Genomic DNA, 72,089 nt, shown 5'->3' with positions numbered 1-72,089 from the left:
CCTTCCCAGGGTTTTACACATCTCCTTACCATGGTAGATCGGACCACTAGATGGCCAGAGGAGGTTCCTCTGTCTTCCACGACATCAGCGGACGTGGCACGCGCTTTTCTTTCAGCTTGGGTCTCATGTTTTGGTGCACCGTCTGATATCACCTCCTACAGAGGCCCGCAGTTCATTTCGGAGCTCTGGTCGGCGCTAGCAAAGTCTTTGGGCACACAGGTTCACCGTACCACTGCCTACCACCCCCAGGCTAACGGTTTGTGTGAACGTTTTCACCGGTCGCTTAAGGCGTCATTGCGGGCTGCGCTCTCAGATGCAAACTGGTTGGATCGGTTGCCGTGGGTGATGCTCGGGTTGCGCTCGGCTCCTAAGGCTGACCTGGATGCCTCGTCTGCAGAGTTGGTACTCGGTCAGCCGCTCCGCGTCCCAGGGGAGTTTCTGCCTGACAGCTCGGCCCCCTTTCCGCATCCTGCGTCACAGTCTGCTTGTGCACCGGTGCCCATGCATAATTTTTCTCCTCGGTCTTTCGTGCCAACGGATCTCGCGACCGCTCGGTTTGTTTTCGTGCGTCACGATGCTCACCGGTTTCCCCTCCAGCCCCCGTATGACGGCCCGTTTAGGGTGTTAGAGGCGGGTTCTAAAAGTTTCATTCTGGACATGGGCGGGCGCAGGGAGCGTGTTTCGTTAGACAGACTTAAGCCAGCTCATCTGTTGGCCGGCGAAGAGGTGCTACCGGCCCGGGTTCCCCGTCGTGGTCGCCCCCCTTCTAAGACCCCTGTGTTGTTTTCTCCAGTTGTGCCTCCTGATCCTGTGTCTGTTGTAAATGATGTCCCTTCTGCTTGTTTCACCCCTGCGTTTGCGGACGGGGATCGGCGTCCTCTCACCCAGTGGGTCGATGGGAAATGTAAAGTCTGTAGCTATATATACTTCCCGTATGGGGAACATGTGCCTGTTCTTCCTGACTACTGAATAAACAACAGTAAGCAGTACCTGCGTCTCTGCCTTTCCTTGTCCTGCCACAGGACGATGATTGAAATGGGCACTTGTGTACCAGTGGTCTGGTCCTTCACACTTTGTGGGGACATCAAGAACAACTCTGCCGTTTCCTAACGGTTTCATGTTTGTGTTTTCTTACCGTAATTCAAGTTCACGAGTCCTCCCAAGTTTCCCTATCTGCTCCGGTCAGTCCTCTGCCATGTGCGGCCTCTTCTCTTCTGTCTGCTGGTTCAGTCCGGAGCCTCAGGGGGAAGCAAACTCCCCGTCTGACCCTGCTGTCCTACAAAACACCAACAGACACTCAGAATAGGGGTCTGCGTGGCTGAGGAGGTAAAATACATAATTGTGTTTCAATGTTCAACTTCAGAATTGTTTACAGCTTTGCAGATAATGCTACTTCCCTCTGACATGTTTTTTTTTTAAAGCTATATATTTCTTACACATGCTTAAAAATATTGAGACCACTTCCCACTCTGCACAGATCAATCAATCAATCAATCAAGTTTTATTTGTATAGCCCACATTCACAAATAACAATTCGTCTCATGGGGCTTTAACATTGTGTGACATCCTCTGTCCTTAACCCTCAACAAGAGTAAGGAAAAACTACTAAAAACCCTTTTCACAGGTAAAAATATGTAGAAACCTCAGAGAGAGCCACATGTGAGGGATCCCTCTCCCAGGACGGACAGAAGTGCAATAGATCATGGAAGTCTATTTCGTCTCGTGCCCCCGAAGCCCCTGAGCAAGCTCTGATTTTGCACCTCCGGCCTTTCAACAACCCCGCATGACGCTGTCCAATTCACCTCTGATCACTCAAGATGGATTTAAAATGAAATGCTTCTTCTTGGCACTTGCATAATAAACATGCCGAATCACATTTTTGTCACTTGACATTTTCGGCACTTTTATAAAGCCTGAATTATGCTCTTTCATGAAGTTGACTCAATCGACTGCAGTGGTGCAGCCACGTTTGAAATACTGTTACTGCAGCGCTGAGAAAGCTTTTTAAATTCGACCTGCTGGACCACCCCGAGCTGTGGGGGGTTGGCTTTGCTTACAAGTAGTCATCAAATATTGAATATATATATATATAGTGTAGACAGTTGGCATCATCAGTAAAAAGTGCTAAAGCTATGTTCTCATTGCACCTTAAACATTTAGGGGATTCTACTCCTCCAATATACTGTTGGAGCTTTAACTGTGCTTTCACAAATACAAATCCTTTTCCCTCTCGATGCAAACCTAGTCATCTGAGGCACGTGAAGTTATTTGACCTCCCCCTTCCCAACGGGCGTCCTCGCTGCAAAAAAAATTGTTTTTGTTGTGGATAACATTAAGAGTGAGCCTCTCACTTACTCATCTCCATCGCCTTTCAGTCGGGGGAGAATACATCATCAGCGAAGTGCACGGGGTACAAAGACAGCCGGCTCCTCAGATTAATTCCGCCGTCTCCTCTTTCTCTCCTGCACGGGGAAAAATAATTAATTTAGTTGATATTCAATGCAGGTGGATCTCCCCCCCGACTCTTCTTTTTTTCTTTTTTTTTCTCCGGGACTCTCGAGACCAGCCTCTCGTCTCTTCACGGAGACGCGCAATGTCGGGGACAATCGCTTTGTCCAGGCACGGGGCCGAGGGCTACATGAGAACCGTAATTCCATCCTCTTGCTTGGCTGGGTCACCTTAAGCTTGACCTTCCCATTTGTGTGTGTGTGTGTGTGTGTGTGTGTGTGTGTGTGTGTAGCTCAGACAACAATGTATCCACAGGCAAGGAACCGAACAGTATTTAATGGTATGGGAAAACACTTCCAGCTTCAATGGGCTAAGGTGAATGCTACATATTGGTGACATTATGGGCTCATAAACTGTGCAGCTTGTTTGTATCTTCCTCTATCTCATCTTACCCAGGCAATAAAAAGGAATGCCAGTTTTAAATTGCGTTATTCGATGGGAGTCGCCGCAAACGAGGGATTATATTATATATAAATGGTTTGCAAAAGCAAATGCATTATCGAGCGCGTATTTTTTTAAAGAAGTTCGAGGAAAAGTTACAAGCAAACACAAGCTCTGACCAAGCAATTCTTTTCTGCACTCAACCCCTCAGGAGTTATCAGTAAGACCAGTCTCACAGAAGCAAGTTCTTCTTGTGAACATGAAATCACTAGATCGCCTTCCGGGGAATTTCATGAAATTTTGGTGCCAATGTTCAGTTGGACTGGAGCATAACCTGAGTGTCATTTGGAGACTGGAGATCCAGCACTGAGCAGCAACACCAACGGCTCTTGGTGTTGTTATTCAACATCTCAGGAACAACTTCAAAAATAATATCTCAATCCTGCTTTTAGCGAATTTCTTCACATTTTGACCAGGTGTTAATTGAACTCCAAGAGGAACTGATTCGATTTCAAAGGTTAAAGGTCATGGTGACCTTATTATTGTGAATACAACATGAGCAACCCAAGGAGGGACTGAGACTGCAGCGGCTGGAGGAGGCCTACAACCTCAGGGTGGTGATTCAAGTTTTATAACACTTCACTGAACTCCCCTCGTCAGATCCAGCTCCCGCTGACACCATGTACTATCTTCTTTCCCTTTAAGTAACATGAGTTTTTACAGCGTTACTTTATATCACCTTGAACTGACATCTTTAAACATGAAGTGTTGTATAGATGTGTGATGTCTTGCATCTTTTCTGTAAAGGACTTTGAGATGATGAGTGACAAATCCTGTCCTTTACGCAATCGTTCCATTTAACAAACCACCTGATGGTTATTATGATTCATATAGAATGCTTTCAAAGGCACTTTCAAACAGCCTTTGCGGCCTTTATCATCGGTGCACGAGGATATGAAGTACCTTCCATTGTAAACGTCTGAATTGCTCAGCCAGATTGGACTCTAGGAGATTGCCTGGATTGACACACTCTGCATGTTGACCATTTTCTCATAAGGAAACACACTGATGCATGAACACATACATGCAGATCCTGTACATGTATCGTTTGACATTCAGTGAAAGAGTGTGCATTACCTAAAAATGCTATTTTAGATTACATCAAATTCAGATTAAGTGCATGTAACGATTTTGTGCAATTCTTCAACTTTGACCCATGTCCCTGGCGACCTTTAATAAATGGTACAAATTAATGGTACAATCTCCCAACATTTAATAGAAACAGAATGACTCTAACTAGGTGTGGTAAAAGGTCAGGAAAGAAACCCATGACAATTTTGGTGGATGGTGGATCCAGGATTTCAATTTCTTTAACATTGTGAGATTTTTGCCATTTTCCCTGATTTCTCTGAATACTCCATGCATTTTCATGAAAATCAGATAGAAAACGGATGCTTCTGAGTGATTTCAGGATCTAGCTTTATATTTCGTGGTTATTTAGTTGTGCAAGTGGTTTGAAGTTACTGTTACAGAAGATCTAGGGGATATCTTGAGAGCTTTTTCTCCAAGTTTTGAAACGGTAAACTCCTACCCTTCCATTACTATTGCGTGATTGAAAGCAATGCTTTTATTTTGAAAAAGGAAAAGCAGTCTCAGTCACCTTATCGTTGCATCAATCATCGTATTATAGTTTTTGAGAAGTTGTGCTAGAAATGACTAAATGGCTTGTACACTCAAATGTTCACAACACAAAAAGTTTATTCTAGTATATAAATAATATAATATACTAGTTTATATATTCATGTCTAATTTGTTGGTGAGATGTGCAAGCTGTTTAGTTTCTGTTGACATGCATACACCTGGGATCTTCATATTACTGACACACTGATGTTGCATAGTGGTCCAAATACCACACAGGGAAAACTGATATTTTTCTGAATTGAGCAAATCATCTATTTTTGGAATTTTAACATTCTGGGAATATTAGAGGCTGAATTATAATACAAAGGCAATAATCTGCCTTTGACATTTCGTTATGAAATTGTTCTAAACTCTAATAGGACGCTATATTACTGTATCCACCCATCAAAAAGAAAAGCTAAGGACATGGTCCTGGAGATCAACACACTAAGAAGACAAGAATGTTGTCGCCATCTGTAAATTCCGAGATAATTTTAACCCGGGGAATTCCAAGGATAACTTCAAATTGCTCACGGTTCTCGCACACACCGACACAAACAGACACACAATATCTCATTCCATCTGCACTCCCGACTGGGCACGAGCAAAAACGATGCACACAATGCATGCGCAGGATCCCTCGGATTTGCATATCACCCAGGCATTAGCTTCAGACCCAGACGCTTAAATAATCAGAATTCGCTCACATAATCGTCCGGTGCAGCTATTAGAAGCTTTCGCTCGTGCCTCAGTCTGTCAGTCGTTTCTGGGGAAGACCGAACTGAATCCTCCCGGCCATGTAGAAAAATAACCCACTAAAAAGTTGCCCCGTAAAAGAAACCCCTTGCAAACTGTGCCCCCGATTCAGAAGCAGGGCGGTCTTTGACCTACTAAACCGTAGCCTTGAGAGTCTGCTTTTGGAAAATCGACTTACACATCTGCGTCCAAAAGACAGAATGTAGTCCATCGCCCTCGCTGCGAGGCTGTGCAAACGCCAACAGCCGTTCCCACAGTGGCGATGCTACATCCTGATGTTTTCCCGCACATGACATTTACAATCTTAGGCTTCATTTCTGGAGGAGAGATGCGTCTTAATGCAACCGGAGAGAACGATGTTATTGAATGATTTCTTGCAGTGATACTAGCGTTTACAGTACAATTTCCTTTATTTCAATGGCCCTTTAATTTGCTGCGTATGTGGAGGATTCAATCGTTTTTAGTTGTTTTGCTGGGTGCTCTCAAAATGAATGATTACAAGGTGCGCAACTGTTTGCATCTTCTAGCTCGGTGTTTTGAGTCCGACTCAAAATGTAGCATTGGAGAGTGATGGAGCCGTGAGTTCATTCAGCCACTCTCTGCCAAAACTTTAGTGGAATGTTATTTCATTTCTACACCATTGTAATCAAACCTTGAAAGCTCTGACAAACACAAACATACCCGGTGAAAAACTGATCCATAAGATATAGCTGTCACCCCGGGGTACTAATGGGGATGTGTGTTCAAACAGATGCTCCAGATATCTTTTTACAGAGGGTGACAAAGGCTTAAAAAAAAAAAATCTTATCGCTCCGGCTGCAATGGAACAGGCGTTGCCAAACTCCACTGTGCTGAAGGTGCAAAGAAAGAATTAACATTTGTTGTTTTATCATCTGACGCATTCATGGAGTCTAGCTGGGGAATGGTGGAAAGATTAGAAGGGGGAGCAAATGTTCCAAAATCTAATTCAAAGAAAACCCCATGATGGGGGACTAGATTGCATTTTGACTGAGCGGTTTTGATTGGACCAGAGTCTATTAAGATAATGACAAAATTTAAAAGAGTGCCGTCTTTTGCTCAGGGACAATTTGGTTCGGTGTGACTTGTGTTGTTATGCAACCAAATTTCAAATAAACTATTATTACTGTTCAAAGTATGAAGGAACGACTGCAAAGAAACCACAGTGAGCGGAGAGAAAATCAAGTCCTTGCATCTGATAAGACTTTTGGGATCCTCGTTATATTATGTTCATCCTGTTTGCATTTGCAAAGCGTCTAAAATTACCTTTTCGCTTGCCAACACCGGTATATTTCCAGAGGGGGGATACTTATCATCTCTCTTGCTCTTGGCCTACCTTAAGGGAACCAAAAGTGCACAGAGAAAGTTTGCCATAAAAAGCACAACAGAGGCTCAGAAAAGAAAGAGCCCCAGGTAACAGATTGCATAATTTCACCTTGACGTGAATTCCGAACAGCGAGGATAACAAAGGGAGGGGGGGGGGGGGGGGGGTGCAGCTCTTAGGTCTGCTTTTGCTGTACGTGGACCACAATGGCCAAAACTGGATTATGCCCCCCTCAACTGGCTCTTGGGATTACTTAGTCACCGTTATAAAGTTGCCATGACAACTGGAGTCGCTGTATTTTCAGCAACATGTTTCTTTAGGACAAATAACGGACTTTCTGACACCAAAGTGTAATTCTTATTCAAGTTAATGTATATTTCATGTGTTTATATAGCTTATGTAAATAATATATATGCTGAAAGGAGCTTGATTGCTGCAGTGTGGATTGTTTGGTAACATTTCACGGAGAAACAGTTACGAGGACTCAGACATGCAAACAATGAACACTGCTCTATTTTAATTGAGTATTACCTCAGATAACTGTCAGATAAAAATGTATTTTTCCTCCGCCAAGGAGTTTATGTTTTGTTTGTTTTCTCAGGTAGGATAACATCACATTTACAGGACTGATTTCCACACAACTTAGTCTAGAATAACTAGAATTCCACAATAAAACCCCAACAATGCTGTAACCTAAATAATATATATGCTGAAAGGAGCTTGATTGCTGCAGTGTGGATTGTTTGGTAACATTTCACGGAGAAACAGTTACGAGGACTCAGACATGCAAACAATGAACACTGCTCTATTTTAATTGAGTATTACCTCAGATAACTGTCAGATAAAAATGTATTTTTCCTCCGCCAAGGAGTTTATGTTTTGTTTGTTTTCTCAGGTAGGATAACATCACATTTACAGGACTGATTTCCACACAACTTAGTCTAGAATAACTAGAATTCCACAATAAAACCCCAACAATGCTGTAACCTATTATATAAGGAATATACAGGGTCTGTGTTTTAAAAGACACTATTTCAGTTCAACTTCTCCATGAAGTGATATTAGATGCGGGACCTTTGATTCTAGACTGCATTCGCTTGACACCTCTTTTTTTTCTGGGTGTTTGAAGTGTTGTACTGTGGTAGTTAAGAAAACATTGCTCTTGAAGAAAAGCCTATTGAGGTCCCTGTGCATGGTACTGATAGATTTAATAACAAATGAGTATATTAGTGGTTGTTCGGGACATGTTTTATCGATACGTAGATTAACTTTTACATAAAAGCTGTAGAGCCCCGACTCTTGAGAGTGTGAGAAATTGGTTGCAAGATCTCTGAGGCCACAGCGAGCAGATATGGTTTCCACCATGTCTATTCTGTATATGTAAGTGTGGATAACGTGTCCTATGTACCACATGGAGACCACTTGCTCAAATGTCTGGCAGCTTTAAGGGGTTTCAGAAGCAACCAGGATTTATCTTGGTGTCTGTTGGGCTTCATTGAATTGGCTTTATCCAAGTTACTTCTTTTTTAGTTTTAAAACTCATTACTGTGTCTCTCTTGATGCCTGGTGTCCACCAAAAAAAGTTTGGAAATGCTGCTGGCTCCGTTTTAATTAGAAAAAATACAAGCTGCGTTGTGTGGACGGGTAGAAACAAAGAGTTTTTGGTAACAATGACGTGGGTCGCAACTCGGTCTGTGATGAGGAAGTAGACTCTCGAGGCAACTGCCAATATTTTTTGGCTTTGGATGTAAAAAGCATCCCACACTCCGTCTTTGATTCAGCTTTTTGGAGGCGTTTTAAGTGCAGATGATATTTTGGTTCATCTCTATTATCAGCTCAATTAGGAATCTGATAGCTGTTGCATTTCAGTCAATATGTTCTTCAAACAGACTACAGGCAACCATAGCCTGCTCATACAGGATAGGTCAAACAACAAACAACAAGAAGGCTTCCGGCTCCGAAATCGTGTGTTTCCCTTAACGACAAATTCTGCATATTCAAATGCATAATCTGTTCAGAGATTAGTTCCTAGCAGTGAAGGCTAAACCTTGCTAACCATTTCTGTCAGTAACAGTTCCACTTTGTTGAATATCTAACATATTTTTTAGGCAAATAATTTCTCTAAATAACAAACAGAATAGAAGATCCGCTCCACAGAGCTATTTTGCAAGGACAGGGTAATGCCCATCAATGACTGTTGCTGAAATCAGGGGAAACATTGTAGTAAAGCCATCATGCTTATGCAACTCTCTGAAACCAATGTTATAGACTGGTGTACCTGTCTGTTGCTTGCTTGTGAACTGGTTTGACAATATTTTGACAGCTGATTTAGGCCACGGCCCTCTCCTCCAGGAGAACTGCTTTTTCTTTATTGCAAGAGGCTACCACTGTTCCCCCGCGACTCTGTTCGATTCCGGATCCTTAGATTTCCACAGGTCAATTCATAATTAAAATCCTCCCCTGGAACTTCCCTAAAACGAGGCCTGCTCAATTGCTGGTGATGGCATTTTGATATCCGCAGGGCCAACCTTTGCTGAGCACACCCTAAGGGGGTTGCATAACAACGCAAGAGTGTGTCCCTCGCAGGGGAAATTGTCCTTTTATCAAGTCCTATATTTTATGCTGAAACGAAACCTCACCATACTGGGATAATACCAGTGTACGGTGTGATGAAATACAAGAACCAAATGTCAAAGACTGTCTGAGAATAACCCTGCAGTTAACCGCGAGGGGATTACTTCACCGTTTGCCAGAGACCTTTTGAAGATGTGCTGTCAAGAACAATTAATCATTTGACAGTTCAGCCGCGCTAAATGGCGCCGTGAGAGAGGTAATGGTAAATGCAATGTGGACTTTGATTAGGTCTCTAAGGTTTAGTATCACGCGAGAGATGAGATGAACACCACCTACAGACCAAATGCTAATAGGTTCTAGCCCAGGCTGGTGAGTCTCAATGAACCCACTGCAGAAATTAGTGTTTATGGAGGTGCGTTAAAAAAAGGCATTTACTTTTTTTCCAAACAGTAAAGAGCGACAGGGAGGAAAATCTAGCATTGGTTATGGGCCATGTGCAAATAAATTGTCCTTTTCCAGTTGGTTTAAATTTTAAATGAATTAAACGTGATCCCGCAAGCTTTCAGCTTTTGTAGAAGGCCACCATCTTTAATTGAGTGTGAGTTTGAAAAGACTGAAACAGTGCATGCCTAATAAAAGGCCAAAATGTCCCCATGTGAAATTGCATTTATTTTGGTAAATCCACATTTGAATTCAGATCTGCACAAAATTGCAAAAAATAATAAACATCCATCACCTAAACATGCAAGAAAGATTATTTTTTTTAAATCAAACCATTAATTCTTCCAAGGCAAATATGGGTTCTTCCTTGGGTCGTGCTCCATCCTTCCATAACATGTCATGGAAATTGGTTCAGTAGTTATTTTGTCTGATGCTGATTGTGATACTGACAAATGCCCTTTACCTTTTTTTTAATTTAAACTTCTTTAAGTGCAGTGAGAAGGTGCTCATCAGAAGCAGTGATCTCACATACATGTAGACGCTCTGAAAATGATATGTGTATATTCATGTCTGAAAACACACGTATGCACAAGTGTGCCTCTTTTAATTCCGCATGTACTCGAGACCCATTAAACTCGGTTCCACTCTGATGCTGAACCAAATTAGCTGAGGTCTTGAACCTCACTCGGAGTAACGTGTTCCCATTTACTTGCTCAATTAGCATTCTGCTGGAATGTAGACGCGGTAATCAGAAGGAGCGGGAGCGTCGAGAAGGAGCGAGCGATTCTGCGAACGAGCAGAGGGCCCACTGTGTACAGAGGGAACTCGGAGGCAGTGTTACAGAGGGGAGAGATAAATCTTAGCAGAAGCTCCGCTCTAATAATGCCTGCCCTCTCTCTGTCTTCCTCTCTGGTCTTTCTAAATAGAGCGATTCAATGAAATCCCACTGAGACGTGGGATAAATTAATTTTCCAACACTGTATCCAACGTGTCTTGGCTTTTTCCCCGTCAAAAGCTTTTTATTGCTTTTAAATTCGTGCTTCTTTCCTGCTTTTGTACCGCGATTGAGTTAGCTTCATAATTAAAACATGGTGGGCACACTTTCTAATACTCTATACATTTTTAGTTTTAGTTTTTCGAGAGAACGGAGTTGCAGAGAGTGTCAGGAAATTAGGAGAGAATACAAAAGTGTTCTTCCTGAACCTTTTCTCTCCTTGAAGAAAATAACCTCTGGCATTGTTCTACCTTCCCGTGTGACTTTTATTCCTGAAATACTCACGGGATGCAATGCAGCCAAGGAAAATGCAAAGGAAGAAAACTATCGTGAGAAATTGTACAAAGCACAATCAGCCCTTTTTTGGTGTCGTTTCATGTGATGCCGTTCTTATCATCAGAAGGCAATACGGCAATTTGGTTTCGCGAGGCTGTTGACAGGCTGAGAAACTGCTGTTAATGGCTGAGTGGACCTGCCAAAGACTATTTGGTCGACTGTCAATTACAGTGGCTGCCGCTGTCCAAAAAGCTGCACAGCCTGCCCAGCGCTTTGGATTCTACCACCGCGTCCGGCCAGCAATTCACAGGCTCAACAAAAGAGACACTATGCAGGTCCCAATCTAATTGTTGGTTTAGGGCGAGCTGTAAAAAGAAAAATGTCATTAAAAGTAAAGAAGTCTCAATGCCCTTTTCGATAATAGCAGCCATCAGGAGCTTCCAATAGAAGAGGGGTCCCATGACAGACTGTTGAGTCGGGCTCCAGACAGTTGTCCTTTCGATCGCAGGCTCGGGTTTCCTAGCTTCTCTCCTATTTTAAGACCTTTTTTTTTATTTTTTGTAAGAGTTGAGTCAAAGTCAATGAAACAAGAAAAGTCAATGAAATGAAACAGCAGTAGTGATCTGTATAGATTAGCTCTCACACACTTTATTCCATATCTGGAGTTGTAACGTTATATCCATGAGACGGCTCCCATCCCTCGAGATCTACCAACAGACTTCGTTGCAGGAATGAGCAGGCACTCTTTGTGATGACCTTAAATCTCATTTTCCAACCTCTGCCTGCTCACCTGTAAAACAATCCACCGATACCGAGGCCAAGACCTTAAAAATAACATTGGCAGGGTATTGAATGAACATTCGCCTCCTTATATGGCGCCCATCTTCAGTTCACCTTTCCCTCACTCAACATCCCATAAAAGGAAATGGCGCATTTTGTTGTTTTCTTCGTCCTTATCCTCACATCCTCCGTCTCTTTTTTTCCTCTCACTCTGTAAGACTACCCTCGCTTATACAATCGTGTTCTCTCGAACGTTTAACCTCCGTCCAAGGCCCCGTCTAGTCTTGGAAACTCTTTTCTGCTCTAAACTTTTCTCTTACATGACGCAGACTTTATGAAATGTATTGATTGTGCTCGTGATCACAGCGTGAACTACCTTGATGGCAGAAAAAAAACGCTGTTTCCTTCGATCATTCCATATTTGATCGTATAAATCACTAATAACAATTTTTGAGGTACAGGCAGCCAACTTCAAACTTGCATGTTTCATTTTCACACAACCTTCCGGCTAACGTGCCGTCCCTTGCCCTTGCAAAGTCAAATTAATCTTAATAATCACTGATATGAAGCCTGCAACATCGCCCTCTGTTGCCCAGTGTGTCACTTGGCAAAAAAACACAGCATTATCACCGTTGGACGTCAGGTATCAATACCCGCTGAGGGTGAAAAGCAAAAAACAACAATTTAAATTTTCCAGTCAAAGTAAAACAGTGTCAGAGGTTGATTGGGATCCTTAGTATTTACTACTGATCAAAGCAGTCGATGTATTTTTTTGAAAAATTACATTTAGTTGGAAATCAAAAAGAAAAGATAGGTAAAAGAGCATCAGTGGCTTTCTGAACGTTAGCCAAATCCCAGTTGCAGCAGTGGTACCAATCACAGCATCCGACCTCGAAAATACCCTTGCTATTTACATGACCTTGTGTTGAAAAACAGATGGGTAAGTGCTTGAGACTTGGCAGACGGATTATCCGTGGAAGCTGGTGTTTCAGTCACTGATCAGACAGCGTGAAGGACACCGCATGTCGATCTCCACGTCCCTGATCCAAGCAGAAAAAAACATTTCTCACAAAACGGCAACAAACCACAAGATTAAACTTTGCCAATGAGCAGGAAAAGGGAGACTAATGACTGTTGGCAGCACCTCCCTTTCGGTCAGATGAAAGCAAAACAATTTGGTTTGGATCGGATGGGGGGGTACAGCAAGTTTGGTAGTAGATCTGGCCAGGACCACCACTGTGACTGCAGTTTGCCAACCAAGAAACATGGAGGTGGGCGTGTGCAAACGGGTGTGCGAGGGATGACATTTATAGAGGCTGCTCTGAATGCACGTTTGTCTACCTAAACACTGAAAGAGGAGACGACTGCACAACAAAGAAAAAGTAAGCCTTTCGAAAGGGCAGGAAATATATATCAACACAGCTTAGCTCAGACCTTTGCAGGAAATACAAATATATCCAAAGCATGAATTGTTAAAAAGAGGCCAAAGTGTCACTTGACGGTGCTCCATAGAAAACACAAAGACCACACATCATAATACAGTACTTTATTCCGGCCCGAGTTCTGACCCCTGTCGGCGTCGTCTCTGTGGTATTATCACATTTTAAAGAGAAACCCCCTTTTCAGGATTGGAAGTGGCTTTTCACCAGGACACAAAAGCAACGCCTTAAGAGCCAGTTCAAGCGCTGAGTGCTGTGGAATAGTTTGCTGCCTGGAAGTTTTTTTAATGGGCCGATTATCAGGTGCACCATCAGCAGAACAGAGAGGCAGACAAGAGAGGCTCCGCTGCTTAAATGACTCGATGAAGAGATTCCGGATTCAAAAAAGCGTGATAAGGTGCACGTCAGCAAGGCTGTTGACCTCTGTTTGGCTTTGTGAAAACTCCTCATTGGACTAAAAGTAGATGGTGATTAGGACGGAGAACCACTTTTGGGTTGGAGTTGAGTAATTTTGATATAAAAAAAGCAAGAGAAGACAGAAAAGGTGCTTGCAACGTCCAAAAACATGATTGGCATTTGTAAGTCCCTCATAATTTATCTTTCCAAAAGATACTTTCAAAGTTTTTTGGTTATTAAAACAAAAAAATAATTGCAGCCAAACTCTATTGTTTTTACTCCTTCCCAAAGTTACAATTTAGTTTGAATTTCAATGTTTTTCTGAGGGAAGGCAAATGACAACAATCACGATGATAATGAAAGATCTTCCCCACGTATAATTTGAGCTTGACAGTCTGTCCCCCCTGGCTATGGGGAATTCTCTTTAAGAGTTAGTCACTTCAGAACCGCCACTGAAGCAGGGGACGGTGTGTGGGAGAGGACTGAAAGACAGAGATGGGTGGGAGGCGGGGGGGGGGGCTGCATTGGATTACATCTGTGTTTTTCATAACACGGCAAGCACGATAAAAAAAAGATCCCAAATGTAAACAAGAATTTATTAGTATGGCTCGCACACGCTGATAAGATTTTAAAAACCCTTGCCCGGCAGCCTGTGTATACAAACATTTATTCATGTTATCTCGCAACTCTGCGCCGGTGCCATCCGTGAAGCGCAGCTGATTAGATTAAAATTCAGAAAAATCACACCACCCGCCAGAGTCACTGTCACTCAATAAATTTCTTGGGGTTTCTTCCTCGTTTTGACGCTCTCATCAATAATCCTGGATTTACTGCAGTGGGCCGGGAGATTTATCGCCGCCCCCTTTACACCACGAAGCTGACAGGGCTCTTTGGGAATGTAGCCACTTCTGCTGCACCTCCATTGATGTTCTAGACCTGAGCAGCTTGCAATGTTGGTGCTGGTTGCTTGGTTTGCCACTTTCCGCAAAATCCGAGTATCTCTACAGCTACTGGAGACATTGTGCACATATCTTCAAGGTCTCCAGAGGATGAACTGTTCTGACTTTGGTGATTCACTGACTTGGATTAGATGTATTGTGAAGTATCTTGACAGCTATTAGATACAGGAGATTATCATGCAATTTTTGCACATACAGACCCAAAGAATCAACCCTTTTGATCCTCAGAAATCCAGTGCAAATTACTTTGGTAAATCACCATTCAACTGCAAAAACCTGCAACATCACTTTGGGTTTCATGCTAAGCAGCAATTTCAAACATGCTACCATGCCAAACTAGGTATCTATGTCAAATTAACAAGATTTTGGTTTATAGCCAAGTGTGAGGACAAATACAGAAGATTGCCTTGTGTTTTGGCATAGACATTCATGGTTCCCAGAGAATAATCCACTAAATCTTTGTGTTCTACCAACATCCAGCCTAAATGACTTTGGCGCATGACCAAACAACCGCAAAAATCCTGAATTGTACTTTTCCTTTCATGCAAAATAGCACATGCAAACAAGCTAACATACTAAACTAAGATGTTAAACATGATAAACACACCTTTCCTATAAATGTTTCATGTTTACATTGTCATTTTGAGCATATTAGCTTATAAATGCTAGCATTATCTTTTAACTGTTCTTCACGCACATGCTCATAGAGCTGATATCCTGGACTCGGTCTCTTTTGGTGGTTGACAACCTCCCGAACACTCATTACTTTCAAATTAGCAGTCTGATCCCTGGGGTCAATGAGAAAAAACATTTTCTCTTACCTTGCCCAGTATATGTTGAGATCTGGTTTGAACCCTCTAACACTCCCTGCCTCTGGGGCATTGCACCATGCGCAAAGCACACTCTGTGTCTCCCCTCCCTTTGGGAGGCATGGCTCAATCACCGTCCTGACAAGTGCTGCCATCTCTCATTTGGACATCCCCGCTATCCAATTGGCATTGCTCATATCACTGGCCTGCCTCCCCCCCTTTCTGGCTGCTTGAGTCAAACCCGCTGACGCAGCACAACAGCAAGTTTCTCTGGGCTGCCGGAGTCGTCTGCGCGGGGGGGCGGGGGGTTTAACTGAGGTCCCCTCTAATCTGTCTAATTCTGAATCGGGCAGGACCATTCCAAAGGGGGTGTTCATCGTGCAGTATTAATCTTTTGGTGAACTGATGCTGAACTCTTTATCAGCAAGGGGAAGGATGTATAATTGCCTTGTGAGAGAGAGTGTGGGGAGGCGAGAGGAGGCGAGACAGTCCCATCTCTCTCTTTCCCAATCTCACTCATGCTCAACACATATTCTGTTGTCTGGCCAGCACTTTTTTCTTCCCTTCAGTGTGAAAACAGTAAAAAGGTTATCTTGCCTGGACGTGTTATTTTCAGCGATAGACGTCACATTTCAGCGTCATCGTCACCGTCACTGATTTATCGGCCTCTGTGAAAGTCTAACCTTCATATATCTCTCCTTTTCACGTTAAATCCCTCGATTGAACAAGAAATCATGCAAATCAAATATTGGCCCTACAAAAAAAAAGCAATGAAAGGACGTCACCTGCTACCAAATGCCTAACAACAGCTGGGGTTCAGGTTTGTATCACATCCTCTTGTCACTGTGAGCACACTGTGTGTTCTGCATGGTGACCATGCATTTGTCTCTTGAGGGGGTAAAAAAAAACAGAAAACGGCTTGGCAAAATACCAGCTGCCGTGTTTGGTATGGTTATGTGTGTCTCCTAAAAGCCTCACTTCGATGTAGAGTGAGGGAGGGGGGGGGCGAGGTGGAGGAGGAGGTTCTGTGGTAACCTAAATAATTACACGCCTGTTCTCCCGGAGTGATTAATTATATCTGCGGAAAGGGAATTTCTTATTTTAGAGCTCTCTGCAGACAAGGGGCTGGTGGGGAGAACGACAAGAAGAGAAGGCAGAGAAAGCAGAAAAAATACAAGAAGGCCCTTATCAAACCTTCGGTGACAGATTTGGGCTGTGCGCACGACTCGCAAAGTAATATATTTTTTTGCTCACTGGTCAGTGCCCAAGGATTTAAAGGGAATCAATGTTTCACAGTGGGCATAATTAACTGCATTTGAGGGATCTCGACAGGATATCGGGAGACATTTTTTTACAGCGTTGCATATACCACTTGGGTGGGATTAGCACTTGTCGTGCCCATTACATTACTTCACATAATTTCTTCAATTTCCTTATCTGTGTGTGCCAGAGTGGCCAATCCGGGAGGTTTTGTGAACATACATGTGCATGTTGGCTGGGAAGGCATTCCCCATGTGGCTGACTGCGTGCGAGTCTGGTTTGCCACATTGGGAACCTGCATTTTAAATTTGTTATGATGCAGCTTAACACGGAGCTGGGAGCATGGGGTTGTAGCGGGATGAGAAGCCAGGAAAAGAAATCTCTTTAAAACGGACTCCTCATTGGTTTGGGGATGTTTTCCCACATGGAAAACCCAGATTAGCATTCAGCCATGTAATATAACATGCACTTTAAACAGGAAAGTGTAAAAACCAACACGTTTTGATGGGTGTAAAATAATCTGATGTCTGTCTAGAGGAGACAACAACTCAACTGATTGATGTTACAAATCCGTCATGGTAAGGAAGCGAAGCGCAGAAAAACATGGCTGATCCAGAAGGGAATAACATTTAATGAGTAGAAACTCACACTTGAAATTGCCCGACCCCTTTAGAGAATCAAATCCCTTCCAGAAATACACAAAAACCAAGAAGCAACTGCTCTCAATAATTTAACTTTTACCCAGCTGCAACCTGCACAAAGCATATTGCACTGATGAAGTGTATTTGCATAAAATGTCGAGCCCTAGTCTTTTATTTAGTACGCCACACATCGGGTTTTACTCCTTTAGTCCTTTTAATCTATAGAATGGCACAGTCGTGATATAATAAGCTCATTAAATATACTATGGAGAACTTTTATTCTCAGTCATCAAGCCGAGGTTGGGGCCGGCAAGGGCAGATATCTGCTCAGCGCCACAGAGCACAGATCTTTTACCCCTCTGGCTGTGCACCTTTCTGCCAGGCAGAGGCAAATTTAGCACCGGAACTTTTTTTCAGTTCTTTTTTTTAAATGGCACATTATCTACGATATGCCCTTGACGTATTTGCGGTTGACACGGTCTTGAATCTGTCAGTGGGGTCCAAAGCCTCCTCCACACGCCCACTCGGGTCTTAAGGATCCTTTATGCGCGAAAAGAAATAAGTCTAGTTTGAAAAGATGTGGCCATCGCTGCCCACACACGGCCGTGCATCCTTCACGTTGGCATTGTTGTTGAGCTGAGGGTTTTGCTGCATCGTGAAAGGAGCTGGTCCAACTTGCAAAGTCTCTAAAAAAGTTCTGCCATTGTTGAAATGTTCTTGCTCGAACTATTGGCTGCACCGCACACCCTCATAAATTCTTGAGATACATTTTGACTGTTTTGTCCTTGTCAGTCATCTCTACTTGCACAAATGGTAGGAGATTAACGCAGTATATAGACAAAAGACTCTGCACTCTCTAGTTGAGTCTGTATCTAGTGTTGCAGGGTGTTTTCCAGTATGCCCAGTGAGTGTCTCATGCTACACAGACAATAGCAGCCTCTGCCCCAGCTCAGTTTGCCATTCTGGCTCATAGAAGGCTTACTTGATTCTTTTCGGTGCTGAGGGCGTGCAGGGGCTTCTCCTGCTGAGCATGCAGCTAAAACCACAGTCTGACATCTACTGGAAAACATTAAGCCGTTTTTTTCCTGGACCAGTCTGATCATTTCACAGCATGCTTCACAAGTGACCGCACGTGCTTTTGACTCACTTCATCAGCCTCGCTTGTCCTTTAATGCTCCTTCCTCATTACTGCAGATCGTCCGTGCATCTTAAGACTCGCTAGAAACCTGCCAAGAATTGCCACACGTTTGATGAAAAGAAAATAAAGAAAAAAAATCTCACTGCAACTTCTGAGGTATCATTTTTGTCCTCAAAGGGCAAAATGATGGCACTTCCAAGCAGTCGCTCGGTTGTACCATAATGCGGAGTGCGAGGGGGTAAGACATTTCCCCCCTTGCTGCTGCTTATCTGAGGCGCCCAAACTATACCTCTGCAGAATCCTGACACCTCAGAGGTTGAAATGACATTTATTTTATATCCAGCAATTACTGTGGGGCTGAGAGGTTATTCATGTACATGTCAGAGAAGTGGGAAGAAGAAAAAAGGAAAATCCAGTAAAATGTCTTCTGAATACATTTACCCATGTGATGTAACTGTTTCACGGGCGCAAGCAGTTGGATATCAGAGCGAGGGGGGGGAGTGTGTAACTTGAAGCAGGTTGATTCAAGTGAGCATCTGTCCTCACCAGTCTTTGGTCATTTAAGGATGATTGCGATTCGCTTTGAAGCGAAATGGCGCTTGTCTAGTGTTCTTTGTTTAGGCCAATCGTTTTTAAGAAAGTAAACCATATTTGAGAACTCTGTCCTTTGACTTTCCAGGTTTCTCCATGTCCCATCCACTAACACAGAGGAGGCAGGGTTCATAATCTATACTATAGAGCGCTATATATGAGTGCCTCAGTGCCGTCACTATTCAATACAACATGTCACGCTCAAAACTTTCTGCTGACAAATGTGCAGTAGAAGCCAAACGGCAGATCGCAAAGTCTTGAACGCTTGTAATTATACAAGCGTTCTATACATCTTAGTATACTTTTAATTAAATGATTATGCAAAGCAATCAAGAATGCAATGAAATAGATCTATAAAATCCAGATTCCCATTTGACAAGGTCTTGTTAACATGCATTAGCTTTCCCTGTTAGAACTAAAATTGGATATAATTGAATTTGCATTGAGCAGTGTCTGCCAAATAGTCCATTAGACATCAGGCAAAACACCTGGTCTGTCTGTATATGTATCTTCATATGAGAAACTATGTCCTCCAGCACTGATGAAATAGTAGTAAGTAAGGCCAGACTAGATTAGACTGATTATTCGCGAGCTGGCCGGCAATTTGGGAAGGTTCTCCTTGAAACAACCAGTAAATGATGTCTTGCAGTCTTGTGAAAATATGGTCTCACAATTTACATGTTCGAAAAATTGCTCCCTCTATTTCGAGACACCTGTGATATCTTCAGAAAAAAACTGTCCAATTTGGGGCAAATTAGGCAGTTTCATTTACTTTAATACAAGTGAATATTGCTCAATTTGGCCCTCCAGCCCCTGGAAATGATAGAGTAGGCAGTGAGCAGGAAAGTGGAGGTAGAATGATATGAGGCTGTTTCAAAGACATTCAATAGGCTCCTCGTAAAAAAAAGAGAAAAAAGATGGAGATGGAGTGCGTTAAAGAGATGGAAAGGAGGCTCAGGGCTCGGCTGAGGCGATGGAACAGATAAGGAAATATGATATGTACATTTTAATCAAATGGGGCTTAACGAGCTAAGTATTCACATTGTGTTATAGTTCTTAAAGTAGTGCTTTAAGATCAGATAGAAACTGCCTGGCATTAAACCCAGAGAGGAAGACAGGGCTCCTGTTAATCAAATACGAAAACAATACACTACAGGCAAATTGAGAATAAAAAAATTGCTGTTTTTTTCTGAATTAATGAGAGAGCTCAAAATCCTTAACAAAAAGGGGGGACACTACTCCCAATATGACCAAATAGGCAGGTAGGTAGGATTCAGCAGAATCTGATTACCTTACAACAAATATGTCATTAGTTTATTAATTTTGTTAATTCAGAAAATGATGATTATTCCATTCTCTTGTTCTATTTAGCATCAATAATATGCTTCTGTAATAAACGTATCAAGCAACATGATTTATAAATGAAAACCCTTTTTAAAGCACGCACGTACGGATCCTTAACAATATTATTGGTATCGTACAAATCCAGCAAATCCAATCATAAAGCCCTGAAGGAGAATTTGCCGTCTGTCTATCGTGCTTGTTGTTTCTAATCCCGCGATAATTATTTAGTGACACAGGACAGAAGAATGGGATAAAGCACCTGCAGATATTGATGTGTCCTGCGGTTTTAAAAAGCTGTATGAGAGTCAGAACTGAAGGGATAAATGCTTTCCTACTTAGGCACACTCGCTGGCCTTTGTGATGCAACACCTCGGTCTGCTCAGCTGAAAAACTCTGAGTGAGTCAGACAAAGTGTAGACACTCTGAACCAGACCCCGAAGAAGTGTGTTGCGGAACAACTGAGCTAGATAAAACACAGATTTGAAATTTTACAATAACAGAGGGTCGAGAAGGGCTCGCTTTGTTGGCGGTACTAAAAAGAAGAAAAAAATATTGAATTATTTTAAAGAACTTCCTTTCATTTTACGGCGAAATGAAAATTGTCAGCAGCTCTCGGAACAAATGGCAAAAGCTTTATCCGTGACATGAATGCTTAATCATCTTAAAGTTTTTTTTATTTATTTATTTATTTCAGCTTTCAAAGTGCATTCTTCACACAAATGCAAGTGGCCTTGAGATGCCATTTCTGTTAATGTTTTGTTAAAATCGCTCATCACTTCTGGCATGCTCGAAAAAAAAGAAAATAGAAGAAAAAGTCTGTCACTTTCTCTAAAGAAAATATATATTTTCTTCATTTGAATCCTCCACAGAGGCCTTGAATACCAAAGGAACACATTTGATTAATCAGTGACCGGAGGCTGTTCTGGATCAGTGGACAGTCGGCGTCTGAGAGAAGAGGGAGCAGGAGAGTGAGGAGGCGAGAGGAAGGGAGTGACTGGATAATTTAAAAAGTCTCCCCCCCGTAGAATGAATAAAGGACTTTCCAAACAGTCAAGTTGAAAGACCTCCACCATTTAATTATCGAGTAATTGTGAGTCCATAACAACAGGGACCTGAAAGCGGGAGACAAGGGAAGAGGAACGGCTCCGAGAAAATGTAATTAGCCGAATATCATTTCTCTTCACTCTCAGCCACTGTAGAATTTAAGGGGCGATGAAAGGAAGAAAAAAAAAGCATAGGCCGGTTTATTTTTTAAGATAAAACTACACAGTGTCACAGTTTAGATCTTCAGTGACGTGGATCAATATGTAATTACCTCTGGGAGTGAGAAACACCTTCGCTCCTCATCTTTTTACTCTCACTTTAACCTCTCTTTATTTCCAGGGGAGGAAACCAACTGGCGGTGAGAGACCAGTCACCATGCCTCTTTCATCTGAGAATTCGAACAATTCATTTAGCTTTCTTTTAAATGTATTTATTGGTGGCACTTTTCCCGTTTACTCAGGTAGTGCTCACTCAGGTGGATAAAAAGGATGGCATGAAGGGAAGGTTGAGGATGGAGACGAGTTCAAACTGAGTTCTGGTCACCTGTTTATTCCATGTTTATTAATATCGAACATATCACTCCAAATTTGACAGTGCACTTCCTAGGGCCCTTACCAATACACATGCCTGAGTGTCACGCAGATAAGATGGACGGTTCTCGAGATATGCGTTCCGCAGATTATTTGGACATTTTAAATTAAACACGTCTCCAAAAATCAATTAGTTCATTGAAATGAATTTGAAAAAAGTTCCTGATTAAAAATGTCCACCTTGAAGCACAAAGCAGGATGTGATTGCTTTTTAAAATTTGAACCGAATCCATTTTTTCTTTTTCCCACCCTCATCTTTCCACAATGCATTTTATCTCAGGTAATTAGATTTGTAAGAATTCCCCTGTGCTTATCACGATTCATCAAGGCGCCACGAAACATTTACTGGAGATACTTTTCGTTCCAGTTGGCTCCAGCACAAGATAGTGGACAAGCTCTCCGATTCACTGAGCATGAACTCAAGATTAATTTGACATCTACGTGATCGAAAACTGGACACGAATCATGGGTATTTTCAGACATGCAGGGGGTTCTAAACATCCTCCAAACTACTCGCCACCGAACCATTGATTCCGTACAACACAACCATCACAACTATTCGTTTTTTCGAGACATGTTATGTTTAACACTTTTTTATTGGTTTTCTTTGGGTAATCACTACAATGATACAATTACACATCACAAATCTGATGGATATATACCTACCCACAATAAGACCCACCCACCCCCAGCCAGCCTACCACATGCAGCAGAAGAACATACATTAGAGAGACTTTAGAATGTATATATATGTGTATATATATATATATTTTTTTTTAATTAAAATAAAAAATAAAAAAATATAAAAATCAGTAAATAGGTAAATACAATTTAAAAGAAATACAAATAAAGGAGAGAGAGGGGAGGGGAGGGGTGGTTGCCATATAATCTTTCTCTTGTAGTGGGCTTTGTATGCTCTCATAGTACGACAAGAAAGGGGTCCAGGTTGTCTCAAAGCTCTGTATGGAAACTTTCAGAGTATATCTGATTTTCTCCAGTTTCAAGAAAGACATGGTGTCTCTAATCCATCTACTGAATGTGGGAGGTGTTTGCTCCTTCCATAAGAGCAGTATCAGACGTCTGGCAAGCAGAGAGGTGAAAGCTATGACAACATGGGCCCTGCCTTTAAGACGACGTGTCGAGAAAACATGTTGCCGAGGTATATTGATTATTGTTTTCTGTTAGATTACCAAACTTATCATTTGTGTGGATTGTTTTTAGACTTTTCATCCCCCTCCTTTGGGTTGTTTTACTTCCGGAGGCCAATCTGCGGTCACAGCCAAACCCCCGGCGACTCTGACCATATACTCTCTGCTTTAGAAGTGAAATTTGCATGATCCCTTCTGCTGCCAAAACAGCTGTCCAGGGGTCATTGTGGTGTTTTTTTTTTTTCTATGTCTTTGTCTGAAAACACATTGTCTGCCACAGCAAACAGTCGAGAACCAGCTACTGGTCTTGGAACGTCATGACAGCCCCTGTCCTCCACCTAGCTTCCAGGATAAACAGCTGCTCTGGCCTGATTGTGTCTTGTCCACGCGGGACTGAAAGCGACATACTTTTGTCTATAGTGAGTCCAAGACAACGCTCCCCCCCCCCCATCCCCCCGAAGGACATATACTGTGCACTGGCTAATTGTTGCTTCTTTTTTTATTCTGACAGAGCGCAGATGGAGGCGCTCTACTTAGCTCGGTAACGGAGGAGTGGATTTGCGGGAGATCCCAAATTAATAAGGCGAACAATAGTTGTCGGATTCGTCAAATTCCGCCCTGGAGGGAGGCTGTTGTTCGATGAGTTGTGCAGCTGTGAGCCATTACACTGACACGCGATCCACAATGTTGTCATCACATGAGATTCTTTCACAAAGACTGTCGAAAATTTGGTGCAATTCGTCTTTTGAGAACTTGGAGGTGGAAAAAATGATTCCCCTTCAAAACCCAAGTGCATTCTGAGACCAAGACACGCACTGAAAGGACACCCCACGCCACCGCTGGCATTAATCTCCCGCTATTATGGTGTAACTCCGTGCAACTGAGCTTGCCTCAGAAACCCGGGCGAGTTCAACAGTCTGGCGTTTGTGTCGGGCGGCGGGATGATGGACAAGGCGGCTTGCGTCACCGTCTGTGCTGCCTCTCCTTTGTGACTCGTGCGGGAGCAGAATATGTAGCACGGGTCACTCACACAGTCGGCTAGACACATTCAGCGCTCTGTCAAGGACGCCCTGTGTACCTCGCATTCAAAGGAACAATCTCTCTGATTTTTAGCTCATTATATGTAAGTTGTGTATAAAACACACTAGGTCTTCCTCATGCTACTAAAAACAGCACAAATTGGATTCACGCTCATGTTCATTATTGTCATAACACGTCCCTGACTACCTACAGATGGGGTTTAGCCCACTGTATCACAATCCTCCTTGTGACTGGCTGCAGTATAGGTTGTAAATCTCACCTCCATGTTAGCGGATGGGATCAGGCCCAAACTAAAAGGTCAAAGTACTTCTAGTACTACTAGTTTGTCGTTTCTATCAAACACGTGCAGGGGTCACCATCCCGACTGAGAGCTACTTTGAAGGTACTGAGTAGTACGAAGGGCTACTTGTTTGATACAAACTTCCTGAATAACAAAGTTGCACAGATCACGTCAATGTTAATTATTCCTTACAATAATTATTAACAATGATTTCCACAACAATGATGGTAGGAAACAGATATATTAAAACATGCAACATTCATTTCTGTTCATCTGTTTCAACCTTGCTTAAATTCAACTTAATTGAAGTACTTTTGGTGACATTCATTCCTCCATCAGTCTGTACTTTTTAAAAAATAGAGAAAAACTAGATTAAATTATAATCACTTATAACGAGGATAAAGCTCAACTAAAGGTGCAACTTTGTCCACTAAGTTTGGTTTTAATTAACTATTTGATGCTATGAATGTGGGTTGAAACATCTTGATAGACAGCGGAGGGCGGAGTCATGCTCCTCGGGCTCCACCCCCACGCCAACGCAACTGCAAAGACTCTTTTTTTTTTTTTTTTAACAATCTGTTTATTGAATTTTTACATATTTAACAAACAAACAATACTGTTCCATCAATAACAATTACAAATGTAATTCCAACATACAGCAGAACAGATACAAACCCCCCACCCCCCTCCCTCCGGCACCCAGCCCCAACAGATGAGCAAATATTGTTGAAAAATCAAGAATTGAAAACAATAGATGACATAAATCTTAATAATAATAATAATAATAATAATAACAATAACAATAACAATATAATAGTAATACTAAAAATAAATGAATGAATAAATTAATAGAAACATATGATCAATACTAACAAAAATAAATGAAATAAAAAATTAAGAGAGGAAAAAAAAAAATATATATATATATTTAATAAAAGAAATAAAAGAAAAGAAACACAAGTTCAACAAGGCAGTACTTAGCACACAATGATCCGACAGCTTGTGCTATTGACATAAGACAGAAAGGGATTCCAGGACTTCTCAAAAGAAACAGCCTTACCAATCAAAGTCAGTCTAATTTTTTCTAGTTTAAGAAAATAGACCACCTCCTTAACCCAGTGAGTATAGGTGGGTGGGACTGGGGATTTCCATTTTAGTAATATCAGCCTCCTGGCCAGCAGAGTTGTGAATGCTATCAAGTCCTTATCAGCTGGGAAAAGAGTAAGTGGGAAAGGCCATACACCAAACAGGACAACTGCAAAGACTCTTAACTCTTAACTGGGCGGCTGTTGTTGAGGGGTAGAGTGGTCGTCCTCCAACCTGAAGGTCGGCAGTTTGATCCCCAGACTGACCCATCTGCATGCCGAAGTGTCCTTGGGCAAGATGCTGAACCCTGAATGGCCCCTCATAGAATAACAAAGTGCTGCGAATAGATGCACTGTATGAATGTGTGTGTGAATGGGTGAATGTAAAACTGTACTGTAAAACGCTTTGAGTGGTCATCAAGACTAGAAAAGCGCTATATAAATACAAAACCATTTACCATTTAACTCTAAATGTGTTAGCGTTTGTATCCGGGATATTTTGGCTTTATTTCTGGACAGTGGGAGAAAGTGGAACTGCGTTGTCCATCTTCATATACAGTCTGTGATTTACATCTTTACCTTCATGTGGTCGAGCAATATCGAATCAGCCAAAGAAATCAGATGCATATGTGGCAAAAGGTCAGTTCAGGTTATTTAGCACTATTTCACTTTATTTATTTTATATTAGCGTTTTCACGAAGTTGCAAAACTAGCAGGCTTGTACAGAGGACACTGATAAGAAATGTCTTCCTTTTCAGCCACAAGCATGTTGATCCTATGTCAGAGGACGGGAGGCATTCCGGTTTATCACATACATGTAGGTGACAGGTTAGGTTTAGGTCAGGGCTCTTACGGTAAAGTTTCTTCCACACAAAACTTCTTTATGGATTCACCTTGTACACAGGGACATCACCTTCCATGGTCAGGAAGTGAGCAGGAAAAGAAAAATAGAGACAGTTATTCTAATGATTCAGAATAACTGTCTCTATTGAACTATATTAACAATACATGTGGCTACATGATAGCAATGGGGAATTTATTTGTATCAGTCTAATAGCAGGGCATTATTTTTGGTGACCTCAACTCTGGGTGACTTTTAATATTTGATGCAATGACTAAGAAAGAAAAAAAATGCTTCCTCTGTAACACATTTCCGTTTGCATCAGATAAGGTTCCTGTCGTCTCACTGCTATAAATAATGCACGCTTTCTATCAGCATTGTTTGAAAGTATCACAGGGGTCTACCCAGTTCTCTGCCTCTTTTGCACACACAGACACACACACACACACACACTCGCCGTGTTCCTCTCCACATGTCAAATAACGTGACATTCAAACTCTCGACACGAGCCACAATCTCCCTTCACCTGAATGATTGAAGCTGACGCTGACTTATGATGCACATTACTCCCTTATCGGTGTGACAGGTCCCTCTTGAGGAGTGAGACTGTGGAGACGTATAAAAGAGGGGAAGGACAGAGTAATTTCATGCTAATGGTATGACTCACCCCTAAAAAAAGGACTAAAAATAAAATCAACACTTTTTCTTAAACCACCCACCCACCCATTGTGTTGCCAAGTGTTATCTATTGTTTGCTTATGAATACAGTATAAGGTGGAACACTGGTCTGTTTTTCGGGCTAAGCTGGATTTTTGTATCAGGAACATTGATTGTTGACTTTCATGCAGAGGCAAACAAGTGTGCTGAGTCCGTGTTGGAATGAGATACGGAATGTTCATTTCTATTCTTTTATTAACGTTTCTAGTTTCTATTTTCTCGAACAAATCAGATTCAAGCTGACAGAAATGATGCCCAACCACGGATCTTGAATGAACCTTCCCCCCCAATATGTTTCACAAGGTTAATTTATATATAAATTTACACAAAACATTATGTAACGGTATATATAGTAGCTGCTGAATAGCCTGTGGTCATTTTTTAAATCTTTATTGTTGTATTTTCCACACATTTAAATATATTTTAATATTTATATGCATGTTGCATGTTAGCTATCTGATTCAATAAAAAATGGGGTGAAACGACATGATCGACAGCTGAGACTGATTCGCAATTGGCTACCGCGGTTACACCCCCACCCCCCCGATCGCTGCCGCCCACCAGTCTGCGCTCGTTCCCTCCACAGTTTTCTCTTTCACTCGACCTTGCTTCATCTACCTTTGTAAAAGATTCACATGAAATACCGAGATAATGCCTTGCTATTTTACGTGACTATTGTGCTCCACATTATTGCAAGTCCAACGGAGAGAGCCAACAAGAAAGATTGTAAAGCTGTAATGCAGGTATCTTTCACATACTGGTAATCATGTAATGATGTATTAACACAATGCAGCATTCATGTAATCATGTCAGTATAGCACTGACTGTGTGAAATCTGTTTTTCTAGGCCATAGGCATCTTCGGCTTGTTTTGACTCTCCATCTAGGCCATCAGGGAGTGCACCAGAGGCTAGACAAATTCTGATTCCAGATATATAGAGAGACTCACACACACACAATACACACACACACACACACACACACACACACAAACACACACAAGCTCGCTTCCAGTATGAGGCAAGTTGCTCTGTCAGTGCACCTAGGGGATAGCTTTAGCCACCAGCCACTAGCCCCCAAATCCACTGACTGATCCAGTGCCCAGACTGTCAGGCCCTGCCCAGCTTCCGCACAATCTCTCAACCTTCACTTGCTGCTGCGAAGCCTCCAGTACTTCCCACTGTCTGTGAGACCGGCACAGGGGTTTAAAAAAAAGAAAAGGAAGAGAATCGTTGAACACAGAACCTTTTTTAATGTGGCTGGAGAGATCTGAGCTGAAAGGTGGCATGAGTGACAAAGGCGGCGTTTGACGGAAATATCAAGCCATTGCTTTTGGTGTCGACGTGGAGCTGTTATATATCAAACACTGGAGGTCCACACGCCTTGCTAATTGTTGAGAATTATTGTTTTCTGAGGTCGTGTCAGAAGGTTGGAGACAGGTTCGGATTCTGCCTGTAAGCGGGAAAAAGTCTCCGTTAACCGACCCGACTTGATTGATACGACAAATATAGAAGAAGCTGGCTGGCTAAATTGATTCGTACACACTGATATTCTCATTCGGATCCTTTTGAATATACTTTAATTATCTTGACTATTTTAAATAGAGGGCAATTGGTTCCTCTAGTGACTTGTAAATCCATTATCGCCCGCCTAATTGGCTTGGTGAGCCTCACCCCACCCCTCCACTCTTCCCCTGACTTGTTCGCTCAAAGATTAAGATCTAGCTGTGATTTTTAATTTGATGGTGAAAGTTCAGTTCTAATGACTAAATAGAACGAATAATCCTATTTAAGCGTTGCACTCACGCACAGTTGCGGTTGTTTTTGAGATTTCAGCGAACTGCGGACGAGATGTTTGCAAGTGCAATGAGAGAAAAGAAGCTGAACGGGCTGAAAATAGTTCTTGTTCAGATAAATGTGAGGGAAAAAAAACAAACCTGCCAGCTTGTACAGATCAACGCGTGACCTGTCATCCACTTCTTTTACCTGTTGTTGTTATTCCAACCTGAAGGGCGTCCGTGAAGTCCCACTAAGTGGTGCTCATTTTAGATTCCACTGAGGCTTTTCAGAGCAGTTTTGCACGAAGCAGCTTTGCACTTGATTGGGAGAATTTTCATTTATCCAATTGTGTGTGTGTGTGTGTGTGTGTAGCAGGTTTACTGACAGGGTTTTCAGAGATGGGTAGCGATGGACTATATGGATGAATTTAAGACACCTATCAAGCCACAATTTTAAAGCATTTTCCACCCACATTAGACTTTCATGGCCAGGTGGTTTTCACCCGGTAAACTGCTGCTTAATTTTTCTATGTTATATGTTATATGTTAAATGGTATGTTATTTTTATTTTTATTTTGTAAAGCCCGTCTACTAAGTAGATGTTGCCTGCTTACTTACTACACATATATTCATATTATTTAATTTAATATTCCCCTCTCCTTCACCCTGTAAACTGCTGCTTCATTTTACTATGTTATATGTTATATGTTATATGGTATGTCATTTTTTAAATTTTGTAAAGCCCGTCTACTGCGTAGATGTTGCCTGCCAGGTCACAATAATTTCACTGCTCCGATGAAGCTGCCATTGGTGCATTTGACAATAAACTTTGATTTGATTTGATTTGACAGTTACAGACGATATTTTGTCTGCACGGAGGATGTGTCATCCTTTATTTGCTCGGATTCAAATTTCACTTAAATCTCGACCATTTACTCATGTGGTGTTCGTTTTCCACTCTTGCTTTGTCTGTCAGTGCAGCAACTTTATAAAGGAACTGGTCACAGCAGTTTTTTTAGACATGCTTAAAGCCTCAAAGCTCATTTATACACATCAGGTTCCTTGTATCCAGCCTGTGAGAGTGGATTCAAATAATGACTCTTGAAAGCACTGCCATAGATTTAGTTCTCTTAATGATTGATTCGCGACAGGATGATTAACGGACCGGTTGGTTAGTTAAACTTACAAAAGACATACTTGTTTGCCCGTGCATCAAGTCCTCAAGTGCACTCACAACCTTAAAAGCCTTCATGCTGGCTGACTACAGTCAAATGAATGGACCTGAGCTGGTTACGGTTCACCGCTTTGTCCCCTGGCGCGGCCGAGCTAATACATCAATCCCGTCCACTCGCACTGATACAGGCGAGGATGCACTTATCGCATTGTCAGCAGCTCGTTTCATTAAAGCCCCCTGGTTAAGTTTGCATGTTACCGATTCAACAGTTTTAAATTACCTCGCTAGCGCGCGGATCGGGCCAAGTCACGGCGGGAAAAAAAACAAAAAAAAAGATGAGGGGCTCCCTGCGCAACCCCTTCTCGTCCTGCCCTGCCCATCAATCATGGCTGTCACAGCAGCTGTGCTCCCTCTCTGTTTTTGTGGTGGTGGAGGGGGGGGTGAATCACACCCAGAGCTCTACATCATCCGCTGCTGTGATGAATGCACAGGCTTTTTGCTGTGTTGCTTTTCGATTAGAGGCCATGCCTTCGACAGGTAGCATCATGACAAAAGCAAATGGCAGAGAGTGCATCCTTTGTAATGGGATCATGGCTCCATCACTGATGTAGGACTTGTTTAGGCCCGTGCAAAAACAGATGTGTGTATATGCCAAGCTTTATTTAGATTATTTTCAAGATTGAACGTTTTTGTATTCCTATTTCCCATCTTCAAATTAGTCTGCAAACAAAATAAATGTAATGTCTCTGAAAAATCACATCCACACTAGGTGGTTATGTTTTCAACCCTCTTGGTTAATTGGTATGTTTGATTGTGCAAAAGATTACAGAAAAAACAACTAAACAGATTTACACAAAATTTGGAAAGGATGCGGCCATTGTCAAGGAAGAAACCATCAAATTTGGTGCAAATCCCCATTAAGGTATAGATCCAGGATTTTTCTTCGTCATTTTTTGAGTTCCCAGGGACAGGTTCATGGATCGTGGCAACAGGCATATTGAAAATACTTGTCTACTGGGTGTCATTCTTGTGTTCTAGATGTAGCACAATAACTTTACTGCAACATACAACTTTGGGGAATAATTTAGTATGTTATAACTGGCCAAATCACCTCTATATAACCATACCAAGGCCTTATTGTCGAAATATACCTGACATATCAATAAAGGAAACCGCTGACTTTCCACCTCAAGGTCTGAGAGAGACCTATTTCACGTTTGGAAAAAATAGTTGGCAGCAGGAAGCTTATGTCTGTGGTGTCTGCTGCACCCATTTTTTTGTTGAACTATATATCACAAATCTGACAATGCGGGGTAGCAGGGAGGCATTCGGGGAATAAAAAGTCACAGATTATTAGTGTTGATAGTTATTTGTACATGTTTAATTGAGTTGTCAAAATGAAATACAGCTAATAAGCCCATATTGTATTGGCTTTTATGATAGTCACATTAAATGTGGCACCGCAAGGGCCAAATCAATTGAGTGGAATGATTGGTGGAGTGACACCAGCCGAGGCAACAGAACGCTTCCACTCTCCAGTCCGATCCATCCTCGCTTTGTCTCATCCGCCCTTCATTTCATTACGGGGGCCAAATAAGGCTTCCAGGGTTTAGTCATTGTTTATGTAAAGCAATTTCTCTCCGAAGAAATTCACCGCGATTCTTCCCCGCATCTCGTTAACAGCCAGGAAAAGATGTGCCGGTCGGATTCTGCTGTCAAACCAAAATTGTTTTTCTAATTCCATATTATCTGCGCTTTTGAATGGATCCTGGCCCCTGGAGACCTGTTGGAGACCTACCGGGTTATGACGGAAATTGCTAGCAGCACCAATTGGCCTCTGGACACACACAAGCCAAATGAGACCCCACGAGTTAATCATAGCACAATGCATGTCAGGCTGTGCTGACAAAATAATTTGCCTTCCATTAAGGCAGGGAGACTTTTCAATACACCTCCTGCATGATGATACATCCAAAGTGTAAGATTTAGAAGCAGTATTAAGTAAAATAGGTGCAGTAGAAAATCGGTGCCTGATTTGTGGTAAATCTGCTCATCACACGTATGGATAAAGGTCCAGCAGACACATCTATCCTGTTTTATTCACGACAAGCTCAAGGCGGCACACTAAGCCCCTCACTGAACTCAATTCATCATTCAGAGCTGCACAATTAAATGTGGGAAGATTGATTCTAAATATACCGTTTTCAAATTAATTTCAAAAAAGAATCACTGGTGCAGGGTTTGTGGTGCTTGGGATGTTGTTGTTTTTTTCTCTCTTTTGTCGGTAATTATTTCCCCTGCTCACTGCTTTTGGCTCATGGTCCGTCTACCAGAAGGCGATTCCTTGGATAGCACAGGCAGCTGAGTCCCAAAACTCCAGACTTTGGATGAGAATACCATGACAACTGATTCCATAGCAGCATGCTCAGACTGATGTGTGTAGCTGAGAGAAGTTCAAGAACACGGTGGACTGACCCGCTTCTAATGTCCTTATCAGTTTCAAACAGGAACAAAAAAATGATTCATCAATTCCTGGAAGGTGTATGATGAGGAGACGGAGCTTGCTCTAATTCTGGTACCTGGATAAAAACCTTTTGTTCTGGTTGGTCGTGCTTGTCTGGCACAGTCGCACTGTGCAGTTACCATGTCAACGCTACCAAATGAAGCCACCAGGCCAGCACACGTTCATCCCATTAGACGACATTACAAAGACATTTAGAAATGAACTAGAACTAGAAATGAACTCAGCTACGGCCACATTACGTCTCTCAGCTCCGCATCAAATTTTCAGGCTACACACAATGGCAAAACGAGAACCCAATAGCACGACACTTGAGCAGTCTGGATGTAGCAAGAGAAACCAGCAGGGGTCAAAACCAGGCAGACAGTCACGAGGGCAAACAAATCCAATAGGGAGCAGGGAAAAAAGGGAATCCAGGATCCAAGAACAGGAATCAGGCAGAGAAACAAGAAACAACGCTGAAATGTTACAGGTTTCTATCTCTATAAAATTATGTTGTGACGTTACTTGATTGAACTCTTGTTGAATGTTTAATTCGTGAACCAGCAACAATTTAAAGGGCCAGATGTTTTAATTGTATCGAAAGCACTACATTACCCATAATGCTCTCGAAGCAGGGGGCGGAAACGGCAATGTTTGGAGAAGATTTTGCTGAGAAGAAAAAAACTCTATTGTCAAATGTGTTTTTTTCGTTTTTTTGTTCATTCACTCACTAATGAATAAATAAATACATTCTCTCCTTCTGCATAACATAATAGCCGTTATTCTGATGAGCATGATACATTTTTCATTACCAGTGTGGTTCACGCGAGAGGTAAAAGTTCAACTCCCTTAAATATGAACTTTCATTGCCATTTAATACCCCGAATATTTCCCCCCAGATTATAATGTTATGTGTTTTATGCAGCTAATCTGAGTGAATATCTTTCATGTATGAATGAACCCATTAGCCTTTGCGAAGGGCAGATTCATGTTCATGCACACAGACCTCCAATTTGTGTGCACATGCATGCACGTGGCTTCATATGGGAAACATTCCCCACACACACACACACACACACACATACCAGTGTAAAGAACTTTGACAAACCAAAGTTATATCTATAAACCTTTGCACAAACACACGCCGGCTGTCATCATTCAGGTTTTGACTTTATTAAGGGCATCTACCTGTCACATCGGCACTCGGTGGAGTCTTGTAAGGCGCCAAATGAGTTCAGACAGCTACTCTCTTCTCTTTGATGCCTCGATGCCTCGATGCCTCTCAGGGGAACTAGCCATATTCTCCCCCGGAGGGAGGGAGCAAACACCCGGCTGGATTTTTGTATTCCAGCCGGGGGTTCCACAGATACCGATTTGTCCCCAACCACCCCCACAGGATAGCCCACTGTTAATACGATTACAGAGCGAGAGACTTTAAGATAATTCAATGCAACTGCACGGTTAATTTTCGGGGGAAGGCAGCACGGATGCCACATCTGCTTATTGCCGCTCCCTGCATGCAAAAGAGAGCCTATGATTTGACTTATTACCACACAATACTGACTAAGTGGGAAATCTCTTTGGACATGGCGGTCCACCATATGCTGGATTTAATTCGATTTACTGTTTGGGGCTTTAGTCGAGCGCTTCTAAAGTTTTCTTGTCCCACAGCAAAGAGGGTACGAGGGCAGCTGTGGCTTTGACTTGATTCGCTCTTTCAACGGGGGCCAGATAAGCCACGATGTGGTAAAAATACAGAGCGCCTGCAGCTACATGGCAGCATTAGGAGGCTAAAACGCTGCGAAACTGGATTACGCCTAATCCTACAGTAAATTCATTTCTTTCAATGCAGATCTTTTTAACAAATGTGCCTCCTGGGTCTATAGGCTTATTCTTTGCACTTTGAAGCGTCCATAAAGAGATTCAAGGTATATAAATGAATGTTTGGCCTGACCTTATTTGTCTGATGCAACTTTAATCCCAACTCTGAGCCGAAAGTAGATCGAAGGTCATCTTTGAGCAACAGTGATACACGGAATGATTATTTTTGTGTTTCCAAAGAACACATTGTCATAGCAGGAGCTCAAACAATGTGAGGGAGGGGAATGCAAACAATGCGCTAATAAGAAAATGTCTTCCAGCCGGCTTGTCTGGAGGAATATCTTTCCCAGACGGGATAATGAAGAGACATGATAGATCCAGGATGAGTGTCAGGCCAATATACGTCTGTTCTCCCTGAGGAAATCAAAAGTCTCCTTGATGAGTACTGACCATATTAAGGGGAGGGGAGGCTTGTCCTGTCCAGTTGTGGCTTTCAAACGTGTGGGGGGGAAAAAACGATGTTGAGTGACAAATTTAATGGTTGTTGCTGTTGAATTCAAATCCACTGACGCACACAGAAGAGCCTGAATCATGCAAGGCGGCCAAGATGCCTTTTTTCATCATTGTGCTGCCCTCTACGGGTCCACATCCAGCCTCCCTTATTCTTTTCTCTTCCCCACCTCCCCTTCCTCTCCGCCTCCTCCTCCTCCTACCCAAGCCCACCGCCTCCACATTACCATACCCCCTTAAAGACTATTGCACGCATTAAATCGCTTTTCATTCCTGCGCCGAGACAGTGCAGAGATCGGGGGGGATTTATGCGTCTTTTTTTTCCACGAGTGATTTCTGCTGTCACACGATGGTAATTGTGTCATAATACGTCCATCGCTGTAGGGGATGCGCTGGTTTGCACCAACCCAGATCAAGTTCCACTAGTTGAAACGTTGGTGGTTGGTGGTTGGTGGTGGTGGTGGGGAGGGAGGGGGGGGGGCGATAAAGCTTGTGTTTGCGCGTTGTGTGTGCACATACGCGGGATATCGTGTGACCCATGCGGGACTGGAGACGGCGGATCGGATTCTCGCGTCCGCTGCAGGTGCAGCAGAAGAAGAAGAAGCCGGAGGAACGCGACCCACCGACGTGCGGTCGATGTGTCTGGCAGCCGGAATAAAAAAAGGAGACCTTGGGCACATCTGAACACAAACTGGTACCAGCCGCACCACTGGCACACAGCAGACGAGTGGGGGGGGGATATCCGTGCCTCTCTTCTCCTCCGCGCGCTCCGCCAGTGCGCATGGATGAGAGTCCCAGTTAAAATGCATGCGGCAGGACGCGTCTGATGTGGGATTACGACGCGTTTGGGAACTTTGGCCGCGGCTCTCTCCTCCGACATGACACTGCTAATTTCGGCCGCCGCTGGAAGAACACGGGAGCCCCCTCTTGCCGTCACGTTCTCGGCGTGAGCGAGACCCGCGTACATGCCCGGTTCATGGAGCTAAAAGCAGAGGAGACTTGACTTTGAGGATTCTTTTTTTTTCTCTTTTTTTTCCTATCATTCTTATTTTATTTCCCAACGCCTGGCGCAAGGTGGAACCACGAAACCCATGTTTCCACAGAGGCTGGAGGGAAGAGAAGGGGCACAGCCGTGATTTTCGGGATGCTTTGGCGTTTACCGGGATCAACACGGTAAGAGGACGATGCTTTTCTCTCTCTCTATCCCTCTCTCTTCCTTTCCCTCTCTCTTCTGTCTCCAGTCGACATTACATGCTTTAACATATTTATTAGAGCGGGATCTGTCCGCGGTGCTGAAATCGCCGTCTACCCGATGCATCCCGTTATTTGGACGGGAAGCTCTCCGTGGTGCTGAAATCCCTGTTTCCTCGCCAGGCGCAAAGTTGATCCCGATTTTTTGAGTTTTCATTTTTTCAAGATGCCGTCGAGCGACGTGTCTGCGGCTGCTGTGGCCGTGACCAGCCCCGCGGAGCCTGCGTTTCTATGCCCACACACACACACACACACACACACATCACCACAGTTCCCATTCGCTCCGAATCACAGCACCCACCGCCGCTGCGCTTTCAAGCCGTCTTCATCACACACGCACAGGCGACGGACATTTCTTGAGCTGGTGATAATAAACTCAAATGTAAGACACGATAACGAATGACAGAGAGAGGGGGGGGGGGTAGTCATGACCAGCCCCATGCATGGGCAGCGTACCTTTGCATGTTCGTACAAGCGCGCATTTGGGTAGATTTAGTGGGTCGATGTGTGTAGGCTTTTGTGTTATTTTTAAGAAACGCACACGGACCGAATGTGCATGTGTGTCTATGTGTGTGTGTGCGTGTGTTTGTGTGTGTGTGTGTGTGTGAGTGTGTGCACGCGCGCTCACGCGTCTCCGGCGGACAGAGAGAGGCGAAGGAGAGAGAGAGAGAGAGAGAGAGAGAGAGAGAGAGAGAGAGAGAGAGAGAGAGAGAGAGAGAGAGAGAGAGAGAGAGAGAGAGAGAGAGAGAGAGAGAGAGAGAGAGAGAGGCGACTATCTGTAACCTTTTATATAGCAGATGCCATACAGAATACTTGATTGTGGAATTATTTACTCCGTGTCAAAATGCATTTTCGCTCTGAGACCCGCCATTAGATCACCCGCACTTGCTTCTTTGCCTCTGATCAACTCCTCTCTTTTCTTTTTCTCCACCCGTGGGCAGAAGAAGGGCTGCGACTGTCGCCTTGTAGCCTGGTTTTCACATTTATATTTGTTCTACTGAGGCCGGATTTAAGATGTGCACCGGCTGCCTCCTCGCAGCCGACTCGTTAGTGAGAGCCGGCGTTTTTGTTTCACCCAGGATTATTTTAACCATAGCATGCGAATAGATCCCCCCCCCCCCACCACCCCCGTCCTTATGTTGTTTGGACGGAGCTGGAGAAAAGGGATCCGACAGTTTCCCCACTGTTACCAAGTCGTCGGCTATGCGGGGTGAGTGAGAAATCCTTGTGGGCAGGAGAGTGAGGAGTTCATCTCCTGGATATCAATGTTAGTTTGAATGGGAAAAAAAGATTCAATCGCGAAGAAACAACGAGACGCCACATCATCCGTTTACGCAAAGCGACGTGCGTTGAGATGTCTTGATAGTGAGGCTTGTGGTTTTTTTTTTGTTTTTCGGGGGAATTCTCAAGAGATTGCATTAGTAAAGAGCAGATCTATTAGTCTGCACACGGTGGATTGGCGAAGCTTCTTTTTTTTTTTTCTTCCTCCCAAGATGAATTGGAATTCAGGCGAGCTATCAAAATGCGCAGTGGCCATCCACCGCGGGGAGTTGTTTTATCAACTGGATTATATTATCGTTTAGGTGCGCGACTATAAAAAAAAAAAAAAATCATCTGGGTCACTTGTTTTCTGACACCGTCACGACCCAAAAGGATGCCGACATAGCACATCTGCATAATGAACACACATCTGTAGGCCCACTTGTCTTTGCCTCCGTGTTTGTTATGAATGTCTTATGTTTGTTCTACAGGGATTCAACTCCTGTAGGGGTTGATTCCCTTTTATATGCATTTTTGTAAATACATGTTTTCACATATGTAATTTCCATGCTCTATGTAAAACAGAACCCATCCTTCTCTTTCCCCTTCCTTAGATGACTCCTCATATTGGCACCGCACTTGAGTGAGCTGGGGCACCCTCTCCCAGGAAAAATGCATATCTGGATCCTAAAAATAATCCTTCTGATTGCATCATCTCTGAGGCTGGTTGAGATGTATGACAATTATGGGGAGATCTGTCGAAACCTGTGCACATGCGAGGAGAAGGAAGGGATCCTGACGGTGAGCTGCGAGAACCGGGGGATCATCAGACTGACGGAGATCAGCCCCGTCCATTTCTCCATGTACCACCTCCTGCTGACAGGGAACCTCCTGAAGAAGCTGTCAGTCAACGATTTCATCAATTACACCGGGGTGACCATCCTGCACCTGGGGAACAATGACATCTCGGAGGTGGAGTCCGGCGCCTTCAACGGGCTCCAGGGATTAAAACGGTTGCACCTGAATAACAACAAGATCGAAATTCTAAGGGATGACACCTTGGCAGGACTAGAGAGTTTGGAATATCTACAGATTGATTACAATTACATCACCAACATAGAACCCAATGCCTTGAGCAAACTGCACCAACTAACAGTTATGATCCTGAACGACAACCTTCTCTTTGCCCTGCCTCCGAATATCTTTCGGAATGTTCCCCTCACACACTTGGACCTGAGGGGTAACCGGTTAAAAATGTTCCCCTACATCGGCCTCCTGGAGCACATGGACAAAGTTGTGGAATTACAGCTGGAGGAGAACCCGTGGAATTGCTCCTGCGAGCTCATTGCTCTGAAGGCTTGGCTGGAGAGTATAGCATACACAGCCCTGGTGGGGGAGGTGGTGTGTGAGACGCCGTTCAGGCTCCATGGCAGGGACCTGGATGAGGTGTCCAAGCAGGAACTCTGCCCGAGAAGACCCCCAGAAGACACGGCCAGGCCTGCGCCCCCTAGCAGCACTAATGGATATTACCAGACCACACCTGCTGCTGTCACCGCCTCCGCCACCTCCTCGGCTGTTTTTAGATCCTCCTCCAGGCCTACCAAGGGCACGCGACAATTTAACAGAACTAGGGTAAAGCCCACGTCCCGATTATCAGGCGGCAACCCTCACAACTATGGCCCCATCATTGCTTTTCAGACCAAATCTCCTGTGCCTTTGGACTGCCCCACAACCTGCACATGTAATCTGCAGATATCTGAAATTGGGTTAAATGTCAACTGCCAAGAGAGAAAGATTGAGAGCATTTCAGATCTAAAACCCAAGCCATACAATCCGAAAAAAATGTATCTCACTGGAAATTACATCCCTGTGGTGCGGAGATCAGATTTTGTCGATGCCACTGGATTGGATTTGCTTCACCTGGGAAACAACAGGATAACACAGATCCACGACCGGGCTTTTGGGGATTTAACCAACCTGCGTAGGCTGTATTTAAATGGTAATCTCATGGACAGGCTTACAGGAGAAATGTTTTTTGGTTTGCAGAACTTGCAGTATCTTTATTTAGAGTACAACAAAATCAAGGAGGTGGATGAGGGCGCTTTCCGCTACCTCCCTAATCTCCAGCTGCTTTTCCTCAACAATAACCTCCTGAAAACCTTACCTGTGGGCATCTTTTCCAGCCTCTCTCTGTCTCGGCTGAATCTGCGTAACAACCATTTCCAAAACCTGCCTGTGAGTGGTGTGTTAGATCAGCTGAAGCTGCTGTTGCAGATAGATCTGTTTGAAAATCCCTGGGACTGCTCCTGTGACATAGTGGGGATGAAGATATGGCTGGAGCAGCTCAGCGCTGGCACGGTGGTTAATGAGGTCGTGTGCGAGACACCCAAACGCCACACAGCAGTGGACCTACGCTCCATCCAGTCGGAGCAGCTCTGCCCAGACTACTCGGATGCATACGTCTCATCGAGTACCCCGACGGACGAGCCCATGGACGAACGGGTCGTCACCACCGCGGCTCCGCAGAAGTTCAACACCCAGAGCAGCACTGTCCCTCTCTCTGTCCTCATCCTCAGCCTCCTGCTTGTTTTCATCATGTCCGTCTTTGTGGCTGCAGGGCTGTTTGTTGTGGTGATGAAAAAGCGCAAAAAGTCACAGAGCGACCGCACCAGCACCAACAATTCGGATGTCAGCTCTTTTAACTTGCAGTACAGCCTCTACAGCAACCGCTCTGGGCCGAAAGTTAAGGCCCCGGCCAGTCACGTCTACGAGTATATTCCCCACCCCATGGGCCACATGTGCAAAAACCCCATCTACAGGTCACGGGAGGGAAACACAGTGGAGGATTACCGTGACCTCCACGAGCTCAAGGTCACATACAGGAGTACCACAGATGAGGAGAGGGATAGCAGCACGATGAGGAGCCCGGCGTACAGTGTTAGCACCATCGAGCCCCGGGACAACCCCTCCCCCGTCCAGGATGCAGACCATTTCTTCCGGGGCATCCTGGATGATAAGCAGTCGCCCCATCAGTCCATCCCGTCCCTCCCCCCAGGTGCCAATTTAGAGTTCAAGTACACGGGGCCGGTGTCGTACACGTACAACCCCAATTTTGATGTCAGACGTCAGTTCTTGCACCCGGAGAGGATAAGAGAAACAGTGCTCTACGGCACGGCTCCCAGTACTGTCTATGTGGAGCCCAATAGGAATGAGTATTTGGAGCTAAAAGCTAAACTGCAGTCTGAGCCCGATTACCTCGAAGTTCTTGAGAAACAGACCACCTTTAGCCAGTTCTGAGCAGCAGAGGCATTAATGTAATGAAGCATTTTTTCTCTCGTGGCCCTCCTTGAAACAGTGGCTCAGTTTATAGGGGTGCCTTGGCACGACACAAACAAGCGAAGGCGAAATGGAGTTTAAAAACAAAAAAAACGGGGTGTGCCGAACAATCTTATTCTTTTTTCTGAAACATGACATTACAGGAACGGATACAGCTTTCTGAAAGACGGATGAACAAAGTTGCTCCACTTAACTGATGATGCAAAAATCTATTTTTCTATGGTGAAGATCGAAATAACACACAGAAATGTAAGTGTACAGGTAAATCTTACCCAACTTCATTTTCAGGAATATAACCATGCATAAGGTTTATTGTGAATCAGAAGAAAAAAAAATGTTTATAAAAATCACTCCCGGACAAAAAACACTGTACAGCAGATCATCGAAAACTGTGTAGAACTATTTTCTGCTGTAGACTGTAAGTAAGTATTTATTGATATAATCTGCCATGTCTTTTCAAAACTTTTGATTCTACATCAATATTACCTGTGTCATCATTCTTCATGATCCTCTGAAAAAGCTTATGTTTGTAGTTTCATTTACTGTAGCTCTGCATTGTAAAAGTGGCTTATTTTGAAAAGTGGCACACCCCCAATGTCAAGAAAAAAAAAAAGAAAAAAAAAGACTGCCTCATTTGAAGAAGATGATAAAAAAAGTGTCTTTGTATGCTTTCTGCACTTTTTGGAATTGGAAGGCGAGTAAGCCTTTAAATGAGTCTCATAAAGGAGATTATTATATTAAAAATGAATATGGGTATTCATTTTCAATATGTAGAATTGATATGTTATCAAAAGCAAAATTCATAAAGGATATTTGAAGTATTAATTATGTTGTGTAATACTGATATTTTAATCAATGTAACACCTATTTTTATACAAGCATTCGCAGATTCTCTATCCCTTATCAATTTTAATTTGTTTTGATTGCTTTGCACTTATTGCACTATATTGACCAAACTATGTTATTGTCATCAAATAAAACATGATGTCAGGTTCATATAATGTGCTCATGAGGAACATTGAAGCTGTTGCTGGTTGATATGATGGCGGAACCGTGGGATTTTTATGATTCTTTATTTTCGGGGGGTGTGAGTTTCACTTTCAGACCGTGGGCTGAAACAATCATCCAAAAAACAGTTTTGTAATCAAATAACAATGCACTCCGGGCTGATGACAATTGGCCGTGTTGTGGACTCAATCAAAGCAGATCAAGGCACACTATCTATGTGCTTCACTCCGAGGGGCAACTAGTGTCTCGGTGAGGATTCCAATCAATGGAGTTTCAATCAATGAGCATTATCCGAGGCTGTCCCTTTCGCAATTATACCATAACGGCGGCGCTCACATTGACGCCCTGGCAAGTGATAATTTGGTTATTTATTTAAACAAAATCAGAGCTTGGATTTGAAATAAAAAGGCCATTTTAGCATTGTGACAACATCATGGGTAAAAACTCTGAGCCGTGCAGCTGCTGGATGGTTTTGTTTTCACATTTCTGCTTCTATCCTCTTGTTTTATTGGTTTATATCATGAGTGAACACCTCTTAGACACATGTCCTTGTTTTTTCCAGCCCAATGTGTGGAGAAAAGCTGATGGTTCTTCAATCTTCCATGTACTCGTTTGGATTTTTTTCTTTTTGATAACTTGCTCCCAACCTGACCCACTTAAATCCAATATGCAAAGTAGGTCTATAAAAATGCAGAGGACGCACCGCGCCACCATTTTCAGTGTGCAGCGTGCGTCACCATTTAGGAATTCAATGTTCCTTAACTCGCAGGGATCTCTCTGGAGAGGAGGCAGAAAACTCTCCCGAATCTTAATCTCTCCCTTAATTGTTCATTTAGAGGCAATTATTATCATAATCGTTATTGATTTGCGCGTATTTATAATAACTGTCAGCAAAGACCCGCTGTATGCAAGTCCCCCCTTTTTTTCTCAATTGCAATAATGTAGAAAATGGAAACTTCTGCGGGAGCTTTCTTCAGAGAAGCCCGGGATGAGAACAGAAGGCACCATTTGGGAGATGAGGCGCTCTGGAACCGAGTGTGCCTGTGGATGTGTCATACATGTAGCAGGCGATGTGAGTCATAGCCAAGAAGTGTGTGTGCAGTCTCCTGGCATCGGTGGCCTGTGGGACAGTTTCTGACATGGATTTTTTCCCCCCTTTAAATTCTTCTCGTGCCCACATGAAAACAAGGAACCATCCGTAGAGGTGCGACAACCATTGGGAAGCTCTCAGTGCGACTGACGAAATTTAACAAACAAAAAAAAAACGTGTCCCGGACGCTCATCTGTTATTTATTTATCTTCCTTGAATGTTGGATTCCTTTCAGGATGATTTGGCTAAATTCACAGAACTCCAGAGGGAAGAGAAAAACTGCTTGAGCACAATTACATAATCACTGAATCATGCAGATCCAAATGGGCTTGTTATCACTGTATGTATGTGTGTGTGGTGTGTGTGTGTGTGTGTGTGTGTGTGTGTGTGTGTGTGTGTGTGTGTGTGTGTGTGTGTGTGTGTGTGTGTGTGTGTGTGTGTGTGCTGCACTTCCCTCCCACCCAAACTCCCATTATTGACCTTTATTACAGTTATGACCCAGCACCCTGTCCCACAGTGATTGGTGCATGAAGCATCCCACGTGGATATTTGGTGTGTGTGTGCGTGTCTGTGTTTGTGTGTGTGTGTGTGTGTGTGCAGACACCAAGAGACTCCTGCCACTTGAAATTATGCTTTTAATCAGCCAATGGGTTCTTAATGTCCAAAATAGAAATGGGAGCATTAAAGCAGATTTTGTAATGGCCTCCTGCTTCTATATGATGAACGGCTTCTCCGACTCTGCAGCTTTCTGACGTGAAATATACTCCCGGGAAAAAACATTGAGACGTCTGCAGTGGTGGAACATCTGCATTCAGGAAAAGGGAGAAAGTTGAGGAGGTGAAATAACTCACAGTGTCTTGCCTCATGCTACACAAGAGGCCGTTCCTGATTTATGGTGACGCAACACGAGGCGTGATGTTGTTGCAGATGTTGCAGTTACTGTCTCACGCTCTGCTCTTCGTAAGGCGTGGGGATTTTTGAGTCTTTTTGAGGCTCTGCGCTAGGAAAAAAAGGCGCAACACATAATCCAGCTTCGTTTGGCCTAAAAAAAAGGGTCGGGAGACATTGATGGACGCTTCTTCGGTCCAATGTTCTCATTCGCTTGCTGCCGTTGGAGAGTTAATCAATGTGGAATGGTGGAGCGCATGAAACCGCATGGAGCAGCATGAAGTGTTGGCTCAACACTCGGCTATTTTCAGTATGCTGAGTTTTACTTGGAGGCAATTATTTTTCCGAAAGACTGGAAATACCAGGCTAATTAAACTTTTTTTTTTTTCTTTTTTTTTCTGGGTTCAATTTAGCAGAGTAAAACTGCACATCATCACTTATCAGATAGCGCTGGCAGAATGTTGTGTTTACGGTTAGTGAAATCATCAGATAATAAAGGGCAGGACCCGATTTAACGCCTGTATCTGTGGCATTTAAGTGCTGGGAGAATATCTTGAGAATTTGATTGGAGATATATTTATTTTGTCGTATGCACAATCTGAAAAAGCGTATCATTTTGAATTTACCTGTGCAAGATAAGGGTTGCAAGATTAGATCAGAAGCAAAGGAGCCACCGTCCTGCCCTCATCCTTTGTTATAGTTTATTCTGTGGTTTGATGGTTCGAGTTACCAAAAAAATTAGTTATTAAACTTTCAAAAGCAAATAGCAAGACTGTGGATATTTACACTAATATGCATGTACACAATCAGGTGCAGCAGATTGACTTCTAATTAATTGGTTGTTAAAACTGTAGAAACAATTTAACCAAAGTCACATTCTTACCGGTTTCAGCTTTATCAAGATTTCCCTTTTTTTCTGTCTCTGTCTCTGTGTGACACTGCACTTAATCTCTTTTGGATTTGGACACATCAAAGGCAAGATTATGTGTGTTTAATACATTAATATGGACAATAACCATCGGCTAATCAACAATGAAAGCAACTGTTAGCTGCGGCTCCGGGTGTGAATCGTACACTGTGGCTCATCGAGATTAACGGCTGTACTGTGCCTATAAACCTAATCCCCCCCCCCCCCCCCTCTCTCGCGTTTGGACTTGAACCACCCAACACAGCAGCCGTGTGTGTGAGTGATAATTAGAGCAATACTGTAGATTGAGACAGATATAGGGGGTTGGACATTTTACATACGCTCAAGCGTTGCCTCACTTACCCCCCTGCCGGAGAGGCCTCGTGCTCGCCGCCCCCCCCGCCCGCGTGCCTGCCACCCGGTCTCCGCGATGATGTGAGCAATTGAGCTCAAGGAGATCTGGGTAATTGAGAGGGCAGGGATGGCATCTGACAGGCACCGATGGCTCCAATGATTACTTTAATCAGAGTGGTTAATGGAATTCCTTCAGGCATGCAGGAATGCTCAAATGTTCATCAGCACTCAACCGATCTGTACCGCCGCACCACCAACACCTTCTCCGTAACCCACTCCTCACCGAAAGATCCACGTGGCTGTAATTACTGATCACTTTTCATTCTCCAGTCTCGGTTGCTGTGTGTTTGTTCCGGTGGAATATTGTGTAAATCTGAAGTGTACGATCATTATGTGAGGACACCGGATTATTATATGGTCAAAGTGCATTATGCATGAAGTGTTTTTTCCTTGTGTTGCGGCAAACCTGTTCACATGTAAAGAGACAGTCGAGTGCAGGTATCCTAAATCAAGCACTTGACATAAATAAACATGTTTTTCCTTTTGTTTGTTCGGAGAAAAAACGATTTGTTAGAGATTATCAGGCACTTTCTGGTTTATTCAGCGTCTCTGTTAACACTCCCACTGTCCAGCCTGTGTTGAGTTAACTTTTTAAAGCTTTTTAAAAGTGCAACCCGTGCCATCTGCTCAACAAACAGGCCCACTCCTTACTTTCTTTTTTTAACCGGCCCGTGGACATTCTTATGTAATGGAGATAATAATCATAATAATGAGCTTTAATTGTGTAGCACGTTTTGTTTTTAACAAAGACACAAATTCAAGCTCAAAATGAAATTCACACAGGGATGAAAGTTCTTTACTAATGACATTTCATCATTTTTCAGATATTTTTCAGATATTTTTTTTGATGTAGCATTTCTGATTTCAGCTGCTTAGTCATTGCAGAGTTTTGGTGCAGGTGTTGTTACAATCAGACTCTGGAAACTACCCAGAAGTACCAGCTATCCTATCGAAGATTGGCGTGCAGGCTCATTTGGGGAATTAAATCCATGACAAACACAAGGGGCTTGTTTGTGCAAAGCCTTAAAAGTCATCAATACAATCTTTAAATCAATGCTGAAACAAACAGGAAGCCAATAGAGTGAGGTCAGAGTCTGTATCAGAACCAGTAATACTCCTAAAGCAGTGGCATTTTGTTCCACTCCAGGGTGATGCAGAAATCTAGCAAGAAAAGCATAACAGAAACTTTGAAAAATAGGAAAAACTGAAATTATGCAACCTTCTTTAGATGTTCGTCATCACAAAGGCCAAATCCGAGACATAGATGTGATTACCTCCACCAAGGAGGCCATCGTATTGTGTGTGTTTGTTTGCAGAATTACGCAAAAGCTACCTAACTGATTTCTATGTATTCCTGTAACAGGTTGGGACATGACCTGAGCAAGAACCTACAGTATTTTGGTGGAGATCTGGATCAGAGAGTGGATCCCTCTCTTCTTTTTTTCAACTTCTTTAGCGTTGCTTTCTTCAAATTTCTCAGAGAACAATTCATTTTTGGAAGTTTTTAGGATGTCAAGCACATCGAAGGGACCGATATTTATGAGTGTGTGCAATTTGGTGCGGATCCAAGTAAAAGACTGGATCTGGCGAATGCAAATATGGCATCGTGAGGAGAGGTTCTTGGCTGAGGTAAGCGCTCTAACTGAGAGCCATTCTAGTGGTCGTTAAGCTGAAGACGTTTTTGAGAACAATTCAGCAAAATGCCTCTTGTGACGCACGTGTCGACAAATGCCAAACACAGGAGATTTCGGATTTATTTGGCGACATCTTCCTCTCATCTCGTCCTCTGTGTTCTGAATGTAGAATCACACGTGTGATCTTATTCTTCCCGATAACGTTGAATGTGTTGTTTGTGTTGTGATCCCAAAGGGGCCGCTCGCATTTGAATATGGTTCTGCGTGTAATGATGTGACAGGAAGAGCCCTTCCCCTGAACCCGCCGATTTCCTCTTTGATTTACCACCACAGACGGAACTAATGGAATTTTCAAGTACCTGTTATCAGATTCCTCTCCCCCTCCGACGCTCCAACCATGAACGCTACATAATGAAGTTAATATGGAGATGGGAACCCTCGGTACAAAAGCAGATACCGGTTACTCTGTGAGCGATTGATGTCCAATACACAATGATCTATTTACAGAGGCGTGTGTTGTTGTCATGTTATGTAAAAAAAAAAAAAAAAAAAAAAAAAAAAGATATAGATGTTTCCTTTTAAAGAGGTGTATTAACGTTGGCACCTGTGGAGAGAGACAGCGACAGAGCCAGAGAGACGCCACAGTGTGTTGGTTTTTTTTTTGCGTCAGGGTTTTTGCTTTCTGTCAGAGACACACGCTCTTCTATTCCCCCCCCCCCCCCCCCCCCTCCTTTGCCTTCCGTCTCTGATCCCAGTGGGCAACCCCCCCAACCCCCTGTATTCTTTGTTTGTTTGCGGCGACTGCAACCCGTCGATCCGGAGCCGCAGTAACCCTGTCGTTTGATAAATGGCGACCGTAGCATTACTGACTCCCCAGTCGAGCCCCTCCCGCCCAAAAAAATATTGTAACAGGTTGATGTATGGCTTCCTTCCGACTGTCAAGCCCTTTAACTAGAGCCCGTCCAGGCGGAGGCTGCCCCTATATGGATGCCTGTGTGTGTGTGTGTGTGTGTGTGTGTGTGAGCTTGGAATCCAGCCCTGTCCTGCGCCACCTCGCTGGCGTCATCAGGTTGCACGCTGAATGACATAAAACAATTACGCTGGTGGTGGATAAGGAATGAAAAATGCATGCTCTGCAGGTTATTGTTGGGAAGTCTTGTAGGACCAGGTTGAGTCGGGGGGGGAACTTCACAGCCCGGGCCTTAGGATTTGGGATATTTGATATTAAACATTGATTTAATTTATTAATTTTATTCAAATCGTATCCCCTGTAGACTGGTGCCTGCACCTGCAGCTCAGCAGCATCTTTAACATCACCGTGCCTGGTAAATAATAAAATCCTGTCAGAGTAAAATCTGCTCATCTCACGTGTAAAACAAGGTTTCTTTAAGTCGGCTGTACGTCTTGCTGTGTCTAATCATATGAATGAAAAATAAGTTGATTCTGTGGTTATTGACTGTCATTTCTGCCCTGTTATTATTTCCTTTTCTCTCCTTTTTCAACACTTGAAATTCAGATTTCATTATAATGCAGCGCCCATGGTTCGCCCCACAGGTTCAGTCAATATTCTTCAAAACAGAAAATGTTTACTTTGAAGGAGTTTGCATCACAATCAGATGCTCTGTTGCTTTTTGTGCGTGCATATTTCTAAGACCGACGGCGAGGACCGGCGCGGTGAGGTTCGCACGTGGGCGGCATATCCACATGCACTCCATCGTGGCTGTGCATACAATTTGAACAGGTTTCTGATTTACAGTTAAAGGGAGAAATAAAATCTGATCGCTCTCTTTCTCTCTCTCTCTACCTCCTTGCTCTGGTTTCTCTCCTGTCCCCATTTTGTTTCTAGCGTGGCTATTCAAAGTGCGGGCGAAGGAGGAGTCGGCAGAAACCAGGGCCTTGCGGGAAGGAATTAGACCGCACGCTGGGAGATCACTCAGATAATGAAATGGTGGGAGGTAGAGAAACTCATTTTCTCACCCGCGAGAGAGAAAGACACAAAGAGAGAGAGAGAGAGACCTACTAATGTGGCTATTGAAAATAGCAATGGCGAGGAGGGAAAGAATAATTCTAAAAAGCACAACATTTGATTCCAGCTCCTGAGATATGGACTCACTGAAAGGATAGAATCTGGCGCCAGGGTTGAACCATCTGAAATGGACTTGTCACGAAGAGGGGAAAACGATTGTGTAGCAACTGTGTCGTCCTCCCGGAGCGTAGTGTGCGACTGTTTGCTCGTGGTTGGACAACAGCGAGGCGGAAGTTGGCAGAGCGTGGGTGTGCTTGTTTAAAAACAGAAAGAAAGAAAAAAGCTCTTACAGCAGCGCTGACGTCAACTACTTGTGATGTTCTATTGGCAATTTGTACCTGAGAGTGTGCGTCTGTGTGTGTGTGTGTGTGTGTGTGTGTGTGTGTGTGTGTGTGTGTGTGTGTGTGTGTGTGTGTGTGTGTGTGTGTGTGTGTGTGTGTGTGTGTGTGTGTGTGTGTGTGTGTGTGTAGGCTCCATGTGCAAAGTGTAACTAGCCGGAGTCGAGTTAATTGGTTCGAATCAAAACCGAACAGAAGCCGAGGAATGCTACAGCGTGCAGCCATCTTGGATTTTAAAGCATTACAGCGTCTTCCATGCACGGAATATTCTTCAATCTTTATATTTGCACTCTTTGTATATCAAGTTTACATCATCACAGATCCACACTCCGAATGGAACAGGGCCGTAAAACAAATGTATTTTCTAAAGCTTTTTTGTTTTCTGTTCAAACATGGATTTTATGTTGCTTCTGCCGATAAATTGTAGCTTTTAATGTGCACGCCAAGACTGGAGCTGTTAAAAATCCACTTTGTGTTCATATAATTGATCTGGGACAGCAAATATGTTTTGCCCAAAGGTTGTTCTCAACTAAGGGACATTGTGTTTCCATCCCTATTCCCCCTGTTTGTTGGAATGTTGTCATTTTTGGGTGGAGACAGGAATCTATTTTAATTTTCATTGCAAGATATGGCAAATGTTTAATTATTGTCCTTGATTTCTCAGAATAATTCATGGTTCTCTATGAAAATCAGACCTATTTAGGGCACTGATATCTAGGACTGTATAATAATAATTTGATTTAAGGGGTCTGTTGGGCCTTGGTGGAAGCAAGAGCTCTATGAGTCTAGTTTAGGAAATGTAGCTGGAAGCAGATTGAGTATATTTTGTCAATTTACATATTTGGCAAGTATATGCAGTGACTACAGCCTTTTTCATCAGAACTCAGGAGTACCTGTCCTTCTTAGGTCGGAACTGTTTTAGCTCACCCCTTCCGTGTAATTTAACAGCTTCCGACTCCCGTTCCAAAAAAAATGCCCAATGCAAACAATGGGAACAAGTCAGCGCTGCGTATTAGATCTCATTTGCTACGTTAAAGTGTGTTAACAGGAGAAATTAGCACCAAATCAAACCACCAGAGATTCACCGACTCATCTAACTGTCAAGACGTTATTATAGACTCAATATAAATGTGTGAGGTGTCTAGGGAGAAGGTGGTTATTGAATTAAGTCAAAATTAAACCATTAGCAGGTAGGAATCAATCTAAATGAGTGGAGGCGCCGCTGAGTTGCTCAGCGAGGAGCAATGGTTGGATTTTGAAATCAGTATTATAGAGAAAATGGACTGGAAACGCTGCAGGAAATGGTTTACACGTTGACCTGTGGTAAAAAATGCATTGCGTCAGTGCAAACTGTTCCCTCCTCTGTAGCTATAACCTCCGCAAGGACTTTTCTCACATAAAAAAAAAAGAAATGCTCTGTGGAAAATAAAGAGGCATTTAATTGGCCCGGCTGTAAAAGGTCCGTCCAGTGTTGCACTTGACGCTGACATTCTCTTTTTTATACCTTGCTCACAAACGTAAAAAAAAATGTCTGAGGATCTGAGTGGGGCAGCAAGTGTCCTACACGGAAGGACACAATATGGCTGCACATGGTTTGACAGCGTGTTCGGGTTTCTGCGACTTCGTAAAACGGCCGTTTGACTTCACGAATTAGAAGCTTGCCCGAGATCATTCGCAACGCTGAGGCCGAACAAGATGACATACACATCGAAAGTAAACCCCGAATGACTCCCCTCTTTCCTGCTGACTGAATGTTAACTGCTAATGGCTCCACAACTGGCCAGTTTACAGTCGACCAGTTTCTAATGGGATGATTTGAGAGGACGACCTTTGTGCTCTGTAAAGGATCCAATTCAAAATTAAGTCTGTGCAATGTTTCAGTATACTTCAACAAGTCAGCAAAAATAAAACTTGAGACCCCTTGAAAATATTAGCAGTTGCAAATGCACCTTTGGAATTTTGTTACATATCTGAATATGGACATAATTTAAATTGAGTAATTAATGAATGAATAATTTCGCTTTGAAACAATAGAAATGTCATCAGCACCGTCCTCTTTCCACTGTAACAGATTTCAATATTTAATCTTTCCACTGTTGATAAGACAGAATTAAAGCAATTGCATTTATCCAGTCGCAGTGTGATGAAATTAATAATTTATATTAAGATAATTAAATACATAGTGTAGCCTTAAATATCAATGTGTGTGTTCTGGAACTTGTTAATAGCGATTTAATGAAAACTTGATTTAAAAAGAGGATAACGTTCAAATACTGTGGAAATTGGGGTCCCTGTAGGTTCCAACTTCATGTGGAAATTTAAATAATCAATTTGTGCCTATGACATTACTTATGTGGTAATAATTAAAGCGGGGTAGGTTATTATAAACACGAGACCCACGCTAGCTGGAGCGTTATCTCAGAGACCCTCACGTTATTATCATCATTAGATTTTTCTTTCGAATTGTTGTTGAAAAAAAATGCTTATGGAGAAAAAAAGCCTTTTCATTTGGATCAACTAAAGGGAAACGTCACGTGTGGACGACCTGGAAGAAACCTCATGTTTAGCCTTCATTTAAATCCAATTTAAATGTCAACACGTTTTAATTTGGTTTAATAATTTTTCCCACAATTACTCTCAGTTCTGGGTTGCTCAAGGGCATCCCAGCAGCAGTCGTTATTCGCCTTCCACTGCCAAATACCATCACGGCAGAGCCAATGAATCTATAAAAGCCTCCTGATCTCCAGTCTATTTCCTGCACCTTTGCCCTTGATGCAATTCCGCCCAGAATACTGAAGATGCGTCTTCTGACTGGAGTTGCGTTACGTAAGATCAACAGCTCAATAAGAAAAACTTGCATGCTATATAGATGGCAGCAGGGTTTTTCAGTGGTGATTGCTGAAGCTACCAATGGTGGGATATTTCATGCTGGCGCCATTCTCCGAGCATGTGGACTTTTTTATCGTTTTCATGCTGGAAATTACAAGCGTTCATGGCTACCCCATGTTGGTAAGAATTTGCTCCCAGCTGGTGTGGAAAAGCTGCTAAACCGCCGTGGCACAGTCAAACTCCCCCTGAATCCCAGTACAGAATTCTCTCCCTGCGGTTTCCAGCCGCGTAAACCTCGGCTACATCGATCAATACGCTGCAAGTGGGTCAAAAATCACCTCTTTTGTGAATAGTGCAGACTATTTCAGACAGCTGGACTTTTATTTTCACATTTTCAGTAAATATAACAACAATTATATGCAATCTTCGTAAAACATTTTACAGCTAGTTGCTTTTATATCATTAATTCTTTCATTTGGCTTCTCATGTGGCTGTGGCTTCTACCACCCCAGTATATAATTGTAATAATTATGAATAATGTACCATTTATAAAATATATAGAAACACCATATGAATCATTAACTGCCACAAAATATCGTAGCAAGCTCTCTAAAATGCTACTTTTGCTCCTACGCTAAACTTCAAGCTATTTTGCTGCAGTGATAATTCAGCTAATGGGACTGTGGCTGCAGATATCTGCTGATATAACCATATACTACGTGTAAAACTGTTTTTTAGCTTATTTTTTCACTTAACTGTTAAAAACTGTTTAACTTTTTAACCTCAGCTCCCAAATCAATCTCAGTTTAAAGGTTTGCTGTAGTTATTGTATGTACCTGACAGATTTAATAACAGTATTGAGTTGTTTCTTTGTATTTCAATAGAAATACCAAATTGGTCAATGCCAACCCACATGTAGAAATGTAAAGTTATAATCCAAAAACTGAAGCTCAAATCAAAAGAGTGACGATTAAAGAATACCTGGAATGCATTTCCAATAACACATACTTTCGTCACACAAATATTGATTAAGGTCAAGGACAGAGATATTAATGGACACTGGTCGTGAATATTTACAAATCCCACAAATGTAAAGATCAAATGAGCAAAGAAGAATATATCTAATTCCACTGTAGGCTCTGTTTTTTAAAGCTGTGGTTAAGAGATGTTGTAGGGCGACACACTTACCACGGAGACATGAATGTGGTCTGTTGATTTCATGACAGTTGGCACATCAACTTCGAAACACATTAGTGATGTATGTTGTTTATTTATCGCCTTGTGATGGACAGGCGATCTGTCCAGGGTGTCAACAGCTTCTCGCTCAATGTCAGCTGGGATCGGCTCCAGCTCCCCCACGGCCCTCGCATGCATAAACAGTATATAACTTCGAGCTGCATGGATTATTCATCATCTAGTAAATGTGAATTTTGTTCATAAATATTTATTCTGCAAATAGAGTCCTGGGGTCATCGCAAAGGATTTTACCTCATGTGACTGACCAGTGTCGGCATCTTTAGGCACTACTGCAACTGAGGTAATATTTAAAAAAAACATGGAAGTATATCTACTGAAGTTGTGAACAGTTCATAATAGTCAACTTAAGTCCTTACAGTATATTATATATGTGAAACATTATTATGTCTGTCAAGGTCTCAGTCGTCTTCCAGCGTTGTACGGCCACCAGGTGGCAATCATGATGGTTTGGCCTCACGTTTGCGTTTGTCTCGAGTCAGGATTTCTGAAAAGAAAAGATATTTTTTCCAAATTAAATGCTTCCTAGACTAATTTTTTTTTCATCTGGAGAACACGTCATTTGTTAAATCATTAACAACAATTCCAACTTGTCTGTTTTGGCGCCATCCATTTTTTTCATATCCCCATACACAGCACAACCCCTGACATGGAGTGATGTCACCCAATAAGCTGCAGCGCACTGCAAAATGGAAAAAACAAGGCCGTAAATATTTCACTGTGTAATCAATCATCTTGAATCTCAGAAGATATATATTTTTGAAACTTTTCTTTCAAGACATTATTTACAGATAGTCAGACCTGGGCGACAGAGCGTCTAAATCATTCATAGCATTTGTTTTAACCTGCCCAGGGAAGCAGATGGCTGGGATTTACTTTGTCGGTACATTTTAGATCGTGTCAGGCTTGGTGTCAGTCACATATCATGTTTGAAAAAAACTGGCGAAAGCTTTCCTCTGACTTTAATATATGGCATTCAGTGCCGCGAAGGGTGCTTCTTCTTTTTTTTGCGATGGGAAAGATTTCATAAACAGAGAAAGATAGGAATTACTACTTTTACCGTGTTTAAATTCATCTGTGAGTTCAAACACATGATTTATAAGTGTATACTAGTATGGTTCCTAACAACAAGGCAGCCTTAAATGAAATATTCCAGAGATTCCATCCCAGTATATCCATTCTATAAATTTGATGGATGGGTTTGTCTCCCAGGTGTCCTCGCGTCACCCGTCCTAGCTCGTGGTCCCGATGCCTCGACCCGTTTTCTCCATGAACAAACACTTGGGGAAGGTGGCTGGGGGGGGAGGGAGTCGGGGTGTCAGTATTGATCCTATTTAAGGCTAATTATCCACTCCGCCGCCAGTTCCTGTTATCGATGTCCTGCTCCTCATCCCTGCTCATCACACTAACTTAAGAAAAACAACACACTGGAGATGGTCACCTGCCCGACGGGGGGGAGGCGGCGGTCTCACATCGCTGCCACTGCTACTCTCTGTTCATTTGAATGAAATAATTCGACATTAAAAGACGGTGACGTGAAAACACAAGCCGACGATGAGCAGTTATCAAGTCTGCTTTCTCAAAATGGGGGCTCTGACCTGCAATTATTGAGAAAGGAGCCCGCAGTCGCCACATTCATCATGACGCCATCTTTCAGATCACTCTTAAATAGACTTATACCATGCCGGAGTAAAAAAAAAAAAGCATAGTCACTGAGGGAAGACAAAGAGCCTGATTGATTCAGGGTGTCAAATCCCCTCACAGCTATAAAGACACATATGGGCGAAACGTCCTTGGCGCCACCTTTGTTTTTGAAGCAATAAACTGGCAGGTTCTTAACACAACAAACAGCCGCATTATTCACAGTAAGAAGGGTGTGCCGTGCATTCCAACGTGACCCTGGCGTTGGAAGGAACCGGACCCTGTGTATTGAAACAGTCCAGCCGTGATAATGAATGGAACATTAATCTATTCCAAAGGGTTTGATAAAGCGTTGCCAGCGCTCGCCGGCCATGCTAATGGATTAGAATTTAATTTGGGGGCCCGTTTTTTATTAAAACAAGTGTCCCTCCGGAGAATCCTTGGCTGTTGTGGTAAACAACGCCCGCATACTGACAAGCTTTCTCTCGTGTCACACCTCTACTTCTCTCCGTCTCTCTCTCTCTCCCTCCTCTCTCCGTCCCCACAGCCCCATCACTATGCAAGGGAAGTGATTGATTTGCCTTCTCTTGTGAGCGATGATAAGCTGCAAACTCATTAAGATGGCGGCGGCTACGTCCTGACGGCGTGTTTGCGCGAGATCCAAATCGTATATAATCCGTCGTCTTTATGTAAGAACTTCCCGGATTGTCGAGGCGGTTTCATTCACGCAAACTGAAGAGCGAATCGCACCCTCAAAGTGGACGGATTCAAACTTTAACTCAGAGGATTGTGGTTGTTTCTGTTGCTTTTGTTTTGTTTCTACTTGAGTGACTATTGAAGAAAGATTTAATCCTCAGGGGGAAATGATGAGCTGCATCTCTTGAGACCCAGGGAAAATAGATAGGGGAGGGATGCAGACGCCGGCATAATTACTGTTGTGATTTTAACTGCTGAAGGCGCCGATGGGATTATGCCAGTGGCTGGTGTAATGCAGATAAATCATTTACAAAGAACATTCAGTTGCCAGTTTATTAGGTACATTTCACTGAAACTAACTCCACCTTCCTGAAGGTTACAATGTAATTAGCTGTGGACACGTCCTACAAATGCTTCTAATGTCTCAAATCGAGTGGATGTCCAGGTTGATTGACAGTTTATCTATCTATAAAGAGCATCTAGTGGTTATTGTTGCTAACCTTCTGTCACAAGTGAGATATCATAACACAAAGATATAGTTTATCAAAAAAAAAGACCCACATATCTTCATATTTCCTAAAGGCATCAATATTATTCTACAAAGTATTAGCATTTGTAAACTGCAGATATTTTAAAACTTACCCCTGTGTAGTTTATTTTAGAATACCTGGGTGTGGTAGTAGCTTTCACTTCTGTAGCTCAAAAATGGCAAGACTATATCTTGTAATAAGCTCCAGTTTAAACCCGATCGCTTAAAATAGTCAGGCGCTTGTGTTATAAGAGTTCAACGTCAGACTCACAGAAGAGAGCATCATATTTGTGCAGCGCGAGCAGAGGTACCACCTTTTCCCTCATGTTTTTTCTTCCTTGTCAAAATGTGTCTACACGCAGTCAGAGCAGGGAGAAAAACAATATAAAAGATGGATGACGTGTCTCCACTTCCTCCCAATATCCAGAAATGAAGCAAAGATATCCCAAATAGGTTGACATCAAAGTCCTAGCTATGCACGAACTTCCATCAAGCTTTTTTTTTAAAGCATCAAATAAGCAATTAAAACCAGAATTCCTAGAAAGTACACTTTTGTGGTCCGTGTCCCTTAAACTTACATGGAAGAGGCAGGGTTTATGACCTGAGCCAGCCACCAGGTGGTGATGGAGACGCTTTGGCTTCACTTCTGCTTATACCTGTGAGACTAATTCATACGAAAGCTGCACGCACACGTGCGTGAGGAGACAAACTCAAGTACTCAATGTCTGAGTCCTGTGTCATTAAAAAAAGCAAATGTGATTAAATCACTTTTCATATCACTCGGTGTCACTCAAATCGGTACTAGCCGCCACCCACTGCCCGGTTGGCATCCGGCTACAGAGGCAGAATCGCAAAGTCCAAGCGATATGAACACAGATTTTCATTTGAGATGACAAGGACGTCAAAGGGACTCGAGCGCTCCCCCCCGCTCCCTCTGCAGGTATATCTGGGGACCTCTTGTCCCTTCTTTTAACGTAACAAACCCTGACTCCTGAACCGTCGGTTGAGGGAAATGGCTCCAGGCAAAATACATTGAGACAATTCTAACCATTTTTTTTTTTTTTTTTTACCCATTTGTGCCAACTACAGCATGACCATCGAAACACCACGGAATAGGAACGCACCAGATCCTATGATTTGGATTTTTTAAATATTGCATCAGTGCTCCTCAGTATTCTGTCATCTCTGCTCGGCTGTGTAAGGGTTAACCGTCTTTACACTGGGTTTTTCGAGAAATCCATCTCCTCCTTTCCCACTATCTCTGAATATAGCTTCAAGTTAATCCTTGGCCCCATCTCAGAGGGATACAATGGAGAGGTTCACCCATTCTCGCTCACGCTCACATTTTCTTGGTGATGTATCCAGCCAAGATAACCGCTGCCAGATTATCAAATATCTTCTTAGAAGCATTGGGCCATTAGCCTCTATTGTCAGAGACAATCCCGTAGCCTTCACTCAAGTAATTATATGCAAATCCTTTTTGAGTTCCGGACATCAGAATTCACGGCGCCGAGGTAATTTACGGAGCAACACTCGACAATGGCCTCTGAGTCCGAGTTATTAACAAACACGTTGAATGCTGATCAAAACAGGTGGCGGCTGCAGAGTGCCGGGCCAGTGAAGTGGTAAATACATAATAATTGCATATGCTCCTGGAGAAATCCTGAGAATATTTGACCCTGCTTTGAGTGTTTAGGTTAAATATAGAAGACGTCTGGTGGTAAACATGAGAAAATGACATTCGCTTACGGAATACAGAATAAACCAGCTGAGTAACTTTGTTTCAGACAAAGCTTTTCACTGTTGTTTCCCCTGAATTGATGATTTTTTTCTTTTTTCTTTTCTCAAGCAATCCAGCAGCCACCCTGTTGCTCTTCTATGGAATCCAGATTTCAAGTTTCACTTTGCATCTTGTGCTCATTGCCAGTTTTTAAAGGCTCACTGCCGACTTCAGTCCCTGCAGGTTTTTTTTTTTGCTGTTAAAATGCAGTTTAGCATTTTCATCCACGCACTGCATTCTGAATAAACAACTTCCCCCTCCAAAAATAAAGGTGTTCACCCAACCTCAAGTTTGTCAGCCTCCCATTGAAGTGAAAAGTCACAGCTCCGGTTTCCCCCGACCTGTTGTATGAGACATTGAAGCCTGTCAAGGGCATGACACTATTTTGCTCGACTGAAACTAAAATGATAAATGATAGTGTCTATGAGTGCACACAGACTATTTTCACTTCAACCTGCAATCCGCTTCTCTGTTGATTTTTGTTCAAGTGAAAATTTGCTCCTCTGTCCGTATAAGAACACAAAGAGGCCAGTAGGTGGCGATAAAACTCAACAATCGTCCAATAACATAGAAGAATGCCGTGCTCCAAGTAATATTGGTTGAATCCATTTCTCAAAGACCCTTTAAAACTACGGTGCACCGATGTATCGGCCGTACATCGGTAGGGGCCGATATTCGCCTTGTTTACTGCCATCGGCGCATCGGTAATAAACTTGACTTTCAGCGAAGGCATTGGCCGATGATCATTGGTATTGTAATGTCCCCGGCTCACAGACAACAAGCTTCTTCTCTTATTTGTAACATTATTAAAGTCATTCACCCCTGACCCCCAAAAAAACAGCCAATGAGAACCTGTCATCCCACACAAGCCCACCCCATTGGTCTAGAACTGGCACATGCCCCACCCCGACCTGTTCACTGACCCTCAGGACATCTCAATACTCCTTTAACACTGTGTCTTAACTGAACATAAGTCATACCAAAACATAAGCATAAACCAAGTCCTCAAAATAGTTCAATCTGAGGAGGGCTGTTTTAGACAGGATAAAAGGGGTGCTGTTTTAAATGATGACATTTCATTAAGACCCCAAGGAACCATGTAAACTTTTGGTAAAATGGGCATAATGTGTAAATAAAGTTTAGTTAAACCAAAGATTGTTTCATAAATCTGATTGAATTTGTGCTCATTAAAAGATAAGAATGATAAAGGGCTGGAATAATTTAAAATAGTGCTTTTTAAATAATTATTTTCCTGGCACAAAAAGATGAATGAATAACAAAAAAAACTAAATAAACAAGGATTGGTATCAACTATCGGCTAGATTTTTGTTTTAAACATCAGTATCGGCCAAGAATTTCCATATCGGTGCATCCCTATTTAAAACCTAAAGAGTGAATATCCTAACTTACTTCCATCGTCTGGTTTGTTATAAAGGCTAAGTGATGGACGGGAAAGGCAGCAGGGCAGGGGCAGGCCCGCCGCTGCTACATGCGTGAACACACTCCAGCAGCTTTACTTACAGGATAACAAATTGATAACGAGTGACCTTTTAACCTTTCTATCCACCTCCCGTCTCCCGTCCCATATCGTGTGCGGATCAGCGCGTACACGGGCTGCGCGGTTCCAGATCATCCTTTAAGTGGTGGGCTGAGTGAGTGAGAGGGGCTGGTTTAATCCCACTCTGGTGGCCAGTGGACATTTCGGCTCGGTTAATACGGTCATAGGTGTGTAGACGCCCATATATGGCACGTACACAGGGTTTTGCCGATGAGGCACAGCTCTGCTGGGAAATCAAGGAGCCGGGGGTTGTGCAGAACGTTTAGCGTGACAGCAAAACGGAGTAATTGTTATTCTTAATGGGGTTTGGGGTCTCTCAGGATGGAGAAAAACAAATGAACAATAAACAGCATTCGGGCATAGTTTTCAGTCGTAACACGGGCTTAAGAAATGGTCAATGAATCATTAACTTATGATTTAAGATCATTAATACGAGGGGATTTACCAGTTTGGGGCTTATTTCCCACCAGCAACCTCCCTTCTCTTCTTAATTTATTAAAATGTAGCTACTGTCAAACAGAAAGACGCGGTTAACATTACAAAGTATTTTAACATTTTAAAGTAACTTATTAACATTTAAAAGTAAAGGCTTAACGGGTGATTATAATGAGAGAAACCTTTACAAGGACTGTTAATTGACATTTAAATGGTAAATGGACTGTATTTATATAGCATTTCTCTGGTCTTATGGACCAATCAGAGCACTATAAAGTACAATTCACAGTTTTTCTGTATCATCACCATTCACACTCTGCCATCAGGGGCAATTTAGGGCAAAGTGTCTTGACTAAGGACACCTTTGAAGAGCTGGGGATCGAACCCCGGACCCTTAAATCAGTGCACAACCCACTCTACCTCCTGAACTGCTAAAAAAAAAAATTGACCTAAGAGCAAATCACCTTCTCTTTAGACGTCCTGTTATAACAGGTTCTCACAACCATAATGCATCAGGTTCATAGTTTGCTACTTATTTGAGCGTTCACAATGCTTTTAGTGATACCAGTACAGCTTCAAGAGTTAATGGTCACACACCAAGGTTAATGGTTATATATGTAGCTATTAGTCCAGCTTGTAGCGTAGCTCAAGGGACGACATTGACTTTCTGTCAGTCGACCAATTCACGATGTTGGTACGGACTGAAATTTATCAGCAACTATTTCATTATGTGTTTATACGATGAATCCTGAGATGAGGTGGACGATCACCTGGCTTTACCCTAGTGCCAACATGATTTTACATTATGTTTTCAAGAATGGCAGAATTGTCATTGCAGGCACATTTTGTACACCCATACATAATATTTTCAATTTTTATTATAAACCTGTCCCATACATGCTAGACAAGACAAAATGATTGCTAATAATTGTTTGCTTTATTCCTATTAAACGTTCCACATGAAATTTGCCACGAAACAAAAAAGTAATATCTAAAACAAAAGAAAATAACAATGGAATAAAAGTATAGGCTGAAGTGATTGCTTAAACCACTTACTCTTTATACACATAATTCATCAAACTGGTAACCCTTTAATTCTGAAGCTTAGGGTTAGTCAGTAAAAATGGAAACAGACACAAAATCAGGGTTTTGGTTGAGCAGGTGGACCCAGGATGCAGAAGCTGAGTTTTAAACAAGAGACTTAATTACACAGGGAAGGCAGGGGCCATTGGACACATGAGGAATGGTGCAGACAATCCCGAAGACAGGAAGTGAAGAAAGAAAACACACAAGGAGCAGAAACCACAAAATAAAACAGGAAACATAACACGGGGAGTGGGAAAACATGAGACACAGAAACAAGTCATATCCAAACATTAACACAGGGATATACATGCAACTCAAGGAGGTAATAATCAAACTGAAAACTCTCTTCATAAATCAGTTTATTATTTATTTTTAAACATTTTTGGTTTCTATTTCGTTTTATTTTATTAAACTTCCCTATCCCCTCTCTCTCGATTAAAATAAATTGTGAATATTGTGATGGAGTAACTTATGGTATACTTTACATTGCATTTGTGAAGTATTTAACACAACAAATCATTGGATTTTAAGGGGAGTAGAAGTTCAAAATAAAAAGTGTATTAGTTGTCTTTCATACCATCTGTCATGGCAACTCCTGGATGGGATTCTGTGTAATTAGGCCAAGCCACTCATACGTATGTTTTACTCCGTTTCAAATTATACCTGCTCTCGGTACATTGAACGTGCCTGCTGTTGAATCACCCTCAAATGAATATATGAATGCAAATTGACAGAACATGTTGCAGAAATACTGAGACAACCTCAAATTCAAAACAGTGCAAACCTCGCCCAGACCTCCACAGACACTCTTCTTTTCTGATATGTACTGTATTTGGCTTGATATCACCGATGATCTCCAACGGATGCAACGATGAGTGAATCTGACAGGTGTCATATGTTGGTGAAGAAGATGGATGGTTGGATATGACACGCAGACCTTGACACGGGAGGTTTTTAAAAAAGCTTCCCCAATGTTGACACACACACACACACACAGACATCCACCTTTAGAGCCGGGTTCCTTCTATGCACGCACCTGCTGAGCTTTGTCATGGGTTTGTCGCTCAGTGATTGCGAGTGACAAGTGTCAGAGGGACAGGAATGGCATTTGGAAAAAAAGGGATTTGACAAATTTGAAAGGATTAATTCAGCGAAAATGCTATTTTGGTTTCACTTTGATCAGATCGTTGACAGAGGGTGAGGACTGTCTCTCATGGAGAAGAGGATAACATCACTTGAGGAGGCTGAGACATTGTGCGTTTGTGTGCTTGTGTGTGTGTGTCGCTTTCTTCAAAGATCTGTCCATGTATGTAAGATTAGCTCGTGCGTTTGACACGGTGCCGTTTGCGTCCACAAAGAAACACCTTGGTGCGTTCCATCCCAGTAGGCAGCCGTACATAAACAAAAACACCTTCCTGGATGAGTGACAGGCGGAAGAATGGCAGCGAAATCATAATCCATCCGTCTTTTCCTCCCTTTTTCTTTACATTTCACTGTCAGCTTCTCGGATCAGATCCCCGTCGGCCTGTTTGTCATTCTTACCTCCAACAAATGCTCCCAAGGAATTTCACCCCCCCCCCCCCCCCTACAAAAACAAAATAAACCACCCTCTCTTGAGTGTTTGTTTTACTTTTTAATGATGCCCGCGTTCGAGTGCGGCGAGTTTACTCCAACCGTCTCCTCGTGGCTCTGCCCCGGACTATTCCCTCGCATCAGACAGCCGGTGATGGATGGCTTAATTAAGGTGAGAGACAATGAGTGAGCACTTTTCATTGTGTTTGGTCTCGGTGGTTTGTAGAAAAAAAAAGACAAAGAAAAAAAAGAAATGAATTAGTCTTTTAAAATGGCTCTCCTTGGGGAAATGTCACAGATATCATTTAAACACATCTATCTAGTCCCGGTGAAATAACTCACACACATGTACACGTGTCCTGGGTGCGTCACTCAGATCAGTAAATGGTGGATCTGCTTTTTGCGGGATCTTATTTTGGTCGGTGTTATTTCCACAATTAAAAATAAAGAGCAATATCCTTCAAACAGCAACACCTTGGACAAACACACATCCTCAAAGGAACACCTTACCCACTCACACAGCCAAACAGGTTTGTTGCCCACACAACCTTGCGGTGCCATTATCTTCAGCTTTCATCCCCTCCCACCCACTCACTCGCACGGCGCACCTTTAACCCTTTTTCCTACCAGACGAGAAAATTGGAAGTTGCCAAGCTTCGTAGGTTGAAACGGAAAACCTGATGCGCATTTCATCTTCATCCTGCCGTCGGCATGAGTTCAAGATAGGGCAGAGTAATTGCGTAACATCTCTGCACCTTTGAACCCCTCTCTTGGATTTATGTTAATATCAGTAAATCTGTACTTTATGTTAAACACTTTTTTATTGGTTTTCTTTGGGTAATCAATACAACTATACAATTGCACATCACAAATCTGATGGAGCAGAAGTACATACACTCCTGATCAAAATCTTAAGACCAGTTAAAAAATTGCATGAATTTGCATTTTGCACTGTTGAATCTTAGGAAGGTTCTAAGTAGAGTTTAAAAATGCAAAAAGTTCATCAGCTGATCAAAAGTTTAAGACCACAGCTCAAAAAAAAAAAAAAAAACCTCCTAAAACAGAAATTAAAGTGTCAAAAACTGACTCAGTAATGAGTAGCTCCAGCATTATTGTTGATCACTTCAAAAATTCGTTTTGGCATGCTTGATGCAAGTGTTTCCAAAAGGCTAGTGCGAAAGTTGCGCCAAGTGGTGAAGATGGCTTCACGAAGGGCATCCACTGTCTGGAACTGAAGTCCAATTTTGTAAACTTCCCTTGCCATCCATCCCCAAATGTTCTCAATTGGATTAAGATCAGGGGAACACGCAGGATGGTCCAAAAGAGTGATGTTATTCTCCTGGAAAAAAGTCTTGGTCAGACGGGCATTGTGAATTGGAGCGTTGTCCTGCTGAAAAACCCAGTCGTTACCACACAGACGAGGGCCCTCAGTCATGAGGGATGCCCGCTGCAACATCTCCACACCACAGCCAGCTGCTGTTTGACACCCCTTCACAACCTGGAGCTCCATTGTTCCATTGAAGGAAAAAGCACCCCAGATCATGATGGCGCCCCCTCCACTGTGCCGTGTAGAAAACATCTCAGGTGGCATCTCCTTGTCATGCCAGTAACGTTGGAAGCCATCAGGACCATCAAGGTTAAATTTTTTCTCGTCAGAGAATAATACTTTCTTCCACCTTTGAATGTCCCATGTTTGGTGCTCCCTTGCAAAGTCTAAACGGGCAATTTTGTGGCGTTGAAGGAGACGTGGCCTTTGAAGACGTTTCTTGTTTTTGAAGCCCTTCCTTCGCAGATGCCGTCTGATGGTTATTGGGCTGCAGTCAGCACCAGTAATGCCCTTAAATTGGGACGAGGATCGTCCTGTGTCTTGACGGACAGCCATTCGGATCCTCCAGCTCAGCGCCGGTGAGATTTTTTTGGGTCTACCACTTGATTTTTTTGTTCCATAACCCTGAGGATCTTTTAAGAAATGCAAAATGACTGTCTTACTGCGTCCAACCTCAGCAGCGATGGCACTTTGTGAGAGGCCTTGTTTATGCAGTTCAACAATCCTACCACGTTCAAAGACGGTGAGCTTTTTTGCCTTTGCCATCAAGAGATCTTCACAGTGTGATTACTTGACAGGAAACAACATGGAATCCAAATTTTTGCACAGATTTTGGCTTTTAAAGGCTGTGGTCTTAAACTTTTGATCAGCTGATGAGCAGCCTATTTGAGTTAAATTGTTGTTTTCAATAAATTGCCTGCTCACAACTTATGGTCTCTTGTTCCCATTTCTTCTTTTTGCATTTTGAGGCTCTAATTAGAACCTTCCTAAGATCCAACAGTGCAAAATGCAAATTCATGCAATTTTTTAACTGGTCTTAAGATTTTGATCAGGAGTCTACATTAAGAGAGACTTTAGAATGTATATATATATATATATATATATATATATATATATATATATATATATATATATATATATATATATAGGAATATAAGATTATTACATTACAATTACATACAACACTACTGCAAAACAAAACAGAGAAAAGAAAGAAAGAGGAAAATTAAAAAATAAATTAAAAATATATAAATTAAAAAATAAATAAGTAAATAAGTAAATCTCAGCTAGGGTTGGGTACCGAGAACCGGTTCCAATATGGAACCGGTTCCAATACAACCGGTACCTACCCGGACCGAAATGCAACGGAGATTTCGGTGCCTCATTTCGGTGCCTGAGCCAATAGAAGACTGAGGTCTCCGCTCGTCCCGCCTCCTCACACTTCCACTCCTTAATTCACGGGAGCCGCCGCTTCAGGCCCCCGAATGTCGGGGGCCTGAATTTCATTCATGTCGGGGCCCTGAATTACACGCAGGGCTTCAGGCCCCCGCATGTTGGCCGCGGCTGCTGGTAGACAAACTCTTGTCCCCGCGCTGCCCGCGCCCCGCGTGCATCAGGGCTCCCGTGCAGGTGGGGGGGGGATCTCCTCGTGAGACCTCTCCCCAGCGCTGGCTGCCGCCCCCCCCCCCCAACGAAGTCCATGCCGAGAAATGTTTCATAAAAGCGACCGCATTTTAGGGGGACAAAGGCGGGCCGAAGCCTACCTGCGACAGCCCCAGCCGCGGAGACAAGGGGGTCTCAGAGTGATGGAAAAGCGACCCTCAGTCTTCATTTGGCTCAGGCACCGAAGTCAGAGTCACGAGTCAGAGTGTGTGTGTTTTGTATTTATTTTTATTTATTTAAGTATAGTGTAAACTTTTGTTAACAGTTCGTATGTTATTCATAGTTTTAAGTTCAAAAGGGTTTTGTATTTATTCATATTTATAATCTACTTTATACAGTTAATATATTTGGCAATAAAAAAGCCTTTCTTAGTCATGCATCGTTTTGTGCGCTTTTTTGAAAAAAGTTAAATTACCCCCCAAAAAAACCTCTTCACACAGGGATATTTGGTGAATGTGTTGCGCCCATGTAAATGATACAAATCTTAAATTATATTCAAGTGCGTCTGCAACATATAATCCAGGCCACATCTCCTACTTTCTCTAACACAGATAGAGGTAAGTGAGCTAGTTTGTGAGGCGGCAAAGTAAATAGACAAGCTTGTTTGGACGCTGTGAGCTGACCTCGGAAAGAACAAAGACGAGTGGATGTTATCATTTGTCATATTTCAGCGGCGATCCCATCTTATCACACTGTCGGCCAAAGTATTGAATCTGAGTAAAGTCGTAATTAAAAAACTAACTTTTTGATAAAGCAGTTCAGGGTCGAGCTCATGCACCAAATCAAACCAGCATTCCTGATATGACGAACTGAAAACTGACAACTCGAACACCAGGAATGCAGCGAATACCTCTTTAATTGAAAAGTCCAACCAGTGCTCTGCAGTTGCATAGCGTGGCTGTAAAAGTATACTGGTATTTACACCTGTGGCCTGAGGGAGAAGCAGTGGGAGTGGCCCGAGCACGACCACAGCCTTGACTAATTAGCCCTGTCTGTGCCACCCCGACATTTTTATTCTCCACCCTGTACCCCCCCATCTGTCCGTCTCCATTCTATCTGCCACTCGTCCACCTCAACTTCTTTTCCTGTTCACTTACCACCCCTTACCTGCCTTTCCATTCCCTCCTCCCTGCTTCCTTTCTCCCTTCCCATCTGTTTTATCCTTTTAAATATTTCCTTCTGTATAGAGTCAGATTTCACCCCCCCCCCTCCCCATCTGAAGCCACATGCCTCGAAGCACTAGTTCCTGGCACCACTTGTTTTTTGTGCTCCATCCTTCTCTTTTGTTTTCTGCCTCTCCTCTGCTGTCGGGAGATCTGGTGCTTTTTCTGTTCTCAGTGACTCCTCGCGGGATTACTGTCCTCCCACGTTTGATCTGCCGCCAAAAGACATGGGCCATGTGCGCGTGTCTTTGCTCGGACTACACGTGTGACCGCTTGTGTCCATCTCTGTCCCTGTCGTGTCGCGCGTCACGCTAACACTCCCTCCCCCGGTTGTTCTTACACCGTCCTTTATTTGTCTGAACACGCAAGCGCAGGCTTAGCCAAACATTTACAACACGTATGACGTCTCTGCACATGCATGACCAAGAAGCTCTGCTGTGCTTTCCTCCTGCATACTCAAGAGCATTCACTGTACATGCCCCACATTATGCTTATGGAATATGTTTAAGTTTCTATAGGAGAGAGGCAGCATCCTTTGTATGATCAATTTCTTTTTGAGGTTGTATATATATATATATATTTATTTACTTCTCCCCCCCTCCCCACCAGGGGCAATTTTGCACAAACAATCAATTCACTTTCATGATTGTAAAGCGGCTTCATGAAAAGTTATGGCTGCACTGGGGTCTGAACAGTTTCCCACAAACTCACGATCAATTATTAAAAAGAGAGCGAATTGGTTTTCCTCAAACTTTTCTGTTTGTTCCAGCCATTCATTTTTTTCCTTCCACTTTTTGTGTCTCTTGCAGTGAATCCCGACTATTCATGTCCTTCTGCTGCGTAAAGAGACTAAAACCTAAATACCTAAACTGTGAACATTATTTAGGATTATTTTTTATATCATTATTATTATTATATAGTCGTTTCAACTTACAAATTGCAAATTTAATGTCGACAGCAACGAGCTGGAGGCCTTTCCTTTGAGCTGAATGCTAATGTTGGCACGCGTACGTGTTGATGTTTCATAGATATTATTTTATAATTACCATTTTAGCCGATGGGCGCTGGTGCTGGTTGTTCCTGGTTTGGTTTCCAGATGCTCGAAGGCCTGTGTGAGAAACAGCGCCGACGTGACAGTGATAGGAAAAGACAAGAGTTGGCATTTTGCGTTCTTTTGTGTTTGTTGTTTTTCTTCCCTGGACCGTGAATAAATGATTGTTTAAGCTGACGGCAGAAACTCGCTGCCCCAACACACTAATCCATCACTGTCGTATTTTTCCTCCCACATTTAGAAAATGACCACGCGACACTCTGCGTTTCTCCGTCTCTCTCGCCCATGTGTACGCCTCCCGTTCCCTCTCATGTCATGCCCCCCAGCTATGGGCAGTTAACGTTCGAAAGAGTGAGACTGATGTGTCACTCGGCCTGTACCTCTCGCATGTTGCTCTCCATGCATCCCCAGTTTACCCATCAGTTCTGTCACGTGCAATGTCTCTGTCTTCACTTTTCCATCTCCACGCACTCGAAGCTAAAGGGGTCTGCCGGAGCAGCAGTATGTTCCATTTCAGCACAGTGGGTCCTGTACGTGACTCTTGTCGACATGTCGCTGGTTGCGCTGCCCTCTCTTGTCAGAGCAGGAGCAGCATAACATGCCGTGTAGCGCTGTGGCAGCGGGAAAACGGAGCCACTCCTCTGACACTCTGGCTGTGACACACACGGCGTGTGCGTTTGATTCATTCCAGCTCGTCTCCCTGCATGTTGCCAATCCGGCTGGGGCACCACATGTCACCGTCTTGGCAAAGGAAAATCTGAAAAAAAAAATGGTTTGTAACAGCCAAAGATGTGTCACTTTCAAATTGGGTTTAAATACGAGGATGAACACATGTGAATTTAATTGTGAGGAAGCCAAATTAAGGCTAGGGTTTTTTCTTGGAATTTTCCGACATATTTGGATGGAAAAAAGTTTGCCCGGTATGACTTTGAAAAGAAGTCGGTAAAAGATGAAACCACAGCCTTTACAATAAAAAAGCTCAGAGTCCAGTTATTTGTGAAAGAAGACGTGTTATAAAAGCGGAAGCTTAACCTGTCTTTCTAATAATCCCTCGGCTCTGCAGACTAACTAAATCTTTTTAATATTCCTGCAGAAAAAAGTCAATAACTGGGGCTTCTTCATGTTTGCATTGGGAGTTTCTCTTTAATATAGCAAAAGTTTCAAACTGGATCCATTGTCTCATGCACCCGTACTCTGTCTGTGCACTGGCAGCAGAAACAAACAGGGGCCGATGCCTCTTCGGGCCAAAGCAACAGTGGCCTGATCCTTTGCATAGGATTTAATACTGATAGAAAATGACACTATTGGTTTCAAACAGGGATTTTTATTGCACGACTTTCCACAAACGTATTGTACAATCTCAGAAATTCCTTCATCACTCTCTCGCGGGGTGACACGTAGCACCTTGGGCCAGGGATTAGCTCGCCCTTTTTAACTGCACAGCCGCACAGGGATGTGATGTGGTGTGCCTTGTAATTGAACACCACACTGAGACACGTTTCATAACAGCGCAGGTGGAGTTTCATAATGTGATGAAATCAACAGAAATGGCACGGTCCTTGAAATAACTTCTAATCTTGTATACACTCCAGGTTAGATAATTTTTTTCTTGATGTTGCGAGGTTAAGTCTTAAACGCTGAGGGGAACTGTCTTTAACGGACGGGTTGAACCATTTTTTCCCGGGCATTTCACTTTTGTTGGCAGGACTAGTTGGTGTGAAATGGGCAGAGAGGATGGGGAAAGACGTGCGGTGAAGGGCTGCATTCAAACGCCATTTCCCTGAATTGAAATCAAAAGGATGCTCCTGACGCCTATTGGAAGGTTGCATGAATTTCTAACCACTTTATTTGGGGCATTTGATCTAAGCCAGAGGTCTTCAACAGGGGGTCCGCGGAGGTACTGCAGGGTGGCAGCGAAACCTTTGGTTGAATAGACATTTTTAAATATACATTAACATGTATCCAACATATTGTGAGGCTGATATGACCCTCTGCCTGACAACCTCCATCCGTCCAGGATTAGATAAATTGTGTGCTACCCATCAGGGTCCGACATCTCACTAATGAGGGAGTATGTGTGCCATCCACAGATGGCTTGAGGATTCACTGTCTCTTCTACATATATGTTTAAAATAAAAACATGAATCTTTGAAATACTTTAATAGCTCAGTGTTGTATGCAATATGTATGTTTACAAAAGGCAGTAGCATGGCCACCTTGTACCTTGCACATGTTTAAATTAAAACCATGAATATATGAACCTGTGTTATCTTTGAATAGCTTAGTATTGAATGCACAATAACAGGGTAGCTATGTTTATACATGGCACTAGGCCCAGTTTAATATAAAACATAATTTTATATAATATATATAGTAGGGGGTCCCTGCTCCATCTCTCCACCAGTTTGTGGTCCTTGGCCTGAAAAACGTTGAAGACCCCTGATCTAAGCAGTTTCCCTCTCCTTAGCATTGACTACAGTGTGAGGCAGTCCACAATTGGACCAAACAGTAATTCACAAGCTTATGATTTCCATCTGAGACGATTTACCTGAGCAATTTCACAACATTCCTAACTATGCACACTCGATGCCCAGCTTTACACATGCACTGTAGATGCGCTGATGTTGAGAGGCTCGTTTCGGGGGGGAGGAGTTCTCTCAGTTTGATGAGAAGATCTGCTCACTGAAGCATCTGATGCCATTGATCGCAGCTGTAGCAGAGCAGCAAACCTGGCTGCAGACCTAACCAGGCAACACACCCTGCCTGCCTTCCAGCCAATTAAATATTGACCTGAAACACATTAATTCTAAGGGGACATTACAAGACAGTGGGAATCTATGATTTCGATTGAGATGGACACCTGCTCAATGGGAATTTAATATGCCTTGCATTGGTTTCAAGTGTTAGCTTCTATTTGTTTTCTTTCAAATATTGCAAAAAAAATATTAAGAGACATTTTTTCATCTTGTTTCCCAGATGTGATGTGGTGTTTGGCACCGTAACAATAAGAACAGTAAACCGTCTTGTTTATTCTTGCCATGCTTGTTTAGTCTGTCCACCAGATCCTATGGTTGCTTTACCGTGGGACAGTGAGTGCTGAGTTACCATTAAGGTTGTCTCTGCTCAGGTTGTCTCCTGGAAACACCGACGGAAATACCTGCTCATTTATTGCGCTGGGCGGATAAAGTGTTTTCTGATTCTGTTGTCTGGTTTGTTGATTTTCCTTGTTATGAGCATCAGCTCAACGCGACATGTCGCACCTTAGGGAGACAGCGCTCGAAACTCAGCTCCGACTGCGAGACAAGTGAGTGTGTTTGTCTTTGCAGTTCGGCGGGTCTCCTGTGTCGGTGTGTGAGTGAGTGTGTGTGTGTAGTCGACAGAGTGAGAAGACAGTATGATTGCAGCGCTTTGGCTTACTGGTTGTGTTTTGTGAGGGTTTTTTATTTCCTGGTTCTGAGACTTTGAATAAAGGTGTCTGACTTTTAATCCTGCTGTAAAAAAAGGTCGGCTGTGTTGGCGGCTTTCTCACACTGTGACAAAAAACGAAAAGTCAAAGGTGGAAAAGTGCAGACGAAAGGAAATATTGAGAAGTTGTGCACAGACGGTGTCATCTGCATGCATAGGCGCCTTTCAAAACATCAAAGACAAGAAGCTAATGAATACAATGTCATTTAAAAGCAAAGACGGCAGATAAAATCAAACACAATCATTTGAAAGTGATGGCAAAAGAAAAGCACAAAGGAAACACATGCCCTAGAGCGTAATCGTGGATGGACTTTGACTCTGAGTACGCACCCCTGTGGAATGATGGTATTGAGAATAATGGCGGGTGGCAGCGAATTGTCAACCTTTACTGCTTATGGTCTGTTACAGAAGAAGTTATGGATCCACTGGACAACTGGGGATGAGACCTTCATCCCCATCACCTTAATCACCTGATGGTGGCTGCGTAGTGCAGACCGTCTGTTCCAGGAGGAATGAAAACTCGTCGCAATTTGGCAAAGGAGATGAGCATTTGTCACCCAGCTCTGATACTCCCCCCCCAGAGAGAGGGGAAATCTGGTTTGACACGTGTCACAGCAAAACAAGTCACTTCACTCTTTCTCAGCAGGAGAAAACAAATGGTGGACGTTTTGTTTCCTGCTTCTCGCCTCGTGTCCTTGCCGGTCCCTGAAATTGTCTCTTTGAATTCCATTTCCTCACTGAGATCCCACGAGACCGAGCTGATAATAATTTAAACAATAACGGTTTGTCTGAGCGTGCATTGGCTTTTTTTTTTTTTTCTGTTTAACAAGACGCCGTTCTCTATATTGTTTCCCACAACAGAAATGTTGAGCAACTGTTTGGCCCGGCGGAGAGCAAACAATTATTTCTGAAATGAACAGCCGGGCTACATTTCAATTTGAAAATGACAGAGAGGAAAACAAACATGTCTAAACACCAGTATATTCCTCTGTAGCTACACAAGCTGTTGAACATATCTGTAAAATGTGTATTTTTATTCACATTGCATCT

General features: G+C 42.9%; 1 protein-coding gene across 1 annotated transcript; it reads left to right on the top strand.

The window, feature by feature from the left end:
* Positions 1–37,980: 37,980 nt before the first annotated feature.
* Positions 37,981–40,647, top strand: LOC132996858 (SLIT and NTRK-like protein 5). Its single transcript, XM_061067223.1, has one exon. The coding sequence runs from the start codon at positions 38,023–38,025 to the stop codon at positions 40,645–40,647; it is 2,625 nt and encodes an 874-aa protein (XP_060923206.1). The 5' UTR covers positions 37,981–38,022.
* Positions 40,648–72,089: the final 31,442 nt, after the last annotated feature.

Source organism: Limanda limanda, chromosome 23 (genome assembly GCF_963576545.1).
Source record: "Limanda limanda chromosome 23, fLimLim1.1, whole genome shotgun sequence".
Taxonomy (NCBI): Eukaryota; Metazoa; Chordata; class Actinopteri; order Pleuronectiformes; family Pleuronectidae; genus Limanda; species Limanda limanda.
This window is presented reverse-complemented; position numbering and strand designations above follow the sequence as displayed.

Bases quoted from the DNA above. Each gene is read 5' to 3' on its own strand.
- LOC132996858 (XM_061067223.1), top strand. From the start codon at position 38,023: ATGCATATCTGGATCCTAAAAATAATCCTTCTGATTGCATCATCTCTG.